The 72,089-nt window shown below is 40.8% G+C and overlaps 2 protein-coding genes across 2 annotated transcripts; one reads left to right on the forward strand and one right to left on the reverse strand.

Moving 5' to 3' along the window:
* Nucleotides 1-772: 772 nt before the first annotated feature.
* RDH10 (retinol dehydrogenase 10) lies at nt 773-27,554 on the reverse strand. Its single transcript, XM_050892067.1, has 6 exons — nt 27,181-27,554; nt 26,393-26,628; nt 6,399-6,497; nt 4,857-5,002; nt 4,378-4,509; nt 773-2,474 (listed from the first exon to the last, which is right to left on the reverse strand). The coding sequence occupies exons 1-6, from the start codon at nt 27,470-27,472 to the stop codon at nt 2,351-2,353; spliced, it is 1,029 nt and encodes a 342-aa protein (XP_050748024.1). The 5' UTR covers nt 27,473-27,554; the 3' UTR covers nt 773-2,350.
* A 2,687-nt stretch (nt 27,555-30,241) lies between these two features.
* RPL7 (ribosomal protein L7) lies at nt 30,242-37,701 on the forward strand. The gene is made up of 7 exons (XM_050892495.1): nt 30,242-30,286; nt 31,219-31,321; nt 31,851-32,017; nt 32,680-32,817; nt 33,196-33,305; nt 34,445-34,655; nt 37,634-37,701. The coding sequence occupies exons 1-6, from the start codon at nt 30,273-30,275 to the stop codon at nt 34,651-34,653; spliced, it is 741 nt and encodes a 246-aa protein (XP_050748452.1). The 5' UTR covers nt 30,242-30,272; the 3' UTR covers nt 34,654-34,655; nt 37,634-37,701.
* Nucleotides 37,702-72,089: the final 34,388 nt, after the last annotated feature.

The following is a 72,089-nucleotide window of genomic DNA, read 5'->3' on the forward strand; positions in this document are numbered from 1 at the left end:
AATTCTCACCAGATCTACAAGGTATCCGGTATCCCCTTTCTCTCTATGTATCTAATTGACTTTTGAATAGGAGATTAAAAGTTAAGGGTCTGAACAAGTTTTAGAAACATGCTCACAGAGTGCACCATTCATGAGCCACCCCTCAGCCACACAGTTCAAAAACTGAGATGGACCATGATATTTCTGGAATGGTAGTAAATTCAGAGAAACCGGGATGACAATGTATTCAATAATTAAAGTAGAACTCTACAAGCCCTGAAACTGGCTTTTTAAGTAAGTCTGTAACCATTGTAAATTGGCATGATGTTTTATAGAAACTTAGTATTACTGGTCAGCTTCTCATTTTTCCTTTTCTGTCAGGCTAATAAGTGTCTTGAGTATCAATATACCAAACTTTAAAAGTTGCTTCTTAGTCCGAGACAGCAATACAGATTGAGACATCTTAGAAAAGCAAATGTGCATTAAAATGATGCTATGTAATAGAATGAAATTTGCTGTATTTGCTCTTAGTGACTTTGCTGTAAGAACATGGGAGTTAATTCGGCCCTGGGGAAGTCATTAAGAGGCTTTTTCAAAAGAGCATGGAATTTGGAGTAAGGGTTAATGTAAACAGTTTCCTCTACTTTAGATTAATTTCTAAACAGGCTTAGTTAATAACACTATTCTCCACACAGATACCGATTTTTTTAATTTTATATGTATGCTATATATATGCAGTAATAACTACAGCTGTACTGAAACTACATTTACTTTTTCATTTACTAGAACTGCATCCACACCAGGTCACTTTTATGTAGATCTAAATGAAGCTCCATAGAAAACCAAAATGAATATTCTTCAAAAGCTCTTTGACCAGTTACTTCATCAATGAGTTCAGAAACTAGAGAAAACAGTCAGCTCCTAAAACCTAATTTCACAGTACTTACTGATAGACTTAAGAGATCACACTGCAAACCAAAGTGGATACAGGTATTGAGCAATAAATATTTGAACTGTGTTGATACTAAAGAGCTACAGAACAGACACAAGTAGTTTGCATTAGTTTAGTCTTTAAAGGAAGCATTCCAATCACTGTTTTAAGGAAAAGGTGGCTCACTTTAATAACCACAGGCATTGGTCACTATTTAACAAGACATTCTAAAAAAGTAATCACAATTTGTCCAATAGCAGTTTACAAGTGGATGGTATACATTAAGATACAGAGGTAGAAGTTCACTTTTACAATGCTTCACTAATACAGATTACGAAATTCAAGGCACAAAATTGTTCGCTTTACAAAAAATACTGTAAAAATGTCATTTGCTGTTCTACAATGTGAGTACAACTCAAAAAAATCTTTACACCCTTCCATATTCTGCATGTAGAGTTGCATCAGGCATTATTCTATGTTTCCTTTGCTAATAATTGGCATATGACCAGCACTTACATAAACAGTTTGTATCTCAGCTGAGTTGCTTTGTCTTTTAGGCACAAGTCCAGTTACAGAAATTTAATACAACAGCTTCCTCGGGGGGCGGGAGAACTCTGTCGGAAGTAAGAATGAGGAGGAAGAAAAGAAACATATAGTCCATAACAGTAGATTGGACTCTGACATATAGAGGGAAACAGAACAGAGCATATTTCAAATCAAGTGACTTGAAAAAAGTCAGTTTAAATCATTGACTGCATTCCTAGAAAACCAGATGCCCAGTACAAGTTTGCTGTGAGAGTAGAGACATTCACTTGCCTTTGAATCGGCAGAGATTTACAAATTTCTTTTTATCTTTGTTTAAATAGAACACACACAGTTGCTACAAAAGAGAATTACATGACAATTTGGCCATGTGTCCTTTAGAGAGCTTGGGTGAACAAGTGAAGAGATGCATTCAGAAACTGTCCTTGAATTTGCTAAAAGGTTATGAGCAGTAGCTTAAATCTCAAGATTTCCCTCCCTCCCCCTTCCCAAATCACATAGGGAAAAGACAAACAATTTCTGAAACATTGCATCTTCTAGTTGAAAACAGCTCTTATAAGCCTTGGCAGGCTGAGGAAGAGATATCACACAGTGCATCCCTACAACAAGTAGTATGACTAGTTTACTGTACATACAGTGATATCCTAAAGGACAATGGTGGCAGCTACATTGTAAATTCACTTTGCTTACCTATCACATTTTCCAAGTACTCTAGTCAGTTTTATTTACAGTATATAAAAAAACATTGATTTTTAGAGTTCAATACACAGGTTTAGGACCCAAGAGAATGCCACAGTAAGATGTTGACATTTGCATGTTAGATGCAAGTGCACTTCGCAATTCAGTCACGTAACATTATCGTAGTCACCTATAAATGTTAGTCCATCCAAACCAGTGTTAAATTCCATTTTTTGCTTCGTTGTTGTTTGTAGCCTGTTTCCTTTGAGCGATGAAAGGGTACATACACTTGTCTGCTCCCAAAAATCGGTACATGCATACAACTGCTTCAAAGGGCAGAATACTGTGAAAAAGAGGTTATAAAATTGTTAGAAGACAGCATAAACCAAAACCTCTGCTTACACTATGTACTTGGTCTCCTTAAAAGCAACATTAAGAAGCCTCTCCAATAGCTATTAAGAGACTTAAAGGATTTTTATTCCACAGGGATACTTACAGAGAGAATTGAAATACTAGAGTCCCAACCACACAGGCAAGCAGAAAGGAGGAAGAAGCTACTTATTCACATGCCTCCAGCTTAGACCAGATTTTCTGCTGCTTCTTCACAAGCAGTGTGATAGCTTGTTTTAAAGAGGGGGGGGGGGGGGGGGGGGGGCAAGGGCATCACAGAAGGCCTACTAAAAGCAAAGCATCTGCTCAAAGCCACATCAGCAGAGGTCATCAGACATTTAAGATATTCTTTAATGTGGGATTAGTGTTAGTTAATGCCATTCTTTGATCACCAGATGTTTAACCACCTTGACTTATAGTCTAAACTCAATCATCCATCCTTAAAGAGAGAGGTCTGAAGTAAAGAGAGCAATTTCCTTTTTCCCTCTCCAGATAAAATTCCAAGAGGTGACTACGTGATGGATACCTGGCTACCGGCTCTCCCCTCCTTCCCACATCCACAAAATACTACTTTTATTTCAAGCGTAGTACTCAGGGGCTCTAATGAAGGACTAAAATGGGAATTCCTCAGCCCTTGGGAACAGTGGCAGACACTCATTCAGTGGAAAGCAGTACGCAGAATCTGGCCATTAGAACCAATGACCACTAAAGCACTAAGAAGTAGATGCACTGGTACAGGTGTCCTCACTGCCGGTAGTACTGCTTGTGCAGTAGCGACTGGAGGGCCTTTGATCTAAGTGCTGCTGCCTTGGGCATGGATTATGCAGAAGCTTTGATCTCCCTGTTGGAAACTAAAGTGTTGAACCAAGACAACCCGAAGGGCCTTTGATGTGACTGTTGCTGCATAAGGCACTGCTTGTGCAGAGAGCACTGAAGCACTCTCTGAGCTTCTGGCTTAAAGATGCTGACAGTGGCCTTGATTTGTTGGCAGAAGAGACACATACATACTCTCTTCCAGGAAAGAGGTAAGCCTGTCCACCATGAGAGACTTGAGGCAGAGGAGAACCGCTGCCTTGCAAGTGGAATAAAAATCAGCAAGGTTCTCAGTTTCAACCATCCCTCACAGAAGGAAAATAAGACAACACTATATTTTAAAGGTTCCTCCTACACACTACAGATTTAAAATGAAAACACAGACAGCTGTGAAGCTGTTCTCTGTAAACTAGAATGCAAGTGATGTTGCATCAGTGGAGTTGAGCCAACTCCTGTATTACCCTGCATCACTGAAATTTCAGCCTGGTTATAGATTAAACAGAATTCCCATCCAAAAACTGTAGTGTGTTAGACAGAACAAAGGAGGCAATTCCTTTAAATAGCCCTTCCTCCAAACTTAGACTCTGAAAATTGGTTCTGAATGTGCAGATTTTCAGTTTATCTACCATATCTGTGCAAGTCCTAGAGAATCTGCAGGCAGAGCCTCCTACACACTGGTTCTAGAGGAACCTCTACAAGCAGCTAGAGGTTCCTTTGCTGGAAGCTGCCTCATGCCCCATTCCTAAGGAGGAACCCAAACAATGGAAATAAAAGTCTGTTGAACAGAAAATAGGAATCTAAGGAGGATGGAAGATACCAGAAGGGTAAAACAAGGATGCATAATACACAGGGTCTCAGTTTTATGGAGCTTCCCAAACAAGCAACCTACACTCATGCAAGCCAAGAAAGAGACTTATGAACAAAACAGCACCTATAGCCTGTGTGGGTGGGAGGGTGTTTATATCCAGAAAGTGGACATGCTCATGTATTTTACTAGTAGTCTGTAGATTGTATTGCCAACGAACTGGCACTTCAGCTCTTACCTTTTCATGAAGGTGACCATATACATGAGGCGAGGTGTGCAGATCATTGGCTGGTCTGTAAGGATAGCTCTCATAGCCTGCTTCACACAGTATTCTGGTTTCAAGGGTGGAAGGAAAGGCTCAATTTCTTTTCTGAAATATTTGATTAAGACAGATTAATAAGATACATAAAGGACCACAGACCTCAGTGAAGAGTTCATTAACTCACTCTCTTTGGAATGCCTCAGCAGGGACAAAGACTTCAATTTTTTTATATTCACTGTTAAGTTACAAAGACTATAGCTCAAAACTTGTGTTGCCTAAGTACAAAAGGACAGAAGACACTCAATGAATTCACAAAGTCTCTTTTTCGAGTCTAACACTAACATATATTAAAGCAGATATAATACTTATTTTAATATTTTTATGGTAACAGTTTAGTTACCTTCAAGTACTTTTATGACACTACAAACACAGAGCAGAAGGAGAATTTTACTCACCTGATCCTGCACCCTCTAAACATTCCTGTATCTACAAGATAAGGGCAGACTAAAGTTGTTTTGATTCCGTCCTTTTCAGCAGCCTTCAATTCATGGCTCAAAGACTCATGGAAACCTACAGCTCCAAATTTGCTGGCGCAATAATCCTGCGTTGGCAATGAACGAAGCAAAAAAAAAAAGGCAACTTAAAAAGGACAGATATGAATCATGTTCAAAGCCAAAGCATATCTGAAGTGATTCTGCACAGATTTTCAAAGCAACAACAAAAGACACCCACTGAATAGAGCATCACATCAACTCATTTATCACTTTACTTTTGAGGCAATTAGCACAGAATCATGAAAGCAGGAAAGCTGAATGTAGGAGGATATTACCTCGGATTCAAGTCTTTGAATCAGGCAGGCTCACATGGCAGGTTATTCTGATTACCAGTTTGCTTAATATTAAATGTTACAACAAAGGACCGAGATACCTAATACTACCTTGGGTCAGATTTGAAAAAGCTTGGAGAGTTGGCAGGGCATAGGTGTAAAAATCTTAAATGCTTTATTTTTTAGGTTAGTTTCAACAGAAGATATAATGGAGATTTGAGTGTATTATTTAATTTTCAGAAGAAGATATAGCTTGTATATCTCATAAAAATACTAAGTTCAGCAACATTAAAAAATAATTCCATAGACAGCAGTAGCATTTGAATTTTCCATTGGATGTATCCACCTCTGCTGGTGGTCACACCCACCATCTAGGAAATTCTTTGTAGTTTTCTCAAGACAGTAAATACTCTAAAAAGCCTTAAGTTACACCAGCTTCATTCACTTCTGTTACGAAACACTGCAGTTTAAGGTCCTGGACTGAGCCTTACCTATATGCAAAGAAGCCTGTGTTTATGAGGTAATATGACCATTATTCCATTAGACACATTAATTCATTTTCACTAACTGAATGCTTTTTGTTCACACTTGCATTTGTGCTAATGACCCAAAAAGCAAGATAATAGGCTCCAATCCTAACTTAGTTTTATGTACCAAACAAATCTCACAGACGGGTGTTCTCAAACAACTGCTAGCAACTAGACAACCTAATGCTTATAAGTGGGAGCCTAATAAAGCAGGTGAGCCATATATTCTGGAAGGAAGGCTGGCAGCCTTGTCCTCACAGAAACAGGAAACAGAAAACATTACTTTTGAAAATCCTTGCCTTTGGCTTCAAGCTTAGCACTGAAGATCTTGACAGGAGTAGGTAGGTGGGCATCTTTCAGGTTCCTAAATGTATCAGGTAATTCAAAGATCATTTAGCATTCTGAAATCCTTAGGCATCCTAGGCTTTCTCTCTAAGTGGCAAGTCCACCTGCAAAGTAGGTGAATACAGTGGCTGCCCAAGTCCTGTGAATCCCACTCACAGCGAGCCATGTGTTGATATGGTACCCAGCACCATAGCTTCCAAGTATCTTTGAAGATTTGACTTTATTTTCTCTAGCTGATAAGACAAAAAAACTTATCCTAAGCAAGTGCCAAATTTATTGTTAATTATAGTCTAACAAACCTCCACTCCAGCAGTACTGAACAATCCTAAGGAACTTGCAACTGTCACGATGTGTCCGTGATTCATTTCCAGCATCTTGGGAAGGAATGCTTTAGTGGTCTGCAAAGTAAAAAAAAAAACAAAACAAACAAACCAAAACAAAACCAAAATAAAAAACCACACCACAAACACACTACATTAGTGATAAGTGTTCAAAACCTCTATCTCAGTTTATTATCAAGAATTTAGAAGTACGATCACTGTACAGGTTTTGAATTTCTGAGTTTGTCAAAAATGCCAACAGAAAATCTACAGCTTGTTTGTGAATTCAGACAGCAAGGATTATATCTCCAGAAATCCTAAGGTTAAAGGATCAATTGAGCTCAGACATGTTTATTTTTCTGCAAGAGACTAGTTATCAGAAAGAGATAATTTGACCCTAAAATGGAAGTCACATTTTTTTAAGACAGAAAAAGGAATGCAAAGTGTTTAATTACACCATCCAGCACATCTGTGTTAAGACCAGCGCTGATTATCAGTTCTAATTATTGACAGTGTGTTTTGTAAGTTAGATATGGCTAGTTTTATCCAATTAACTTATCATCTTGGGCATTTTACATTAAAAAAAATACTAAAGGCAAAGCTTTTGCTGATGTTACTTTTTACAGAATATAGTAAACATCTGCAAGTCTAAATTACTTTCCACCTTTATTAGTATCCATAAGCATTGCTCTAACTAAAAAGACAAGATATACATTTCTATTATCAATTCCTTAAGAGTTTCAAAAGAAAACCAAATAAAACAAAAGCAAGCCTCAAGATGAAACTTTGATTTTAACCTCCAATTTTTATGCTTTGATTATAATAAAGTTTGCTTCTGTTTAAAAACCCAAGTCATAGTTAACACCTTTAAAAAATTAAATTTTAAGCAATAAATTGAAGGTATTTACTAGATCACCCCTGCTAGAATACCTACCTTTGTCATATCTGTTTTCTGAAGCTGACTCAACACTTTCCTTTTTTAAATAAGTATTAAGCAGAGCACCATATATGCTAAAAAAAAAAAATCAATGAAGTAGTAAAATGGTATGTGTAGTTATGATTTACTTCAGCTTCTAGGTTGTTAGTGTACTATATGAGATCACTTTTAAATTGCCAAAGAACTTCAGACAACGCTTTTTAATCACAAACGTGCCTAGTTAATATATAAATCTATTAATGACAGAGCTATTATTCTATTCTAATTCACTCAGTACCACAAATGCTTAGTCCTCCCAGAAACCTGGCCTTCCCATGTAATTTGGATCCAAACTCAGAGCATGCAAATGCACCTTAAGTATTTGCTACTTGCTTAATTGTTGGTCTGAGTCATGTCAGCTGCATTCTTAAAAAGACATGCAAGCTAGAGCTGAATCCATCTAATTCCATTCTTATGCTGTCTGCATTTTCCAATCACAGACGTCAGGACAGTTTTGCTCTAATGATTTTCACATGTTCCTGTACAACATTTTTGCCTGCAGGTGTTAAATGACTAATCCAGACCTCCTAACACCACACAAAAGAGTGTTTTCACTGCACAGCTGGCAGATGATAGAAGATTAACAGACCTCCTGACTCCTTGCCTTTTCTACTGTTGATTCATACAACTCCTATATTCTGTCATAACTGCATAACGAAGCTAATTAAAAAATAATCTGAGAGCAAGCTGCCTTGCATTTGTTTCTTTCCTCATGGCAGGGATCTCTAAACCTCTTATGTAGAGCCTCAGACAAGAATCCAGTTTGCTGTTAAACTAATCTGTGCCAGGCACAGAAAGTTGCAGCCTCTCTTCCCATGTTGCATGGCAACAAAGCCCAGTCATCACTGGGCAGCGCTGCCTGAAAAGGTAAGAGGCTTCTCTTCGACAGCACTGAAGTTTACAGTGTGTTATTTATCTGCAGCCTGCCTTACGCACCCCAACACTGACGGTGTGTATGCTAGCCCTGATCTTCCATGCTATCCCTGCAGGAGATCCATGCTCCCATCTCAGTCCTGCTAGCAATTTACTCCCCTCCGGAGCATTAGTCAGCTCCATCAGCAGTTTCCACTTACATCTCAGTTATCTGTCCACATCACATTGGAATGACTGATTGCCACCTCACATTGCCAGAAAGCTTGATAATGCAGACTGAAGCTCTGCCTGCAAACCACAGCAACTACAGAAATGAAGGGGCGCTCGCCTTGGAGTTTGTCTTGGGGGAGAGAAAGAAGTAGTAATACATTTTTTTTCCTACCACTTTCAAGGCATGAATCAATGTTTTCTTCCAAGAGATAAACAACAGGCAAGTGCACCAAGCTTTGTTGGACTGGCTTCTCTATTATCTTTACTATGGCACTCCTTTTTTTTCCTTCTTTTTTTTTTTAATATGATGAACTATAACTAGGTGTCCATAAGTGTCGATATTTATCTATGGCTGAAGAAGAAGAGATTGTTCACAGGCGTATGTATAGATATGGGAAATAACCAGAACAACTACAGAGCAGTAAATTTCAGAAAGCCCGCTCAACTATGCTACACTCCTTCAAAGCATAAAGATTACAAAGACTGAGTTTTCAGAGCCTGTGGCTAAAGTAACCCATTTTCAACCAAGAGGAAATAAACCCTGCTGAGGACACTTGGGTGACATCTTCAGCAATTCAAGTGCAGACCGAACAACTCCCAGCAGCAGAACTACAGTCACTTTATGTAAGTCATCTCTTAAAAGGCCATTTATGGCCACATAGGAAAACACACAGCTCCTCTGCTCTGAAGACAATTAGCAATTCATGGAAATCTTTGCGTGAGACCTCGGTGTTCTGAAACAGCCTGTTCAGAGCAGGCCCCTGTACTTTGTCATGGGACATTATCCCGCAAATCCATTTAAAACCTGAAGCTGAGGCAGTCTATAAAGATAGCCCAACTATCATATGTAGAAAACTTAGCAGTCAGCTATCAACATCTCAGCTAAATGGATGTCAGAGAAAGTCATCTCGGTTGCTGCCATCCTCCAGCCATCTGCAACAGCTGGGAGTCAGTACTTGAAAACAAGCACTGTCAGAGGCAGACACACCCTATGGGGGGATGCATTTCCAGTCTCAGAGTACAGGCTTGCCCACTGCTCCTCCCAGCCTCCTCTTGCTGAGAAAAACAATCGCAAAGTGAAGTTATTCTCTTTCGTGGTATAAGCAATCCCCAAATAAATCAGTGTTCTTACTGAGCTTCTGGCACAGCCCACTTCCTTGATCAAAGCAGCTTCCTCCATACTCTGGTCCCCAGTTTTTCTGCCTGTTACATAAACCAGATCAACCTAGTTTCTTGTTTCTAGTTTCTTTCAGCTTCAGCTACATCTGCCTACCAGACCTGAAGTCTTCTGAGTGCTTGTTGTGCTGCTGAGAAACTAGTTAAGAGTTTGACCGGTTCGGGGCAAGATGCCTCCTGGGTGGCCTTCCCATCTGGAGTTTGTCTGAACAGGTAGCACAGCCTGCATTAGTCTTCCGAGGTGATGCACGGACATGCTAATCCTCTATAAAAAAAAAAAGTATTAGAAGATACCAAGCAAGAAATGTGTTTTGTCCATGGCATTAGAGGTCATGAACCAGGCCCCCAAAATAATTCAAATCAACTCAAGTGATTTAATCAAACTATCTGCCTTCTGGTTTGATCCTCTAGGTTTCAGTTTTACCTCTCACAGCTGCAGAGGAAGGCATTTAACCAAAAGATTTAAGTACTTAAAGTCAGAGCTGGGTCTTTTATTAATGACAAACATAACACACTTTTCAACACTGAGGAGAAACCAGTAAGTAGAATATAGTGGATGAAAGGAATTGTGTTGTGATGCATCAGGGTGAGGAACCAGGGAAGTTATGCAGTGTTCAACATCAAGAAATTTAAGTTAAGCATCCTCTTCACTCAGAATTAGCTTTTTCTTTTTTTCTTTTTTTTTAGAAAAAATGAAAAACCTCAAAAGCATAGTGCAAACATGCATTTTCTAACCTGCAGTATAGTTTAGATACAGTGACTAGGTAGGATAGATAGAACAGATGAAGCTGTTCTGAACAGAGAGTAGAGCTAGTTTTTCGAGCTAGTTTCACCTTTAAGTTTTTCAGAGCTTAGAGATCAATTCCTAATCTTCTAAGCATTTTCCTCTATGCTTCTGAATATACCAGTGAGAACAAACTATTCCCAGTAGCTGTAACCAAACATCTATTTCATGTGCACACAGCTTTAATGACTTATTTCTCACAAGTGTGAAACTGAACAAGCATTTACATGTCACTTCATAGCTTTTGTAATCTGTTCTCAACATTTTGGTTTACGGCAAATTAACTTCTAACAGTCTAGCACTTCTTCCCTCCCCTTCCCCAAATTCTTTAGTTCCATTCTTAATGAAACAAAACTCAAAAGATTGTGCAACACAAAGAATAGCACAGCTGCAATGTCAAGACAAATTAGTCTAAACACAGCAAATGAGAATATGAAGAAATACTGTGTTTGGGAAAGTGATTTTTTTAATTAAATTTTGGATTAATTATTCTTAAAGAAGAAAGCAAGCATCCACAGAAAACAATGTTAGCTGTATGCAGCTCAAGACAATGCATACTGAATGCAGAAAGCACACCAAAGTAGAAAAGTACGTGCTACCTCATGTTTAGAGGGTTGTCTTTATATCAAAGAAAGAAATAAAGCAGGTACCAACACGCAAGGTCCTTTAAGTTTCTATTTTTCAATACAGTAATTGTTTTCATACTTTCTGCCTTCTGTCAATGTTCAACAGCCCTTTTAAACTATTTTGATGGCATAAACAAGCTGCTCTACTGTAAGGCAGAAATTCCTTTATGCCAAGGGAATAGCTCATTTTCCATACAGTCCCTTCAGGTAAGGAGGATGGAGCATGGTTATTTTTCTGGGGCTGATCAAAACAGGTGAGTTTTTACATTGCTTTAGTTACCCACAGCAGTGGTGTACGGTATAACAGACAAGACATTTCCTCCCAAGCCACAGCTATTCCTGACTGCCAGGACAGCTGGGTAAATGTCTTGTTTCATCTTCATGTTAAACACTATTTGGCCAGACCCAAGAAGCACAATTGGTGTGATTAGTCAAGGACTCATCCAGACAACTCTGGGAACTAAGGTACCAGAGATCGCAACAGCTTGCTGCCATGCGTGTTAGCTAATACTATAACCACTACCATGAAGCAACAGAGCCGGTGACAAGAGAATGTTGTTCCAAGTTTTCGTCTAAAATACATGTTGTGTCCTCTCTCCCCCTCAGCATGGACGTTCAGCCTTCTTTTCTTCCTATTCTTCTTCACAGACCCCAGCAGGATACACTGCAGGTTCTCCTACTCCCGTACAGGACAGCATGTGGCCACTCACTCACCACAGAACAAAATACAGAGATTTCCACATGCCCCAATTTCTCTTTCCATTCCAGTAACTGAGAAGGAAGGCATGAAGGTCTGACAAAAGAGCACCTCTAACTCTTCTGCAGACAGGCTGTAGCAGCCTTGCCTTAAAGGAGGTTTGTCCAAACGGGGTAGTATAGCAGTAATGCACTACTGTGTGTTAAAAGCGAAAGAGAGGTGCCTGAAAGGCAGAAAAACCCCATGGCAAGCTTATCAGTAAATATACTGAAGTTATTTTCAGCTACAGTCATACAGCCCAGCTTATTTCAGAAGATAACCACTTTAAATACATTTTATAAACACAGGGTAAAACTTCACTTACAGGATTACAGTGAAAGCCATTGCCAAATAGTTTTAGAAGAGGCCTTGAAAGTATATGCTAGAACTGTGTAACTCTCAAAGGAGAATTTATTCAAGTTAGAGGCTATAATATCCAAAATGCCTTCTCACGCACCAAAGCATGCAGTTATAAGCCTGGATTTAACCATTTATTTTCCTTCTAGCTTTTTTATTTGGCTCCAATGAGAACTGAGAATAAATACTTGTCATTTGCACTATCATCTCCATTACTTTTCCCATATTGTCTCCATATCCTTCTTAAATTCCATTACGCCAGCATCCCTGAAATATTAGGTTAAGGTGAGATTAGTAACTGTGCTAAGACTACATGAAAATACCAAGTACCGAGTTGAAGACTAGAGAGACCACACAGCACAAAGGACATGCCTCTGCCAGTAACAGGCTGAATACAGAAGGCAGACAGAAGTCTACAACTACTGTTGACCTTGCTAACATAAGGGACCAAAGCTGTACTTTAAAGGACCTCAGATGTCTCTGCTGACTGTTTTCAAGAAGTGCTGGGCCCCTTCTGGATAATTAGCCACTGTCTAAGTAAATATTTGAATAGCTGTGGAAATTAGTACTATTTTTGATCTTCGGTTTCTATTCTCAAGAAATGATAATGAAAAAATAGGCTAGAATTACCCAGTCTTCCTAAAGTAATGAATTAAAAAAGTCACACATTTATCTGGATTTTTGGTGGGTCTACCCAGATCCTTTCAGAGCAAAAAGGATCAGGAGATAAACATGACATCCTCAAGCCAAGCTTCCACAGACAGCTGTATTAAAAGCATGAAAGGAAACTATTCAAGGATTGCCCTCAAGTGTGCCTTGAACAGGCCCTGCGTTCAAAACAAAAAAGCTAGACCTTCCAATATTTCATCTCGAAAGGAGTCCCTTATTTAGCTCCTGGCAGGCAACACAACCTTCAATTTCTCACTAAAGCTTTATTTGTCCTTCACATAAAAACACACTGTTTTGGGGCCATGGGGATTCCTTTAATATTGAACTGCAACAGCAGTTAATGCTTAACATACATGCACAGTAATAATGTTACAGTTGCCTTGCAACCAGAAGCTCATGAAAGAACAAGATAGACTTAAACAGAAGTCTATAATGATGATGAGTAACAAAGAAGCAAAGCCACACTCCCCCCCTCCCAATACTTTGGATATCCTACATTTGCAGACAGAGTGAAACTACAGATAAGATCTACCCAGGTTAAGAGGTGAAGGTAACAAAATAAGTAAATACCTTGAAGAATTAAGTCACAATGAAAAGCAACATCAGTTAATTTAAAACTGTATTTAATTTACAGAGAAATAAGTTTTTTCCTCTCTCCAACTCTGCATGAAATACTGCTTTGAAGTACATGAAGTCTTAGCTTAGTAAAAACATAAGCTATTACTTGAGTCACTTGTTTTTTAATTCATTATTAATTCATGTTAGGAATTAACATTCCTGTTTTCTCCACTCTCATGACCGATCCATACAGATAAAATCCCCTGCTTCTCAACAAACGTATTTAATCAGCTGAGAAGCACCTAAGTTGTACAAAACTAAGGTAAATCTTATTTACTGAAGTTTGTAAGTGGGTTTGTTAGTAGTAACAAATGTCTGTCATGCCATTTGCTAAACAACAAGTATGCTACAGTCCATCATTACTACCTTGTTTAGCGTTTATAGTACTTAGGGTCCAGTTACAAAATTTCTTCAATTTTCAAAGCCAATAGTTACCACTGTTTCCTGTGAATCGTTCAGTTATTGTAGTGATTCCTGTTACATGGAGTCAACTCATGTTGAGTATATCAGAAGAAAGCTGAAACTGAATTAAGTAGTTTCCTTAATCAGAACTTAGTGCCACAAAGCTGTTTACAATGGGTAGACAGTAAAGATAAGATAAGTAATGCTATTAAAAAAAAAAAAAAAACCACAGGAAACTAATACCACTAGTTATCTCTCAAACATTAATCATTGATTTCCACTCTTTACTACTAGAACTAATTATGTCATGCCTAGGGCAACTGAACATTGCCTGGCTAAATTGCCTTTTGTATAGTTTGTTAACAAGGCTTAGTTGAAAAAGGGTTGTGTCTACAGAGAGTGGGATATGAAAAGTGCTTAGGGAAGGACATTGCAACAGAAACTTTTGTTACTGTTGCCTTATCATGTCACTACATTGTCTCCCCCTCCCCTTTCTTTTAAGGGCTTCATTTCCTGTGATCTTACCCCAAATTGGGTAACTAAGACTGGAGCAGAAAACAGCTTTGTTCTCCCTCTTGTCTGAAGCGTAGGTTAAGTACTCAAGAACGCTACCTAAATAATAGAATTCCTGCTTCAGAAACTTTCTTCTTGAGAGTCAAGCTGGAAAAGGTATCATTACCTAAGGTTTACAGTGGTCTGCTGCTAATCAAACTCCCACCTGTCTTACATAAAGCTTTTCTGCATCCCCCACCATTGCATCACACTAGATTTTGAGTGCACCTTTACCTAGGGCAGGGGTTTAGGTACATATAACACAGCCAAAGGTGGCCCTGATTTCTCCTTAAGAACATTTCACTTGCGTTTAGAGAGGCCACTACTTTATATGCTTTCTGGGCATGAAGAAGTTCAGGTATTCAAGCTGAACTACCCTTGTTATTTCTATACCAGCAAGTGGAAGTTAGAGTCTCCATCTTTCTGCTCCTGAGAACTTTTATATTCTTTCTTCCTAAGAGGAAACAGATTTTAGATTTACATGCTTTTAAAATTATTTCCACCCTCAGATGTCAGGCCTGTCCTGTAAAGTGTCTGATCTTTCTAATGACTATATGCCACCAGTCATTTCTGCGGAAGCATCTAGCCCACCTTTAATGGACATGCTTGTACATATACTACCATAAATGCACACCAACTTGTCTACGTTCACCTGTACTTGCAGATACCACTTTGTTGATGTATAACTGCTTCACATATATGCAGCAGTATATATCATTGTTTAAATCACTGATTGTATATTTAGACCTTTTCCCTCCAGAGTTTGCAAATCTGTGATTTCATACGGCTATGAAAAATGAAGCACATTCTCACAGGTTGCCCAGAGAGGCTGTGGAAATCTCCACCCTTGGAGATATTCAAAAGCCATTTGGACACGGTCCTGGGCCACTGGCTCTAGGTAGCCCTGCTTGAGCAGGGGGGTTGGACCTGACAACCTCCAGAGGTCCCTTCCAACCTCAACCATTCTATGATTCTCCACTTACATATACCAACTCCCTGCTCAAAAGCCCATTCCTCTTCCTCTCACAGAAGAAGTTCATAAGCCAGCAGAGACCTTGCACTCTTTGTCCCTACGTTAACTGCAAGTTTATCAACACAGAATCTTAACTAACCGTAAAGGATGCTGATTCCTCTGCCATATCTTTCCTGTATCTCCCCTACAGGAGCTCTTGCCTGTAATAAATTATCCTGCTCTGTCTGAAACAGTGTCTGTTCTACTTCCATTTCTCCTTCTCCTTTCAAGTCCTTTCAGCTGGAGAGAGGATCCAACAACGCAGTGCAGAGCACCTAGATGAATTTCTTGTCGAATTAACATATTTTCAGCTGAGTCCAGAACATACACATACCATACTGTTTTCACAAACTAATGATGTCCCCCCAGCTATTAGATGCCCTCCAGTAACTACACTCCCTTGCCAGCTTCTTAAGGGTATTCTGAGCCCTCACAGACAATTCTGCCCACTTTGAATTTTAATGGCTTTTAAAGCTTGGACAGAGCAATCATTTTGGATTCTCGACAGCTAGCAATGAACAGAAAGAAAGACAGTATCTCTGCTTAAGCCCTGTAAAAGTGCAGAACATAAGTTGCCAATGATGTTTGTTGTGGATTTCAAACGCCAAATTAATCTAAAAGCTGAGAAGGATTAGCAGTAGGTAAGATGGCACGGTAAGAGGGCTGTTGGAGGCCCAGCTATGTGTTTAGTCTGCCTTACGCTGCAAAACAAGCAAGATACAAGTCTAGACTGAAATGGAACTTCGGAACAAATGTATACACGCAGACTTCTCCAGCCCGCACAAGTTTAAGGCATAACCAAGCATGAGAACTGAAGCTTTCAAAGTACTCATGCTGAAAAGTTGACCTCTTCCCTCCCACCCAAACGCATCTTATTAGACAAATTGATATTTATTCTCCAGAAATATTAATCTCATTCTACTCTCAGACTATCATAGCTACCAAACCACAATTACTATTCAGTTTAAAGCAAGTATTACACAGTTGGCAGAAGCCACTGAAAAGTAACATGGAGTTTAAAGAAAGTGAATCCTTCTGCTCAGATCTACCATGTCAGCATTTGAGCTTTCCATATACCCAAGACTAACACAGAGCTCCAACATGGCTGTGACAGCCCAGTTACACTCCTGTAAATTCAGGAATTTAAGTTACAATCCCAGTAGGTAGCATCACCAACCTTGTATTCTTCCACAGGCAGATCTATCAGTAAAGACGACCTAACTTGCATTTATTCAAATGTCAAATTTGAAATTACTTTAGAGTTTGCTGGTCAGGTGATACAAGAAGTTAACACTTGGCTACTCCTTTCCACAAAAGCTGGTTTAAGCCCTGTTGAAGTCAAGCGACTAGAAATTCTACTTTGTTTATATACTGACAAATGGCCACGTCAAAGGATTTGTAGTGTTTCAGAGCTGTGTTGACATTAGTGTAACAAACACATTAGTCCCTCACCTTCATTAGCACAAGTTTGCAGCAAATGTCCAACCATTTGGAGAGCAGTTATTTATTGCCAGCTATTTGATAATCTTGACAAAAATGAAAACATGCCCCTATGAGTCAGTGAAAAATCCACATAACAAATTCATTTTAGAACAACTATTAGATAAGAGCTCAGAGTATTCTGTTCTGTGAACAAGAACACAATCCAACTTTTAAATACACACTTTTCTCCAGCTTGCCATAAGCTTAGTCATCCTCTGGAATATTTAGTAAAACTTGGTATTTTAGTCTGCATGTTTCCAAAAAACTACTAGAGAACAGTACTGTCAGAACTACTTACGGAAAATATGAAGTCATCATTCATGTTTTATGATTTATGCAACAGACTTTTCAAGAAGTGGCTAAACAGAAGACTGTCTCATATTTTATAGATACCTTAAGGCCAGTACCTCCATAGCACTGCAATTGCTATCATACTTGCACGTGGATGAAAGCTGAGTCACTTTACTCATCCTCCCCAACTCAGTCACTAAGTCATTGTTTTGAATCAATTACTTCATAAAAAGGAAAGTGATTATGCCATAACTGAGTATCTCACAAGAGGAACAAGATTAGAAGGAAAGCTTCCCTTTTCACGTTACAGTCCTACTTAGTGGAAACAGAAAAATAAAGAAGATATTATAGCTGAATGGAAATTTAGCTTCAAAATTTGTTTAGGAAACAGTAAGACCCTAGAAGGCTCCAACTTCTTATGAAGTAACTCACTGAATGAGAAGTACCAATTTTAAAATGCATGGAGCTCAGAGGTTTTTAAAAAACAAGGTGCTTCTATTTCATACTTCTCCCCACCTTCCAAAAAAGGGTGTGCAGAAAATAAATAGTCTTAGCAGGTAAACTTCTGCTTCATAAGCCAACAAAGGCTAAAATGACAAAAAATCTCCAGCTAATACAGTGACCAAAACAGTGACTAATACAATTTTCAAAGATTCTACTTGCACAGGCATTTTAACCAAACACCAGCAAACTGCTCACTTTCTTAGGGGGTGTTTTCAAAGACACAGATACTTCCTTCCTTTGCCTGCCTGTGGAAACTATGCTCTTTTCCCACAAGCTGAAACACAGCGCTGGCCTGGTTTTTCCACATTCAAACAGTGTTAGTACACCTGATTTCCAGAGAAGTCAAACAGTGCAGTAGGCACGGAGATCATTGCTCTTGACGGTACACAACAGCAGTCATAGTATCAGCACAAGGCAAATAAGCTAGAGCTGTTAACACAACATTATTTGATGTGTTCAGAAAACTAACTTACCTTTATCTAAGGGCTTTTAATAGTGTGTAATTAAAATACTGCAATCTCTTTAGAAGTCGAGTTGTTACATTCAGACTGTTATGCCAGTGGTGCATTTGCTATAGCTTGGAACCATTTATGACTACTTAACTATTTAGAGCCTGTAAATCCTATTCCAGAAAATCTCTCCAAGAATGAGGTTTCATTAGACAGCCGCAGAGGTCCTGTTCACAGCTACGTGGTTTTATCCTATTCCTCCTCACCCTTTCCCCAACATACATACCCCACACACTGGCTAGTCCAAGTCTGAAATGTTGATGAGGTGATTCTAGTCTCTAAATAGAAAAACTAATCAACTTGGCCAAGAAAATGAACAGCTTTCCTCCCTGCCCTCCGGACAGGTTAGTGAGCAGAACTGGCTCACACAAGGATCAGATGAATACCAAAACTAGTGCAAGGTAAGATGCAGATTCAAGGGGTGGTCCCACGTGACAGCTTGCCACCACTAAGCTGCCTTGTAGTTTCATCCTAAGTCAACAGAAATTTTGGACAAGTTACTTCTAAGCATATGCTCAAGCGCTCTTCTAAACCCACGCTGAAAGGGGAGTGCTTGAGAAGCTGTCACACAAGTTCAAACAGATGGCAGAAGTGACCAGCACCAGGGCACATTTAGGTGCAGAATTCAACAGCCAAACAAACTTGAATTTCAAAAGGCTCACACCAAGTCAGCCACCTCAGCTCTGCAGCTGTTCCGGCATTCCCTGGCCTACCATGCCCTCCCCTCCCAGTTGTGATAACTCACTCGTGTCAAGTGTTAATTTGACTGGCATATAAATCATTATACTAATACAATTATTTACAAGAGCAGAGTGTTCATTCAGAAGTGTAAGCACAGATGTAAATCTCTCCCCCGTTTGTGACATATTTTCTTTCAAACTAAACCCTCAGAAACTGAGATTCTACCAATCTCAAAGTCTATGCATACTCACCTACACTGTAACTGCATTTTGAAAGAATTTTTCTTTTTTTTTAACAGACTAAGAGGCCTAAGACCACAGGTAAAAGCATACAGCATCGCACGTAAATCAGCTTCAGTTTGCCTTTGCAGAAAGACTACCATTTTTCAGAAAAGACAGACAGGTATCAGTAACTCAGTCTTACCATTAGTGTGAACAGCCAGAAAACCTCAAAGGTCAAGGGAGCAAGGTTTATCAAGAGTGATACTCTGGCTTTTACATACAGAGGACTGTGGAAAGGTTTAATACTAGAGATACATAACAAAAACTTTCCCTCCCCGCCAAAAAAACCCAGAAGTGAAATCAAAGCATGAGAAGCATTGGGAAAGAATAACACTTCGCAGCTGATAAAGATAAAAGTAGAAAAGATTTTAAATGTGCAGTGCTAAAATGGCAGGGATGGTGCTAGAAAACATAACATTCATCTTTCCTCAGCCTGTCTAGTCAGAGTAATTGATGACACTGAGAGCTACAGAAAAGGATTGCTCACCCACACAGATCAGTTAAGACAGGTCTTAGGCAGTCATGCAAACACTGGGTTAGCAGGACACTTAGCCACATCATAATTAGGATTGCTTTTCTCCACAGTTGAGCACGTGAACACGCCTGTCTTCTAGAAGTCTGCTATAGTTGCTTGGTTATTACAGAAAGTTAATAACATAATGAGATCTCATTAACTTAGCTGCTTTTCATAAAATAAAAGCGGATATTACTTGTAGATAGAAGAATCTGGAACTTTAAACTCCATTGCTCTCCTAACCCCCACAGGCCAAGAAAGGCATACACATAATCTTTTAGACCGAGTATTTCACTGAAACAGTGAAGAGCCACTCTCTCCACTTCTAGTGAGGTTAGGCACCACACTGGCAAAGACTATCCTTCCATTCAAGGTCTTCCTGTCTCCCCAAATCCTTCACAAGTAACAGCATAATATCAGACCAAAGTCAGTGCAGAAGTTTTTGCTTATTCAGTCGACGTATCTCATTCCATAAGAGGCAGGAATTTAATCATTGCACTGATCGCTCATCCAGGACCATTTCTTCAGAGTAGATTAGCAATCCTGAAAGCATTCATACAGTTTGCCGAAAGTCTCCGACCCTCAGAAAGAGTCACAGGAGACTGAAGAGTGAGATTATCCCAAGTGCCTTACCTCTGCAAGCTATACTGCAACTCCAGCTTTATTTTTAGATTGCTGTAGAATTGCAAGCCACTAATAATTGATCAATACTTCAAATATGTTTCAAATAGTTTGAGAAGTCTTGTATGGTCTCTTCAGGACAACTTTCCCTTTCCTTAACGGAACTTTCACATTGCTTTTCTGTGAAATATATTACTGTTCTCACCTAAACTCTTCAAGCTTCATATAGTTTAGTGCATGGAAGTAACTGGCTGATCACACCTTATGCTACCATCTTGGACACCAATCTACAGGCAACAAAAAATCCACAGGTCACAATCTGAGAATCTCTATTTTCTGTCGTTTGAGAGTCTAAGAGCCATGCACCTTTCAAATGGCGCAGCAAATTAATTTCCAAAGTATGCCTGAGAGAAGCTGTCGCAAAAACTCGGGTGTAACTGAAGCAGTTTAAGGAAAACATTCTGAATGGTCATTTCAGATTTGTTAACTGACTGGGATGAAAATCAAACACTTCACATCATTAAAGAGAAGGAAGGGAAATGCATGAATTTGGCTGCTGTTTGAACAAAAGAGGTCAGCATTCACCACCACGCAAGGAAGATGCTCTAGCACAGAAAGTATATGTAGGAAGGCTGGTGTTGTAATATGTTCAAAGTATCTTCGATACGATTTTCCCACTGTCCTGATAGAAGTGTTGCTAATTAAACAAGTCAAGGGTGCTATAAGCTGTTTTGTTCAGACTCCTTGATATGTAACTACTCATTTATCATCAAGATACAGTAGACAATGGAGAACCATGACTGAACAGCCTTGATAGACCTCAGGGACTAGAGCTGAGTAACTTGTGGAATAACTACAGTTTGGTGGGCAGCACTCTGTAATCCCAATTATAGGTGCTTGAATTCATATGAGTCCTACACAAGGCAAACAAAGGGGCATTTTGCATAAGACTAAGACCCACCTACCACCCCATCCCAATGTGTTTGATTATGCTTGCTGACTCTTCAGATGAGTACATTGTCTGAAGAGTCATTTTTATCCTCACCCATGCCTACTCTGAAACTGGTATAAGATCGCTTCTACAGCCAAAGCTTAGACATCCAGGTACCTAACTAAATGGTTTGGGTTGGTGCCCCCCCAAAAAAAGATAAGAAAACTGAAAAACTTTCAATGATTTTTTAAAAAATGATCCCTACAACTAAAACATGACTACAAGGCTAGATTACAGATACAAACAGATTACAAGATACACGTTACAAAATTAAAGATTGCATGCTGTTGACAACCATGCTTGACACAATGCTAGACAAGCTCCTGGTAGACCATAAAATAAATCTGTGAGGAAAGCTTTGAGCCAGTAGTCTTGTGCCCACTCAAGCTCCAGAAATATATATCCACCCATTTATTTTCTAAAACTTGTGTTAAGTACATTCCTTTATAAAATGGGAAAGTGCAGTTTTCTAGAGCATGCATCTGGAAGATAGAGGGAATCTATCAATTGAGAAAATACTATTTTCTTGAGAAATGAACCCAAGAACATATGAACTGCAGAACCATACCAAAGCACTTATAAGTTTTAAGTACGACTAATATGACTGTTTCCGTAGCTAAGAATATGACTGCTTTTTCCTTCATATTCACAACCCAGCATGCTACCACAGTATACGAAACACATGTGCTGTCCAGGGTAATTTACTGGTGGCATGTAGTTTGAATCATTTTGCAAGGGAAGAGTTAGTTTTGATGACACTTTTTGGATCACATACACATGTTTTCCTTGAACTTGATCCAACTCATTTTTCAAAGAAAAAAAGTCAAGAACATGTAGATTAAACTTTGTAAGTAAACTTATGCATCTTGGGATACACTATCATGAAATTAAAAAAAAAAAAATCAGTTAAAGCAGCTAATTCCACTCATCCAAAATGCTAAATATAGCTAGCTGGCCTGTCAGTGGAATATTGTGTCTATATTTGATCATAGATACTAGAATCCTAGAGATGAAGACAAAAATCAAACTGCTATGCCAACAGGCCACAAGACTCGCACAGTATAGTTTCAAATGACATAACTTAAGTTGTCTTTTCTTCTGTAGAAGATTCAGTGTGCACACTAAGTGCAATACTTCCATATTTAAACTAAACTATAGGCATAAGCAAGCTTTATTTAACACTAGGGCGCTCGAAGAGACTAGAATAACAATACATAGGTATTGATACTTTATAGGTATAAATATATATAATATAGGTATAGTGGTTTATAAGCCACTGCTACTTTCCAAGGCTTTAGCAATCCTGTCAGTCTAATTAGACTGACAACTACAGCAGCTGCATACATAGGTATTTTACTTAGTAACTCTGCCTTAACTTTCTTTCCAAGGTACATTTAAGTTTTAGACTATTTATGAATGCCCTAATTACTGAGTAAAGAGGGAAATACTACTAAAGTATTTCTCTTCCCATACCAGTGTCAGGCCACCTAAAAGATTTGTTCAATTCCTACAGACAAATATACCTGCATAACTTCAAAAAATCAAGTAGTTTGTAAGTGAATGAACATAACTACTCCAGTTAAGATAGCAGTACACAAGTCTTCAAACTCTGCTCTCACTACGTGGATTATTTTTTTTTTTTTTCATAAATATGACAGAGCTGGAGCTGAATGCTTTTGCTTCCCCCTTTTGGTAAGTTGAAGAGAACTCCTCTAGGAGAGCTTTAAGCTGAAAGGTTTGGAGGATCCACATCACAGGGAAATGCAGATCACTGTTCTCTCAGAGATGAATACTGAAGATCTGCTGTACAGAAGGCCCTTCATGTCACAGAACTTCACAGACCCTGATTATCGCCTTGCCCCTGTCCCTCCATGAGTTCCATTCAACAACCAAATCTACAAGGATTTCCCAGGTACTATGCTGATGTACAATATTAACACCTACTTATCCAGCAATAGCATTATTCTTCCAGAAAAGTGTTAGAGTAGGTACAAGAATCTCAAATTGTCCTGAAACAAGAGTTTGTACAGTAGTTTTATTAAATACAGTTCCAGAGTCTAAAACACAGTATTTTGATACTTCACTTCAGCTTTATTGTAAAACTACAAGAAAGAAAAACTGTTATTCCTATATTTGCTTAAAACTGAGTAAGCAACAGCTTTATCTTATACTGTGATTCAACATTTTTCAAACCTGAATTCTGACATATCACAGGAATAAAACTTCCTAGTCTGCAGAAGTTCAGTTCCAGTAATTGACAAGTGCAGCCAAGTAAGTTACTATTCTTGCAACAGACTGGCAGGAAAGATAGTGTTACACTCATGCTACAGTTTTATGCATCTGCAAATTATAGTAAACCAGAGCTGGCTTGTTTCAAACCGGGAATGGATTTTGTCCCTGTGTTTTCAATATCAGAAGCATTCAAGTTATCACAGCATGAAATAACAGGTTTTTAATACTGCAGTGGATTTTATGCTGTGGAAATTGCTACATGATGCAGTGGTGACATGTTTATATAGAACACTCATAGGAAGGATTATACAAATCATGAATGTCAGCAAAATGGAAAGCATCTGTTTAGGCTGTGGCATGCTGCTAAGGCTCTCTTGACTGCCAGTTTGTGATATGGTACACAGCCCAGTTGGAGTCACAACAGCAAACCAGTGACAGACTTTCATGTCACTGCCTACTGCAGAAGATGGGCAGCCTTCAGATCATTGCTGTTAACAGAATGCAAACTCATATCACCTGCATTCTGCATGGAGAGGAAGCAGTCGATCTTATTTCGGATGTTTCAAGGGGACAGTACTAGAGCCCCATTTTAGGTTTTTATATAGAAGTACACTGAGGCTTGATTAATGATCAAGGGATGAGGAAGAATTTCCCGTCTCACATTAAAAAACCAAAACCCCAGCAAAACCCCAGAAAGTACAGACACTTAACTACTAAAGCAATATTACATGGAAGATCCATGTCTTTATAAAATCCATTTACAGCTTTTTGGACAAAACACCCTCCAAGAATAGTTAAAAGCCTACATAATGCTCCAGAGTATTAGCTTTGCTTTTGGACCACCAGTTTAGCTGACATGGAAAAGACTAGCTGTACAAGACTTCACACATCTAGACACATTGTTCTATTTAAGTCAGCATTGACTTGCATCAAAAAAGTTGGCTTCAAATCAGCTGATTCAGATGATATCTTATGAATTAAGTACTATTACTTTTAATAAAAGTCCACCCACTGTTGGTCAAGCCAGCCTTTTCTGGGGTCATGAAGGGGAAAGAAAGGAAAAAAGCTTTGCCAACAGCAAAAAACAAAAAGGAAAAGCAAAGCAGGACACAGGATCTGCAGGAAGTGTACATATGAACAGATCCTCAATTAAATATAAAGGGTGTTGACTGCTCCTTAGAAGCTTAAGCCAAGATCTCAAGTTCCACAATTCAGATCTAACTATACCTTCTTGGAGTAATTTTTTTTTTTTATTTTAAATTAGTCACTTCACATTGTAACATTTAGAGATGAATGAAACTGTTATGGAAACCCAGTCATAGCAATACTATAAGTTTAGTTTTCTGTTACTGTAAGAGACTCGGAACACATAGAGGGTGCTTTAAAAAGGTCTCTGAAACAATGTTATAAATAAGTGTATGACTTAGGCCTGAAGGAAGAACAGCTGGAGAATTTAGAATCCTCCCATATTTTAATTCATGGTGATGTCATAATTTAGAGTTCTTGGAAACTTTGTCAATTCGGCATTTAAACCACATCAATAACAGTCATTAAATTCAGTGCACATCTCTGTTTGCTTAAGCATCAATTTAACTTTTATGAAAGGGAACACACAGAGCTCTTCGCTGTAAGAAGTCTCATGAGCTGTCTCAGAACTTTTCAAATTGCCTTAAAATATACTTTCAGAGTTTAAAAGAGTTTCTAAACACACTATCTTGTGTGCACTGAAGTTTAAGCACTCTCTCTGCAAGTTTTACAATACATTGGAAAAAGACTGCTCTGCCATCAAGTGTTTCACAGCACAGATTTGAAGGGGCTCCTTTAGGGTTATGAAACAGCATTTTACTTCCACGTTAAAGTTAGGTTTGGGAGGGCCTTCTAAGTTTTGAAGATGAGGCATTTTACAAAATTTTATTATGAAAAGGTAAGATCAGCCAAAGAAGGCTTAAGTTGAAGTATATTTCAGATTGCCTAATCCTTTGATGGTTATGCAAGTGTATTTCATAATCTTATTTGAAGGACCAAAGAACAGTTTTAATACTAACAATGGGCTCAGTCTGACAGCTAATGCTAACCCAAGTGTGCATCATGTCCTCCTTCGACACTCCAATTTATGTAATTCCACACTACCGTGTGTTTAAAAATAAACCACACAGGTAAACAAGGTTTAGATAGACAAAAAGAGTAAGATCACATAGCTTGTTCCCCTTGATTAGCATCTGCTAGTTATGGAAACAATATCACCCCAGAAAACATATTAAAGATTTTCTTACTTCTACTGGCAGCCCCCAGAGAAAGCTATGAGGACAAATACACAGGATTCCTGAAAAAGTGTTCTTGGCTTGATTTCTTGAGAAATCTTTTTCTCCTTTCCTCCCAGCCTTCAAAAGGAACAATTTGCCTCCAAGGCAATTCAAACAACATTTCCAGCAGGGGTTTTAAGTATTTTTTCCAGAAATGTGCAAGTTTGCTATTGCAACCATCATTAAAACAGCATCTTAAAGCTGCTAACATGCTGGCAGAAGACTATGGGAGGAAGGCTGAGAAGCCATTCATTAACAGTAACAACCTTTAAGCAGATTCAGAGGTTATGCTTGCAAAGGATTTCATATCCAGGGCTACGGAAAAGGGCACAAGGACTTAGAACTCTGGATACTAGGAGGATATAGTTGATTTAAAACTATTTGTTAATAATTTTAATACCCACCATTCCTGTTAAACAGAAGAGCAAGTTAAAAATAAGAAACCCCCAAAGCGGTGAGCTTGCAAATGAAAGGGAGCAAGTGCAAAACTCAAGGAGACAGGAGTTAAGCAACAGCAGTTAATTTCCCAAAATTAACTGACAAAAAGGGTGGCAGAAAGGGGTTTATAGTTACCCAGAAGTGTGCATGACAGTTGACCATCATGGTCCTCTCAATAAGCTCATCAGGACACTCCAGAAGATGATGCCCGGAGACCACACCGGCATTGTTAACCAGGACGGACACCTCGCCAACCTCCTTGCGGACCCTCTCAGCTGTTGAGTAGACATTTTCTCTTTTGCCCACATCACAGGTGTATGTGTAAACCTGCAAGTTGCAATGGGGCAGCACATCTTTTTCTCCATCTCCAGCTACTAAGGAATACAGACAAGAGAACGGGGGGGGGGGGGGGAGGGGGGGAATAAAGTTCTTACTTGTATTTTGACATTCAAACAAGCAGTCGAGTGTAAACGGCAAATGCATTTCGATTACAGTAAAACTTCTATTTACTTTGGTGTCACCACAGTACACAAGGACTTGTCTATTCACTATTGCTGCCAAAGCGTTTTAAGAAAAGCTGCAGGTTTCAAAGCCGCTGTTGGGAGTCCAAGGCTACAGGAAGCAGGACCCCGCTCCCCACCGCGGGGCCCGGGCACAAGGCCGGCCCCGGCTGGCAGAGGCACTGACGGGGCGTTCGACGCCCCCGCGCCCGGCGGTCTCCAGCCCGGAGCCGCTCTCACCTGCCCGCCGCAGGTGAGAACGGCTCCGGGCTGGAGACCGCCACGCACGCAGCCTCGGCTAACTCTTGCCCGGGCCGGGGCAGGGCCGGCGGCCGGGCAGGTGAGAGGCGAGGGGCAGCGCCCGGGCCCGGGCCGGGCGGCGGGGACAGCCCGGGGAGCCCGCCCCGGCAGGCCGCCGCTTACCTCTGGGGGCGGCGGCGGCCGCCGCCTCGGCCATCTCCCGGTAGATGTGGCGCACCATGCCCGCCGTCTCCTCGTTGCTCTGCGTGTTGATGTCCCACAGCACCAGCAGCGCCCGGCGCCGGGCAAACTCCAGGGCGAAGAGGCGGCCCAGGCCGCTGCCCGCCCCGGTGATCAGGCACACCTGCCCCGCCACGCTCTTCTCCTTGGGCCGCACCAGCCACTTGGCCGCGGCCAGCACGAAAGCCCACAGCACTCTGAAAGTCACCACGAAGAGCTCCAGCAGGATGTTCATGCTGCCGGACCCCGACCGCGCGGGTCCCGGCACGGCCGCCCGCGGAGCCGGAGGGGACGGACGCCGGCGGCGCGGAGCCTCTCCGCGGTGGAGGCGGCTCCTCCTCGCCGCCCGGCTCCCCCACCCGGGGCCGCCCCTGCCCGGGACCTCCCGCTGCGGGAGGGGAGGGAGACTCCGCTCCCGCTGCTGAGGGTCCCGCTGCACCACCCGGGACCGGGCTCCCCCTCTCCGCGCCGCTCGCACTCACAGCCCGGCGCCGCCGCGGCCCCACGCCCTGCCTCAGTCACACACGCCAAGGAAGGAGCCCGGACACGGCGTTGCGCGCCCGCCGCCACCGCCGCCTCCCCGTCCCCGCACGCCCGCGGCTCCGCTACTGGCAGTGAACATCTTGCTCGCTCGGCCCCCTATATAGGGCGGGCCGGGCGGCCGGGCCCCTCCCCCGGGCCGGCCCAGCCCGCCCCGCATTCCCGGGACTCCCCGCCCCCGCCGCGGCCCCTCCTCGCCCAGCTCGCCGGGGCCGCCCCGCTCCGCCCCGCCCCGCCGCCGGGGGAGGGTCCCGCGGCGGCACCAGGCCTCGCCCGACGGGCCCGGGCCCGGCCGGTGCTCCGCGCCGCTCAGGGGCGGGCGTCCCGGCGGCTCCAAGCGGCTCCCAGCGGCCGGGGCTGGGCAGAAACCCGCCTCCCGCCGGGGGGGGGGGTGAGGACTACATGTCCCAGGGTGCGCAGCGCCCCGCGCGCCTCCCGCCAGAGCGCCATCTTGAGGCAGTGGCCGTGGCGGAGGGCGGGCGCGGGCGGAGGCGGCGGCGGGCGGGTGCCCGCGGGCTTTGCTGGCCGGAGGGGAGCGGCGTGTGAGGGCAGGCCTGCAGCGGCCCTGACGACGCCGGAGCGTGGGTTAAAGGAGCACGAACCAGCGTTAAAGGTTCGTGCTCACGGCTAGAGACGGACGGAAGCGGCGAGCTGCCCGGAGCCGCCGGGGTCCCCACAGGTTCCCCGAGGCCTGCGTGCCTCGGGTTTCTCTGCTGAGCTGTGAGAAGCTGCTGAACAGAACCCCGATGGGTGTTTGGGTTTTTTTTTTTTTTCCGTCTGTCAGCCAAATACAGAGGCTGTTAATAATCGAACCAACCACTGATGGAAACGGGAGCTCAGCAGTACCAGCAGGCGGAACGTATTTTCTTCCGTGAGAGAACGACTGCCGCTTCCTATAGATGGGCACCCTGCGGCCACCGGGCACCCTGCGGCCACCCCACGCCCAGCGCCGGGAGCAGCCCGCTCCTGGGCACCTGCCAGCTCCGGAGGACGAGGAGCAGAGCCTGCCCTTGCCACCGCCCACATGTGGGTGGGCAGGACTCGTCCCACCGCCTGCTGCCGCTGCCTCTGCCCGTCTGCAGCCGTGTGCCACAGAGCGCTGCGCTCTTTCTTCCCTGTGCAGCTGCCAGTTTTCAGAGAAGCCGTTGGAACTTTGTATCTGTGAACGCTGCCTCTCGGATCTAGCAGAAATTCGAGTTCAAAAGTTTTGCGGGAAAGTGCAGACAACCTCTTCCTTCAGCAGATACTGTAGGTGTTTCATTGCACGTTTGCGTGCTGATTTTAATTACCCCCTTTTATAATAGTTTTAATGAGATCAAGCGATACAAGCTTCTGTATTACCATAAAGTAAAGCTGTTTTACAAAAATCAACGTTGGTGCAGCTGCAACTCGAATCCAAAGCATTCTCGGTAACATTCTTCAGCGCTACCTCGCACCTCTGCGTGCTGCCAACAGGCAACAAACAAAACCAGCAAATGCGGAGCTCGGCGTTCGTTATCCCCAGCCCAGCTGCCTACGCTTTTTTCACGCTAGATACTTCTGTGCTGCTCCGAGCTCCCCCAATTTCCCTTCCTCCCGTGCATACGTAATGCTGTGTCAGGGCCGGTGCCTCCCTGGGTGATTTAAGAGCACAGGTAGGCGTTCACAGGATCAGGCCTAAGAGCCAGTGGCAGCCTTAAGCAGCCTTCCAAATAAAAAGCCGCTGCGCTGGGACGGGCAGCTCTGCTGGCAGCACGGCTTCCCGAACCCTCCTCCCTTTCCCGTCTACGCAATGACTGGTTTTGTATGGTGAGCTGAAAAGTAAACCCAACCTAACCAAAACACGGCCCGACAGAAACGGAGCCCGCCGTTCCCATTTCCCCACGCGTCCTGGTGAACGATCCTGCAGGGGCGACGGACGGGACGGCCCGGGCCCCGGCCGCAGGCGAGCGGGGCGGCAGCCCTCGAAGTCAGCCGGGAAGCCACGCTCCTCACGCGGGGCTCCGTCCAGCTGCAGAGACGGAAACACAGCCCGGGAGCCCGGGCTCTCCCGCTGGAAGCGCTCCGGCCCGCGGGGACGAGCAGGAGGAGCATGGTTGTGAATCCCCGGCGGGGCTGAAAGCCTAGGGCAGGAGGTAGAGTCCCATAGGTTTCCGTTACGGGATACAGGGTTTAAGGCCGAAAGAGGGGAAATCCTGCCTTGCACGAGATGCCTGGCAGCCCTACCGCCGCAGAGCACGTTTTCAGCCTCCGGCGGGGAAGGCTGGGTTTGACGGCGGAGCGGCTCCCGCCCGCCCCGGGATACAGCCAAGTCCCGGCCCCGCCGGGCGGAGGGCGGCTCCCGGACGCTCTTACTTCAGGCACTCGCCGGCCACCCCGGCGCCCGCACCGCGGTCAGGCACCGCCGCGGACGCCCAAACCCGGGGTCCTGCCGGCGCCCAGGGCCCTGCCTGCGCAGGCAGATGGGTTAAGTCGGCCTTGCGCATGCGCCCGCTCTCTCTCTTCCGGCGCTGATCATGGCGGAGAAGGAGTAAGTGGCCGTCCCGCCCTGGGATAATCCGCCGCCATCGGCGGCTGCGGCGGTGCCTGCTCTCTGCACCCACCACCGGGACGCTGCCCCACCGCCCCTCGGTCGCCAGGCCTCCGCCGGCGACACGGGAGGGAGCACAAGTGGCCTGGGGCCGGGAGCGGCGGGAGGATGAGGCCCAGTGCGGCGGGGATGCAGCCGCCGCCGGTCCTGTCCCTTCCGGAGGCGGCTGTTGAGGCGGTTGCTGCCCCGGCGGCCCTCGGTGATGTGGGAGGGAGAGTAGGCCACCAAGCTCCGCTTTCGTGGGTGAGGGACCTGGGGCGGCAGAGTTTCTCCTGGTTTGGCGGCGGGCGGTCAGTGCCGCGCTAGGGTGCGCGAAGCGCTGCGCGGCTTGAGTAGGGAGTCGTAGCCGGGTACGCTTAGAGTAGGGGCTCGCCCGGGTAATTATGGCTCTATAAACACTAGTCTTGTAAGTTTTGTCACAGTTAAGGTTTAAAATCTGACTAAGTTTAAAGTCCTGTGAAATAAATTTCAGAGTGTTGCTAAACTAGTCTTTCTCTTAAGGCACCCGTTGAAATGTTTATTAATCTGAAAGAGATGCGCTTGAAACAGACTGTTTTATTACAGATTGGATTGTAGCAAAGGAGGGTAAAACCTTATCATTCAATTGGTTTCGGTCTTTACGGTTGTGTACATAGGTTGTGTGCAGCTCAACAGGTAGTCTGTCAGATTTCCTTGTCTAGTGTTAAAGGTGATCTGTTCAGGCTGCATCGAGGCCTGGTAACAGTGGGAACAAGGAAGATGCCTCAATGAACTGGCAGAGAGGTCTGCATAAGCACTGTGTTAAGAGTTTGCACTGATGTTTGTCATGTGTGACTTCAAAGCCCAGTTTCTTCATATCAGCTAAAAGAGGTTTTTTTTCTCTTTTCGTTTAGAGCAAAGAAGGTGCCATCTGTACCGGAAAGCCTGCTGAAAAAGCGGCAGGCTTATGCAGCTATAAAAGCCAAACGTCAGAAGAAGATGTTGGCTATAAAAAAGGTGAATAATATTTCATGACTCCTTAACTTGAATTGCTTATCTGTTGTAATATGAGCTACTAGTGCTGATGTAACGCAGTACAGAAGTTTACAGTATTTAGGTTTAGCACGTTGATATTTTCATAATGTTTCGGAATAAAATGTGCTTTTTTTTTTTTTTAGTCAATAACAAACTGGTTCTGAGCAGAGTAAGGGCAAAGTATACAGTTGTCTGTAAGATTAGTCTTCTACAAGGCAAGAGGTTATAGCTTTTGTGAGGGTAAGCTTCATGCATGGTAACATTATTTAAGGTAAAGCAGCACTGCTGCGTAACAGTTTTCCAGATTCTATAGAATGTTGCTGAGAGTGATTTTAAACTCCATGATATGGGCAGATGTTCCTTTAATCTGTGTTATTTGTGGGAAGTTCTAGAATATACCACATTATTTGAAGGTGATTTTCATGTGTTAAAAGGCATTTTATATTTTCATATATAATATATTTATACTATAGTATTATAATCATATTAAGTAATTTTCAATTGATTACAGTTCCGTAAGGCACAAAGAAAACTCATCTATGCAAGAGCCCAAGCTTACCACAAGGAGTACAGGCACATGTATAGGCAGGAGATCCGTATGGCCAGGATGGCCCGAAAAGCTGGCAATTACTACGTTCCAGCGGAACCGAAACTGGCATTTGTGATCAGGATAAGAGGGTAAGATTGAATACAGATGTAAACGATTTTATGTTCAAAAGCACTGAAATTGGCTTTCTTGTTATCTGTCTGTTTTGAGGGCTTAAATATGTCAATAAAATCAAGCCTTCCACTGGTGGCTTGGAAAGTTGTTGGCAGTATGTTGTGTGTGCACCAGAGGCTTATTTAATTAAGTGCAAAATCATTATGCTGGCTATGTCTACTGTCTTTAGGAATCCCTGATTTTTAAGAGGAAGGCAAGGCTACAAATACATGCAGACGGTTGTTCTGTTTCACCTTAATCTCAATAAAATTACCTGCCAGTATTCCACAATATTCTGCGAAGCTTTGTTTGAAGTGTTTGTTTAACTCTCCTTTGGTAAAGTGTTATAGAAAACTAACAAAAGGTGTGATTGGAAGAATTATGTTCAGGAGAGCATAAGGATAGTTCTAAATCATTTAAGTATAATGCTTATTTTAATTCTTTTCATGGAAATAGATATATTTTAACTTCATACTGAAATATATAGAGATAGTAAATGATCCACTAAACTTGCTTTGTGTAATTGGTAAATAGTGATGCGTTTTATATGGGAACAATACTATTGTGGGGTTTTTTTTAACCTGATACTTAGTGTTATCTGGGATGTAGATAATTGAGGCTTTTTTCCTGTGTTCTCTAGCACCAATGGTGTCAGCCCTAAGGTCCGCAAGGTGTTGCAGCTTCTTCGCCTGCGTCAGATTTTTAACGGCACGTTTGTAAAACTCAACAAAGCTTCTATCAACATGTTGCGGATTGTTGAACCCTATATTGCATGGGGGTGAGTGAAGTGGCCAGTTTTATCAAATCAGGGTGCAAATGTTGAGTGCCTTTTGCATTTTGCTACACTAGACTTGCAGGTTTCCCTTGTGTTCAGAATCTTTTTAGATCTTCTGTGTGCTTTCCCTGCTTTGAATTGAAAACATGATGAAGGCAGTGCTTTAAAAGGTAATGCTTGCCAGATATGATTACACTCTCATACTAGTGTTCTTGGGAATTCTGTGTAAGTAAGATTTGCTTCTCTGTTGCTTTTGTATTTGCATTTTGGACATGCTGAAATGATCTTAAATTGTTTGTTATGGAAGTTTCATTCGAGAATGTTAACTTGGAATGTGGCTTGCAAAGACTTAAAATTTTTTTTCTTACTTGACTGTTTCAGTTATCCCAATCTGAAGTCTGTGCATGAATTGATCTACAAGCGTGGTTACGGCAAGATCAACAAGCAGCGCATTGCTCTTACTGATAATTCCCTGATTCAGAAACGCCTTGGTAAATACTGCTTCACTTAACAAAACAAGAAACCAACTTGTTGAATTTGAATGATAAATGCGAAGCTGGACAACTATCCTTACTTGTCTCTGGAGAATAGTAGTGATTGGTTAATAATCTCTACTTCTGTCTTAATAGCTTAATACAAAGCAAGCTGGAAGTAACTTTCATTATAAAGTATTGAAAACCAGTGTAAACAATCAAACTTTAGCATTTTAAATCTGTAATTTTAAACGTAAACTCGACCTTTAGTAGGTTAGTAGATCTTTCAGTAATGAAAAGGTGCTGCAGCAGGAGTTATCATACATAGCTTTGAAGTTTCAAACTTAATATTAGACGTTGTTTGTGTGTTAGACCTTCATGATCTGGTAAACAGACTTTTTAAACTTCCTGTCAGAAGAACTAGCTAGTAAAAGTGATTAGTGTATTTAGTAAAAACAAAGTGTGCTGGTCAGTTGTCGGGAAATAGACTGCTCTAGGAGGCTCCTTTTCCAGTCATGCCAGGAATGAAAGCAAACACTGATGTCTCTCCCATTTTTGGCACTTGATTTGTGTATCACTTCAAATTAGACTGTGTTATGTTTGTTCCTTTTCCAGTGCAATAGATAATCAGATTCTAAAGGTACAAGTATTATGCTATAATCACTTTCCTTTTTAGCATTGTATTTTACGAGCAGTTAACTCGTAACATGTCACTGAAGACTCTGGAAAGGCATTAAGGAAACATGCTATTGCATTGTTCAACAGCATAAGTAGTTCAGTGAATTTCCTTGAGCTACACATAACTACGGTTTTAAGTGTATTTAATCTAGCTTTTCTTCAAAGAATACAGTCTGTTTTCCTAAGACTCACTAAGTGGGGTGTGTTTTTTGTTGTTCCTCATTGCTGGCTACAAATATTCAGCAGTTGAAACTGATGCCTCTTGCCAAATGTAACAACTAAATAATGTTGGATTGGCTGCAGCTAATCCATTTTAATTGGAAAAGTCAGTCATTGGGTGTCATGACAGAGTGGGTACTTTCTGACTTCCTGAAGTTTATCAAAATAAGGAGGTATGACAATAATATCTTGATAATTTTTAGCTTGTTGTTGACCAGTGGTGCCGTAGCCTTTCTGAAAACAATGTTTCTGAATTTTAGGAAAGCTTGGCATCATCTGCATGGAAGATGTGATCCATGAGATTTACACTGTTGGCAAGAACTTCAAAGTTGTGAACAACTTCCTTTGGCCCTTCAAGTTATCCTCTCCTCGGGGTGGAATGAAGAAGAAAACGATCCACTTCGTGGAAGGAGGGGATGCTGGTAACAGAGAAGATCAGATCAACAGACTGATAAGGAGAATGAACTAATGGTGAGATACTACCAAAGGTTAATACTATCCACTGTTCCATCTCTATGTAGGCTGCTGCCATTATTGGTTGAACATTCAGGTTTAATATATATTCACTCATGCTTGGGTGGTACCTACAGTATAAAGCTCCTTGGACAATACAGTGTTCTGATTTTATTTTTGAAGTCTTACTAAAGCTTAAACATTTGTGAAGAAATTACATCTTCATTATAGCTGATATGTTTAGGAAGTGTAAACTTTACCAGTAACTTATTTTCCATTTACTGATAACTTGTTTTAAAACCTTATTTGGATTTTATGATGGGGAAGCCTTGAGATCTTGGCTACAATTTTCAGCCCTCATTAATGAACTCTTAATATGACCAAAGTCTTGTGATTGCAAGTACAGTGTGTTTTCAGATTGTCTGATTTCTGCTCTAAAAGCCTGTTTAGGACTGGGAGAAATTAAATTGTCAATTTAGTCCATTTTAATGGTCTAAATTTTCAGCTTGTTCAAGCTTCAAAGTGATTCAATTTAAGCTTTCATGTTAACGTGACCAAGATGGTCATTTTGAAAGACTAATTTGCCCATTTGAATAGTCTATCCTTTAGAAATGGGAAGGTTTATTAACGTTTAAAGCAGTTTGACAGTGACAGCTGAGTCCTGAAGTTACTATCTAGTTAAACAATCTGTCTTACCATCTGTTGTTGTCGCTCTGCTGTTCCTGCTTTGATGAGAAGGTCGCTGCCATTCAAAGCCAAAACTTTTTTGAGAGTTCTCATACTTCTTGCTTTGTCCACCTTTTTTACACACTAAAGTAGCTTTGGTGTTGCCAATATCTTATTTTCAGTCAAGGATAAACGCCTTTTTGGTGTGACAGATACGCTGGAATTTAGGAAAACTTCATTGTGTTAGGATGCTTGGAAAGAATTAACAGGCAAAGACCTAATTTTCCCTAAAGGCAAGAAGGTTTTTTGGTTGGTTGGTTTGGGTGGTTTTTGGGTTTGGGTTTTTTGTTTCCTTTTTTTTTCTTTAATAAAGAAATCAGATGTGCAGTTTAGTTAGGAATTCGTAACTTCCAGAGGGTTGGTTAATAAAAAAAATTGTGGGTAGTGATGTGACTTTACAGCTTAAAACAGGTGCAGCTGCTGTTTGGATGAGTTCTCAGAAATCAAATTTTCTGAAGGGAGGGAAGTCTTTTTTGGTTTTTTTAAGCCTTTTAAAAATGTTTTTATAGCCAACAAGGTATAGCAAGTTGAGCTCATTGAGGTCTGCTGGCTGTCCAAGGAGCTAAGGGAGACCTATGAAATATCTTTCCATTTGACTGACAGCGTTTTTTCTTTAGGCTTTTTTGTAGGCTGTTCTTCCTCAGTTTCCGCTCCCCCAAGTTTCTTGCATGTTGCTTTGTTGTCTCCATCTGTGAAGCAGCAGAATTCTAAAGCACTGATTACATGGCACGTGGAAACTTGCACTTTAGGAAAATAGTTGCTTGCTGGGGACGCTGTTGTTGTAGAGCTTTTTAGCTCAACTGTGGGAAGCAGTGGGTAACTTTGAGAAGCAGAATTGCTGTAATGTTTGTTGCCTGGAGTGATGTTACGTTACTCATACTAGCATTCTTGTAGAAACTTTGCTGCTGGTGGCACCAACTGTTAGAAGTTCAGTACTGGCAGATATTTCCCTTAAGTTAGTGCATGAGGCTTCATAACTACAACTGAGCAAAACTACTTCCACTTTATGCTCCTGTCTGGTTTCTGAGCATAAGATGGAAACTGCTATTTTTAATTGAAACCCCGCAGCTTTTCTGTCAGTGTGGATCCTTTCTCCTCCATCTTCACTGACAAACATAAGAAGTATACTGGTGGTCTTGAGTTTTCAGGAGCCTTCCTACAGGAGGGAAGCTTCTAGTTCACTATTGCAGTGGCTATAAATGCCTGTGAGGAGTAGCATATTGGCAGAGAAACTAGGGATATTCAGCTGGTTGCTTGTGTTTTTCATTGGACTTCTAGCTTAGCGTCCCGTGTAAGTAGCAGACATCAGGGCTTTACTTCATCTTTCAGTTCAGGAAGTGACCTTGCAGTTTCTTATTTTATGCTTATAAGCAGTTAGTTGTTCTGCTTGGACTGCAAACAAACATACCTCTGATGTAAAGCTAAGGTAACTGATTGTTCTTGTCTCTTGCACTTTCTCTTCCTGCTATTTTCCTACTGTTCTGAATAGAGTGCATATTTAAAATACAGATAACCTACATGTAGAAAATAGAAGAATGTTGTAGTTTCTACTGAGGTAATGGGCAACTAGAGCAGTAGGTTCAGATGAGATATTGGCAGTACTCATAGTACTGTCATTCTGAAGGGCCGTGTATCTGAAGATGAGTATTTATTCTTCTTCCCTATATGTAGGTGGTTCCCTGCTATTTGTCTTTATTTCTTACTACTTGAGTGGTATTATCACATAAATTAAAAAAAAAAAAAAGACTTCCAGTATAGATTCCATCATACAGATTGCGGAAAAAGAGCATAGTACTTGATACTGAATTTTGACGATTCAGTATTGGCAAGATACTGAATTTCATTAGCTCTCAAGCAGACTTTACAGGAACTGGTCTCAAGTCTGCTTTTTTGCTTTCATTTCTGAATGAAGTGTGCTGAAAATAGAGTTACTGCAGCAAAAGTTAGAATACGTACAATGCCTCAGTATGTCTTTAAAAGCATAGCAGGTGGGAGCTTGATATTTAGACAAATAGGAAAATAGGTACCAATAGTTGAAGTAGAAATGTTTATCCTGTTAGTTCTGGCACTTGAAATCTGTGTTTTGAGTGAAGAGATATTAATACAGAAGTTAGTTATTGTGTGCAAGACTATTGAAGGCTTAAATCCAGTGAAATAAAATTAATATTTTCACCCTGAATTATAAACTGTAGAAATGTATTAATTCTTTGGGTGGCCAAAGTAGTTTCAGATCTACACATGTCTAATGATACTTTTTTTTTCCCTTTCAGATTCAGATGTCCAGCTGCAATCTTTCAAACTCTGGTCTGTTAATAAAACCATCTTGCACAAAACAGTGCGTCATCTCGATTGGTCTCTTTTTGTGATCCTCTTCTCTAGTGGTGGTGGTTGCTAAGTTAACTTTGGAGTAACCTGTTTCAAAGAGCCAGGTATAGTTTGAATTAGCAGTGTATAGATGGTTCTGTTTAACCTTCATTTGGAGGAAGAAGATTTGGAAGGATTCGTGGAGGTAACATTAGTTTTTGAGTGGCAACAATTATTTATTTTTGTTCTGATTAAAAGTATGGTAAATGACAAACTGAGCTGTATGCTGTTGAGGGACAGGATTCCTGCTTAGTGTAGTGCACCAGAAAGCTGTGTGAGAAGATTTTTCGATGAAGAGGCAAGGGTAAATCAGTTCTTAACATGTTAAGATCATCATAATTACTTCCAGCTCTGAACATCTTCAGGTATTTTTTTTACCAAAAGTAACATGAAATACTTTACAAAATAGCAAATTATTTTCCACATTCTAGATAATTACTCAGCTTCACATAATTTTTTTGCGGTGTTCTGTTTCCAGTACTATAGAAGTGGAGACCACAGGATTCATGAGGACATGAACAGTTGTTAATGTGTAGGTCTAGCGGAGTACAGATTAGAAACCCAGGGACTAGTAAAATGCATAACTCAGCTTGTGTTGATACTGACGTCTCGTCTTGCAAGCACTTCACTGGAGGAGCCTTAGCCTGCCAAGGCACTTGGTACAACAGATCAAGTCTTGTCTGCTCTGAAAGGCTTTTCTCAGTTACAGGCAAGCTGTATTTACATACTTCACCAATGAAGGATGTCCATTTAAAAATCACTAGCATTGATTTTTTTTTTTCCCAATTTGTGCAAAAGCTTATTTCTACACTTTAAATAAACTAGCATTGCTGTTAAAAAGTTTTATTAAAGCTTGTCAAAAGCTAGGTTTTTTTTTTTAAGTAACTCAGGAAATGATGGTAGTGGCCTAACTGAAAATAGCTGTGTGCTTTTGTTTGTTAATGTGTTAGGACATTGGCAAAAGAGCTGAGTGTCAGATGGGTCCGTGTTTCCAGATACCTGAACAACTGATAATTCTAAAACCTAAAGTGACAATTCCCCTATTGGGAGTCAAGCTCCAGAATTTGGTAACACAGCTTCTTGTGTCTAAATACGAAGGTACCAACGCCTTTGTCCATTTAAGCTAATAACTGCACAAATCAGAACTTAGCAGTTCCTTACAGCTATTCAGTGCAAGTAATTAGACTACTGATACATGCTTGAAGAGGGTTTAATGAGTGAATGAGGTAAAAACTGTAGAAGTACTTCATTTGTTAGGCATCTTTGTAAAATAAGTGGTATGATTTACAAGGAAAAAAAACATTTTCATAAAGTTGCTGGAGGAAGGGAAAAAATCTTAGGGTGAAAATTACAATAATCACTTCGCCCTATTAATGGGAACCTTCAGTTCTCGATCTTGTAAGAGTATAATCTGACTCCTTTCAGCTTAAAACTGCACCACCGGGTAATGAAATTCAGATATCGGGGGGGATGTACCTGAGAAAAGTTTTGTTGACTTCGGTATCCTTGTTTGTTTGTTTCAGTTGGTAGAGTTCTTCCATTACTTTGCTACAAGGTTTTCAGTTATTTCCCTTGGACTCATACACATGTTCTAGTATATTCTTAACAGAAAAGCGTTTCATGGATATAATGAAGCCATACAAATGGATAGCAAACTTTGTATGATAGGTATAGAGAATAAAAGATAAACTCATGAAGTTAATGAGTGCTGTAGGACAGACCTTGTTTGTCTGATAAGAATGCCCTGTAGGTCCCAAATTTTGTTTAAAAGAATACATGCACTAAAGCATTAGTGAGGAGAAAGTTAATTTGGTTTTCATGGTACTAGAGTAGCTCATTTTTCTTAACCTGCCTCAAATGCACTTTCAGATAACAGCTGCAAAATGTTAATACGTAGTGTGGGAACTAATATTAAAGTGTAGCTGTGTTTAAGCCGTTAATCTTGCATAGTTGGTCACCTTTTATACTAGCGTAGTTTTCAGGGGTTTTAGTATTGCTCTTCAGGCATGTCCTGTAGTAGGCAATTAGAGAAACAGCTCATGATCTGAGTTAAGGTCAGAATTTGCACTGGAAATGAGGCATGATCCACTTACTCAGTGCATGAATAGTACATTTTGGAGCATTTATGAGGTAATTTGAGTTAAAAGTGTAGCTGATGAATACAATCACTTGGTCCCTAAGCAATAAATAATGCAGATCCTTTGTCAACATTCTATGATAAAGTTCAGGTTCTTGCAAACATGCTATTATTTTCTCGCTGTCCATAACTGCCAGCTGCTGACGCATTCTGGAATAAAATTTCTATGAACTCTTATCCTCTTTCAGAATGACCAGCGTCTTCCTTTTTTTCCTCAGAACTGAAGCCAGAAGCTTTACCTAATAGCTATTGGAGAAGCAACAGGAGACTGACTGAAATGCTAACAACTCACAAATTTTTTAGGCGTGCTAAGGTTTATAGGCTTGACAGTTAATTGGTATTCCTTTCTTTGCTGGCGTCCAGCCTCTTTCACTATCACCAAGTGTAAAGTCATACATCTGGAAACGGAATGGGAGCCCATCCCAAGAATTGGTGTTTTGAGAGAAAGTTAGGGGATGTGATGGATAGTCAGCTGAACGTAAGCTCCCACTTGGCCAAATGCAATTCTTGGATGCATTAGAAAGGGAATATCAAATGGGATGGGGGAGGTAATACTACTTTTGTTCCAGTAGTGTTTGCACTAGTGCCAAATGCAGTATCCAGTTCTCGTGCCAAAAATCAAGCATGTGCCTTATAATACTGGGAGAGCTTACTTTAAAGGCAGACGTGGTTAAGAAATGAGTATCTACCTATAATTACCTCCATGGAGAAAAGTAGTTTGATAATAGAGAATTCTTTGATCTAACAAAGCTATAATAGGGTGAAATGTCTTGAAATTGAAGCCAGATAAATTTTGGCTTTAAGCAAACAATTTTAATGGAACATAATTAGACACTGGAACACTTAACCAGTGGTGTGCCAGATTCTTTGTCAGTGGTCATTTCTAAATTGGTGTTTGGGGGTTTTTTCTTCCTTTAAAGCATATGCTATACTTCTAAGAGATTTGTTGAGGTCGGTCCCGGAGCCTCTCTTACTCGGCAGAAGTTATTAAATGCAGGCTTTTCAGGTACTCGAGGGATACAAGTTAGAGCCTTGTTTTAAGATGTCTGGCCACCCAGAGTGAAATTCAGAATGGCGGTGGTGGGTGTTCCGTGCTTCACAAGGGAACTTGGACTGATGCAGTGCACAAAGTGGCAAGTCACCTAAACCTCAGCATAAATAGTGCTTCATGGTAGGACTTCACATACCTTTTATGGGCTTTGCTGCTTCTGCCTGTTTGGAATCCAGATCTCACAGCTCTCTCCTGAGGACTGGGACCCATGTATTTTTTAGAGCATTAAGTAGGGCTTACTGTCAATTTTGAGTCCCCAGCAAGCGAAGTGGCGTCCCTGCTTCATACAACTGGTTTGCTCACACTTAGGAAACTAGATCCATGGGTTCCTTCCATCTCCCAGTTTCCAGAAGACCGTCCTTTCCACAGAACTGCAGGTGAGAAAATCTCTGGACGTTGCTCCTTATTGAAGCTGTGCCAAAGTCTCAGGCAGGGAGAAGATCCCGATTTTAGCTTAGATTAGGAAACTGCAGAGCAGACAGACACGAATCTGAAAACAGTCGAGCTTAGAAGGGAACAAAATTTTAGTCTCCCAAAGCCCAGGTGAACTGTTCTACTCAACTAGTTTCATTAGGTGTAAGTTGTAGTGGGAATTCCTTTGTCTTCAGGGATCTTTAATGTGATTGTGCCAGTTCTCTCTTGTGAAGTTCTCATTCTCAGCATACTTGTTTTTTCTGAAAGCTTTTGTACCGTACCAGACTACTCCAGGCATCTAGGATCACAAAAATATCTTTGCCCTGCCTAAATGCAGGTTTAGATGTAAGTAGGCTCTTACATGGTGCAGTTTTTCATGACTGAAAAGTCTGAAAAATCAAGTACTGAGCTCATGAATTGCAAGTGCTAAGAAAGAACAAGGGTGTTCAGAAACAATTTTCTACACAAAGCTTCCATCATTTTTCAGTCTGTCTGTAGGTGATGACACCAGCCATTTCTAGCCTGATCCATGAAAACGAGGAGTACTTGTGACCTTGGTCATACTGCAAATAAGAGCGAATTTTCAAAGTTCAGAGCTGTAAGCAATTTTCCCTGAATTATTTTTCGAAAGTTAAAAAAACTCCACAAAAGCAGGTTTTTTGTCTGCTAAGTATTTCTTCATATAAATTACTCATTGCACTAAATATCTTTCATTATGAAATAAGTAGGTACTTGGTTGGAAGAAAACAATGAAAAATAAGGGAGTGTGCAGTCATAGGGCCATGGGGTGTATATGGGGAAGAAGCCACGTGCAAAGTAAAATCTAGGGTAGAGGAGGAAAAGGGAGCAGAGGGAGGTGTCAGCAGCAGTATTACTCTTCCCTTGCTTAGCACTGTTTTGGCAGCGCAGAGAGGCTGTGAATCCAGTTTGACTAGCCAGCGTGCCGCATGCTTTGCATTGCTTCCCATCCTGAGTTGCTCTGGCGGGCAGAGGCGTTTTGTACAACTTCACTCGTCTTTGGAGTCTGCCTGGAGCGCTGGCCGTCTCGTGGTGCACGTGCGCTGCCCAGGCCCTGCAGTGGTGTCGTGAAGCTCTGCCCATGGCGCGTTCCTACTCCTGCTGCACTTTGTTTAGGAGCTATGCAAGGATTACCGCACTCTGCCATATCTGATGGCATCTGTTATCCACAATATTATGCTCTTTTTTTTTTATTGCACAATAAAATCCAGTTGAAGTTTTCAAGTCCTGACCACTCTGAATATCTCATGTATAGAATACCACAGTAGTACCTAATAATTTCAACACAATGCATGTTTAAATTTTTGATACTAATGCTGTGTATCACACATCATTATAACAAGGCCTCCAAGATAGAAACAAATAAGATACAGTGAGCCAAGACAAGTAGGCAAATGGGATTCAAGGAAAGCTCTAAGCATCTCTAGTTTTAGTTTGAAAAACAGATAGATGACTTCTTTTTTTTTTCCTTTAACTTCTTTTGCTAGGTATTATTTAACACAACTGAACTGTAAGAGAACAAGTTTAACTAGTAGATTGTAATACTGGCACTTTTTTCTGCCAATCCTAATTTTATAATTTTAACTACTTTTTTTTAACTTAGAATTCTTTTTTTTTTTTTTTTTTGCTATTCCCTCCTACTACTGAAATACATTTTTGTGAAAGGAGAAAGAAAAATTGGGTGAGGTTTTTCTTTATACAAATTGTCTACTAATACACACCACCACCACCCCCCCCCCCTTTGTGGGAGAAGCCATCAGGATTGAAAGCAGCATAAATAGTGGGTGACAGTTCAGTTGGTTTTAGTTAGGCATAGGAAGTGTTAATTACGTCTTAAGAAGAAATTAAACTAATTATATAGTAGTGTCTAGCTCTATAACATTCTTTATTCTAGAAGACTAAAGAAGCCAGGATGTAAATGTTGCATTTATTTATAACCTGAAGTGTTGAAGGTGAGGGGGGTTTAGCTCTGACTTGAGTACAGTGTTAACTGGTAGATGATGTTTACTTTTATTATTCTTCTGGTTTAGTTTTAATGATTGCTTTGTCAGTTTAGAGCCTGGTGGTTCTTTGAAGCTTCTGCATGATCTTTGCTCTTTTACTTCTCATGACTGTCTCTGAAACTATTGCTCTCAAGTAAGTGCTTTGAGGACATGAAACTTGGTAGTCCTTGGAAAGTCCTAGGAAAAAACCCACGACACTCCTTTAATCCTTTTATTTGCTTTTACTTACTGTATAAAACTAAAAATCAGCGAACGAAGTGAATGACTCCAGAGAATATGTATTTTGAACAGTACTTCCAGGCTAGCTTGTTTCCAATACCTTATGAAGAAGGACTGAGGTAACAGCCTTCTAGCCTCTCTGTCCTAACATCTGGCTTTCTGCTGTCACGGCGTTCATTTCTGCTCTGTTGGATTGCAATCCCTGGCTTTCCCAAATGAGGGGTAGATGTTTCTAACTACTGTTCTACAGCTTCCATGTCTAAAGCCTTTGTGTGACAGCGTTCTTCTTAGCAGACTTTGAAGTACTTCACCACTGACATCAGTACTACGCTTTTCTTTCTGCTGGGAGGACAGACCTACACAGACAACATGACTTGCCAAGGTTTACCTGGCAGACTGGTAGCCAAGCCAAGACTCCGCCCGCAGCAGTGGGAGAGGAATCTACAGCCTGGAAGGAAGCCTCTGAGCGGTGTCGGGGAGCCAGTGGCTGTGGCTGGGAATGGGATTTGTGCCAGCTGGTGTACTGTGACCAGGGAGGGCTCTGAAGCCAGGTCGCTACGATCACAAATGGGGGGAGTTGCACCTGAGAAGCTACCGTTGTAAAACTGTGATTGCTGTCTCCCTCCCCACAACTCCCCAGCTGAGCTATCCTTGCAGGCAGGGTGGGGACTCACCGTCCAAAATCCTGTCCTGGATTTAGTCTTCTCGAACATGAATCCCTGACTCAGGTTTTCAGAGGTACCTGGAAAGGTGGTAATAGTCTGCGCTCTTTTTAGCAGATTAGTCTAGCACACTTACCTGGGAAGAGGTGGTCTGTGTGTACTCAATAATTTTCTGTGACTGAGATGGGTTCAAATTCACATATATCAGTCTGCGGCAAAAATGACCTACGCTTCTTAGAAACTGAGTTTTTCTGAGTAATGGCTATGCTTTCTTTTGAACTCAGCGTTACATATGGTCTGAGTTATCCTACTGGCTCGAGTATCTTTTGGTCTGTAGACATCTATCGTGGAAGTTAAATAAATTTAGACTTGATATAAATACAGAGATTCTTTGCCCTGCCAAAATGTTCATTGCTCTGGACAGGCACAGTAGGAGAACTTTAGGAGACAATTTTGGCTTCTGCAGTCCTGCAGGACTAAGCTTGTAGGTGCGCTTTAAATACCGGTTCAGGTACCTATCTGCAAAGAGAACTGGGTCCAGAGCCAGGTCTGAGCCAGCAGAGTTTGCAGTTGGAGTGAGGGTTGGGCTGGACCGGCAGAGGGGCAGTATCCTTGGACTGCTCCCTCTTAGGTCTGCTCTTTTTCATATATTCAAACGAGCAAGGCCCTCTTTTGAAAGTCACTCACTGCTTGCTTCTTTTTATTTAAATTGGCTTCTTTTCTTACAGTTTTTACCCCTGGGTTCTGTGAAAACTTAAGCTGTGAGAAAACAGGGAATGGGACTGCAATAACACTTTAATTTTTATCTCTTCCCTTAACTTGCTTCTTTTCACCAAGCCCATTGATTCTCCAGTATACAAGTAATCTAGATTAGTAATCAGTTGTGTTGGAGTAGCAAGCCAAGACCTGAGATAAATTTGCAGAGTTTTTGTTCTGGATGCTGTACTAGCACTTTCTGGAAGACTGTTGTTGTACTGAGGAAACTATAAATTAAAATCAATGGAGCTTGTAAATCAAGTGATGACACATACATGTGATCTTTAAAATATCTTAGTGAATCATGTTACATTAAAAACATTGATATGTAGTTAGATTTAAATGTGCTTTTTGTTAAATGCCTAGATTGTTATCGGTTTTGTTTGTTCCCTTGTTGTTTTCTTTTCTTCTTTCACAAAATGTGCTTGCTTGAGCAAAAGGGGCTATTTCTGCCTGGACTATGCTTTTCAGAACACAAATCTTGATTCTAGTATTTAGTTTCTTACCATGTTTTCAATCTGAGTGTTCCTGAACCAAGATTTTGCAATGGGAATAAATTTCTCTTAACTTCTGCTCAGAAGCTGAGCTTTTGAAGTGAATATAATGGTTTTTTTCAATGATAAGCTGTCACTTCTGAAAAAACAGTAAAGATATTCAATTTTTCTTCCTATTTTTTGTATGACGTGTTTTAATAGTATAGATAAATGTGTGTGGGTAACAGTTGTTATACATGGGAAATGGAAGGAAATCTGTAGGAAAAGTCTGTGTATCCCTGAAGAAAAGCAGGACTTTTCTCCAGCTGGGAATCAGGATGATGAAGTTCTCCTTCCACAGATTATTTTTCCCAAGGACTCCTGTTACTTAACCATCTGCAATGTCTCCTCTTGAAGTGCTGAACTTAAACCTGTGTATTCATAGTACAGAAGTATTATGAGTAGCTTCTGGGTCTTTAAGACCTTCAGGATCCTATCAAGATGCCAAAGTTAAGGGTGCTGACAGCTCAGTCAGACAGAAAGGCTCCTTCTGCAGTAATGCCCTGTGGTAATGTTCCTCCTGGTAACACCCCTGTACTAAAGCTACACAGAACTGAAGGCTACAAAGAGGCAATTGCTCTAGTGTGTTGAAACTATTTTATTTCAAGCAATTGTGCTTAGGCTGAGATCCAACAATACTACTATTAGTTACATGTAGTTTCATTAAAATTGCATCTAGAGCAGGCTTTGGCTGGGAAGAGAAGATAGCCCCCAGTCCAAAAGCTGCCCATTATCCAGCTGGAGCCTTCACAAGTGAAGTACAGTTCCTGTAATCAGTTTATGGTTTTGGATGCTGCTGAGCACCTATGAAGTAGGATGTATCAGAGCACATGTCAAGCTATAACCTCTGCAGAAAGTTTTGGTCACTTTCTGAAAGTTCACTTACACAAAAAGAGGCCCTTTGGAGCATGCATGTTTTGTGCGGTCCACATTCTAGGAACGGCTGGGAAAGACAGGGCACGTGCTTTAGAACCAGTAGTAAACTGGGCATTAAAAATAGTTGTAGGTACTCAACTCCACGTACCTTTTGGTCTTTTACATAAAGCCTATAGGGACGTGGCAGGTGACGTGCAGGTGACTGTACCACAGTCAATTTGTAAATGAATCTCTAGATGGAGCCAAAACAGATCTAATGTATGAGTTTTGCAGACAAAGAAATGACGTTAAGATTTTCTACTGAAGGCCTACAGCTATGAGAAAACATCTAAGTCTATAACAGAACTTGATACCCACTTGAAAACTACTGAGGTTCCTTACTGATTTTTTCAGGGTTTAAAGCCTGAAGAATTGCAGTGCTCATAGTCTAAACAATTGTGTATCAGGGCATGTTACTGTGCAGTAATGGCTAATGTAAGGCTAGAATCCCTTATCTCACAGTAAATCTGCACCTGTGCATCCATTACGTATACAAAATCAGTATGACAATCTCATGGTGTGTCCTCCAATATCTGCCTGCACATTAATGATTTTCTGAATTGTCAGCATTGATAAGTGCCAGTCACACGTGTTCCCTTTTGGTGCTGTATTTATGGTGCGATGTCTGGTTTGCCAGTCATTTACTTGCCCACTGTTTTAGAAAAACATTTACCAGCTATGTTATATGTACAGGCTTAAGAATCACAACACGCTTGTTGCCTGAAGTGCCTATTGATAGTTTAGGATAGACCAATGCTTGAAAGCTGCCTTTTCCTTGAGAAAAGAAATTGCAGAGTGCAAATACAACACTGAGTAAAAATAACCCTTAATTAGTTTTATATGTTATTCTTAATTATTTCCATAATGTAGACCATATCATAATAAAGAGACTGTTTGAAGTTGCTTTTGCTTTCATTTTTCCCTCATACAACTTTATAGAAATGCATGGTTTCACAGACTCGCAACGGTAACTGCTGTGTCTGGAAGAGTAGGAAAGCATCTGTGTTAAAACTGATCAAATTAAAACCAACTTTATGAGCTATCAAGGTCCTTTTTGGCACAGAACCTGCTCTATCCTGCTGTCTCTCTGGAGCTGAAGGTAGCTGCACTATGGGACAGCACCCTTCCAGCGAATCCTGTAACAAAATGTAGTGAGTTTGTCCCATATTGGGTTAAGACTAAGAGAAAACTACAGGTCTCAAAAATACAGCTTTCTGCACTGTCCCCAAACAACTGCTTAGACCGCATGATCTTGGGTGGATGCTCCCAGCCTCGCAATTGCTTTCTACCTTGCAAAAAGATCCCAGCAGTGACTGTGCTCACAGGTACTGCAGAATACCCAGTGAAGCAAGCCGAGAACCGGGAACATTGCCTTGCGTGGAACCCCGCTGGCACTAATTCACGTAACTGCCCCTGTGATGTTGCAACCCATCCTCAGCAGCGGCTCTCGCAGAGACTACAAGTAACCCTTAGCTGCTCAGCCAAAAGTCCCACGCCACCTCATTTTATTTCTGACTTCATCGCATGAGATAACTCCTCTTTTCAGACAGCAATACTTACATGCTGAGTGACCCAGAAACTTTTTGCAACAATTAGTAGGTGATCCTTACTCATAACATGTGACTGACGGAAGAACTGCAAGTGTGTCCGTCTCTCTGCGGACTCTGTTGCAGGGCAGTAACTGCCTTTGCTCAGTCTGTTGCTGATGAAAGGTGTCCATTAGACACCAAATGTGAAACCAATTATGGGAACTTTGTCAAGGTAATAAAACCACACTCTGTTTCAGTGATTTATTCCTATCATAGTGACCTGCAAAGAGAGAATGAGGTAGATCTGGTTAATATATGCAGAGAGCGTCTTTGCCATTATCTGCTGTTGAATGTGGATAACTGTACTAGGTGATATGGCAGCTCTAGTTCTACCACGGTATTCCTCTATGACCCCTGGCAAAGCACCAAGAGCCAGATAAACATTAATAGTGAAACGTCAAATAGTAGAACTTTATCTCTAGCCTCAGAGCAACAATGAATTGTGATTTATGTGAACAGAAAAGTGTGCTCTGTAGCAACAAGGAGCTAACTTTAAAGTAAATGAGAACTTGGATAACTAATAGAGATGAATCATGAAAAAAAATAGATTGGAAGGAAGCTCTTGAAGTCAATCACCTGCTCCAAGTACAGTAATTTCAAAGTTAGGCCAGGTTGCTCAGAGCCTTGTCCCTTGAGTTTTGAAATTCTCCAGGGATGGAGATGCTACAGTCTTTCTCCATGATACCCAGTTACTCTCATGTAACTAATTTTCCCTCTTGCAGCTTATGGCAGTTGCCTCTTGTTCCTTGTGCTGTGTACCTCTATGATGATGGAATCTGGTTCCATTCTCTCTAACCTCCGTTTAGGTACTTCAAGATTGCAATTAGAGTCTGCTCTCTCTTCTCCTTTATCCGCCTTTTCTCTGGGCTAAACAAACCCAGTTCCTTCAGTCTCTCATCATGTATGTGCCATCCCCCTGAATACCTTAGTAGCCCTCTAGATTTTCTGTTTTGTTGACATACCTCTTGGGAGGCCCAAAACTGGGCACAGTACTCCAGACGTAGCTTCACCAGTGCTAGGTAGAGGGAAATAATCCCTTTCTTCAGTCTACTTGCCATACTCTAGCTAACATAGGTCAGTATGCAGTTAGCCCTCACCATTGCAAAGACGCATTGGTGGGCTTATGTCCACCAGGACCCTCACATCTTTTTCTGAAGAAATGCTTCTTAAATCTAGTTTAAAGCCCTCCTCACTAGGTTAGCAGATCTGTTGGCAAATATGCCCTTGTCCCACTTTTTCAGTGGGGGATGCTGTCTTTCCTTGGCGTTTCTCATTCTTCAGACTCCCATGGTCATAGAGGCCAAAACCCTTCTGATGACACTGACCAAACAGACAGATACTGAGCTGCATTTCCACTCATGCCTGAACTGTTCCCCTTGATCAGCAGGGTTGAGAGGAATGCCATCTGGAGCTCCATACCCTTCACCCTTGTCCCTAGAGCACTGCAGTAGTCTCCTCAAAGTCTGCACTAGTAGTATAGTACTGTTAGTGCCCATGTGGAAAAGCAGCAAAGCATAGTATTCCAAAGACCAGATTACTCAGCAATTTATCCACAGTGTCCCAAATCCATGCCCTGGGCAAGCAACCCTCTTGAGACAGCAGCTCCATGCATCAGATGGGTGCTACTGTCTCCTCCGGAAGGCAATCTCTAAGCACTGTCATCCATTGCTTCCCTTTTTAGCCCTGGTTCCCATCTGTCAGTCAGGCATGGCTGGCCCAGATGCCTCTTCTGTCAGAGATTACTCCTCCTCTTGTCAGGGCCCTGTCATTGCTCTCCAACTGAACAGCTGCAGTTGGAAAAAGAGCTCTATCTTGCTGTGGAAGTCACCAGTATCCATCCCATCTTCTACCAGAAGCATAGCTTATCATAGAAGCATAGCTTATCATAGAATCATAGAATCATAGAATTATTTAGGTTGGAAAAGACCTTTAAGATCATCAAGTCTAGCTGTTATCCTATCAGTGCCAAGTCCACCACGAAACTATGTCCCTAAGCACCACATCTACACATCTTTTAAATACCTCCAGGGATGGTAACTCAAACACTTCCCTGGGCAGCCTGTTCCAATGCTTGACAGCCCTTGCAATGAAGAAATTTTTCCTAATATCCAATCTAAACCTCCCCTGGCGCAACTTAAGGCCATTTCTTCTCATCCTATCACTTGCTACTTGGGAAAAGAGACCAACACCCACCTCGCTACAACTTCGTTTCAGGTAGTTGTAGAGAGTGATAAGGTCTCCACTCAGCCTTCTTTTCTCCAGACTAAACAAACCCAGTTCCCTCAGCCGCTCCTTACAGGACTTGTTCCCTAGACCCTTCACCAGCTTCGTTGCTCTTCTTTGGACATGCTCCAGCACCTCAATGTCTTTCTTGTAGTGAGGGGCCCAAAACTGAACACAGTATTCAAGGTGCGGCCTCACCAGTGCCAAGTACAGGGGGACAATCGCTTCCCTGGTCCTGCTGGCCACACTATTTCTGATACAAGCCAGGATGCTATTGGCCTTCTTGGCCACCTGGGCACACTGCTGGCTCATATTCAGCCAGCTGTCGACCAGCACCCCCAGGTCCTTTCCCTCTGGGCAGCTTTCCAGCCACTCTTCCCCAAGCCTGTAGCGTTGCATGGGGTTGTTGTGACCCAAGTGCAGGACCCAGCACTTAGCCTTGTTGAACCTCATACAATTGGCCTCGGCCCATTGATCCAGATCCCTCTGTAGAGCCTTCCTACCCTCAAGCAGATCAACACTCCCACCCAGCTTGGTGTCGTCTGCAAACTTACTGAGGGTGCACTCGATCCCCTCATCCAGATCATTGATAAAGACATTAAACAGAACTGGCCCCAATACTGAGCCCTGGGGAACACCACTTGTGACCAGCCGCCAACTGGATTTAACTCCATTCACCACAATTCTTTGGGCCCGGCCATCCAGCCAGTTTTTTAACCAGGGAAGAGTACTCCCATCCAAGCCATGAGCAGCCAGTTTCTCTGGGCGAATGCTGTGGGAAACGGTGTCAAAGGCTTTACTAAAGTCCAGGTAGACAACATCCACAGCCTTTCCCTCACCCACTAAGTGGGTCACCTTGTCATAGAAGGAGATCAGGTTAGTCAAGCAGGACCTGCCTTTCATAAACCCATGCTGACCGGGCCTGATCACCTGGTTGTCCTGTACGTGCCATGTGATGGCACTCAAGTTGATCTGTTCCATAACTTTCACCGGCACCGAGGTCAGACTGACAGGCCTGTAGTTCCCCGGATCCTCCTTCCAGCGCTTCTTGTAGATGGGCGTCACATTTGCTAACCTCCAGTCAACTGGGACCTCCCCGGTTAGCCAGGACTGCTGATATATGATTGAAAGGGGCTTGGTGAGCACTTCCGCCAGCTCCCTCAGTACCCTTGGGTGGATCCCATCTGGCCCCATAGACTTGTGTGTGTCTAAGTGGTGTAGCAGATGGCTAACCATTTCCCCTTGGATTATGAGGGCTTCATTCTGCTTTCCGTCCCTGTCTTCCAGCTCAGGGGGCTGGGTAACTGGAGAACAACTGGTCTTACTATTCCTCCCTCTGCACAATGTGGGGCTTGGGCTCTTGTCTCTCTTTGCAAAGGTCCTATCTTCTGTTCATCCTCTCTGATGCTACTGTGTGCTCAGCTCCTCTGTTGTTCCTTCAACTCGTTGCTCACCTGGTGACTTGACCAGGGCCCACTTCCAGCAGGTGACACTGCTGTAGCCCCAGCTGTGTTCTCAGGGAGGAGCACCCAGCACTCTTTGCAGCCTGGGACCTGTATGGCTGCATCCTCCTTCCAAGTTCTGTCTGGAGGTGCGCCTCACAAATGCATCTCATAGATTCAACTTCCCATACTAGGGAGACAGATCAAATGTTATGCATGTGACTGTAGACAGTCACCTCACAAATATAGCTTGATTGCAACCCCTTTTGAATTGTGTTGGTCTTCATTACATGACTACACGCAGTGGCTTGCCATCGTGCGTCAAAGGGACCTCAGATTTCTGCTGAGTGTCCTCCTGCCCCTTTTCCCCGTGCCTTCTCTTCTCATCCCTGTAGTCCGTTCGTAGCCCTTGCCTCTAGGAAAGAACTGAGTTTGCGTAGGCAAGGACACTTTTTTTTTCAGAACCACTGTGTGTTTTACTGCTGAAGTTTAATGTTAGTGAATAAGATACAGGGATGCTGGGAGAGAAAAGAGGTCTCAGTTCATACTACCACAAAGAATTGAATTCCACTGTGTTTCAATGGCTGCAACTGTATGTTTCCTTATTTTCTATGTGCCTGGCCAGAGAGCTCAGGCTATTACTTGCAAAAGCCTTGAGAACTCACAGTAAGAGCAATGGGATCTGCATTTTTGAATATGAAGGGCTATTCATTGCAAGTACTTTGAACAAACCAGGTCCAGAATGCCTCAGATTAGGCAACCAAAATCAGCAGGTATTTTGAAATGTACTCTCTGTGTGGAGCAGCCCCTCATCTACAACAACAGGAAAATGACTTGCTTGGTGAGACACATGCGTGCACCGTAGTGAGGAAAACTCCTAAGATCATTTATAGCTCTGTCTTCAGAACAATATGTAATAAATCAGTTTGAGGACCACACACTGAGTAACAAAGGGAAAACAGTACTGAATTGTTGTTCATTAAGTAAGCATAGTTCATCTGATGCACCAAAGGAGACAGGAGTGCTGCTGAATAAAAAGCCTGTGACTATATAATGACGCTATAGCTTATTCTAAGGGTCAGTGAAGGAAGAACATGACTTCCATGATATAAACTCTCATATTAGTACGTTATGGAGAGCTTAAGCTAGACATAAACTTCCCACCGCAGTTATCATCAGGGAAGTTTTTGCCTTTTTGCGGAATGCAGACCAACCCCCGAATGTGTCATACCACTTTCTCAATGTACAGCACAGCAACACCCTGCACTGTCGCTTTTTTAGCTGTCGTTTCAGAGTTACATCACTAACTGTTTAACAGCCTTCCGGGCTCACCACCATTACCCCATTCATTTTTCCATCCTTCATGCTTTAATGACCTGAATTCATCTGAGGAAGATGATGACAGCGATGAAAGCATAACTATTCAAAAGGAGGCAGTAAGATCATCAGGCTTGTCAGCTGGAAGAGACGCTGGCTTTCTGGGGGCTAGCATTTGTGCCTTTGTGTCTGTCAAACTTGGTCACTTTTATGAGGCTGAAAGCCTGACCTTAATCTTTTCTGCCTTCTTGCTGCCTATTTCTGAATGGTTACATTTTCATCATTGTCATCATCTTTCTCTAACTTGAGTGAATTTGAGTTATCTATCAAGGATGAAGGATGGAAAAAGGAGGTAATGATGACAGTTAGCAATCTGTGACAGATCATACTGAAACATCTCAGCTGCCAAAAAGCCAGCATCTCCTCCAGTTGATGATCCTGCTTCTGACTCTTCAGCTTCCACACCATATACACTGTCCTCGCGTATTTAAATTGTACTTAAGTTCCTGTGTGCATCTCCTTCCTATTACATTCATTCTTATGGGCAAAATTGCTTTGCTGTCTGCTGACTTGCTAATCACTGCACTTTTTAGGAACACAACCTTCATGGATGGAGGGGTAAGGTTGTATCAAAGTACCCAGAAGGATAACTGCTTTGTGACGTTGGGGTAGACGAAAATAATGTTACGCTAGTATTTGTCACCAACCTCCTAAGTGTGCTGATACAAGGAAGTAAGTAATCCTTTATCACTTCAGGCAAAGTGGACCAGTTCAGTTTAATCCATCAGTGAAGGTGGTTTCAGCTAACCTACTTGACTTTGCCAGGGCAGTAGGGAGCACTCTTACACATACTTTTGCAGGAACCTGTAGAGGTAGTAACCTCCGGATGGTGGGCAGTGATAACCAACTAAGGGCAGTACCGCTAAAGCTGAAAGTGGACAACTTCCTAAGGATTTATAGCAATGATCCTTTGAAGTCGGCCTTTTCTACTGGTAGAAAGCAGAATAAACTATAGAGGGAACAGAAACCCAGTTTAGATTGTGCGTTTTTTTCTTAATGGATTCATAACAGTCCAAAGACAGGAACTGAATGCATTTACCTGCTAATGTCAGGTATCCAGCTACTCTAACGAGTGTTACAAAGACTCATGAATCCAGGTTTCCTTTAGCACTCGAGATCACAGTGCTGTGGAGTCTCTGCTGACTCCCTGTCCTATGGGATAAAGGAATAATATACATTGTAAATGTCTCTTTCCAAAACAGAGGAATGCTTTATTTTGGGACACACAAGTACAAGCAGGAGAAGCCACTTCCCATCACCTTCACACCACATGTTCCTGGAGAACTCAGTATTGTAAACATTTTTTTCTCCTATCCATATTTACACAGGAGAAATGTAATTAGAGGTTAGGATAAAGAAGGCTCTTAGCGAGCAAAACAATCCAGCAAAGCATTAGAGCTAGCTTTAGTAATTCTTGCTATATTTCTTGTTCCAATAAATAAACAGCTGATTCTCTACTGATGTTGCACCACAGGAAGGGTGCAAGCACAACAACAGAGATCTTGGGCTGACGTCAGTGTTTTCCACGACAATAGTTTGCTTGAGGTAGTCTTTCTAGCAGTCAGGTCTTATTGCAAGATTTCATCTATTACTGGTGAGAAAGAAAAGAGAACACCCACAGACACTCTCCTCTGGGAAGTGGGCAAAATGATGGTCTGGTTTTCTTCCAGCAAATAAACTAACAGCAGCTAGATTTCAGTCTGCTGTAGCGATTTCTCACAGGCAGATTCTCCCTCAGTGGAATCATGTTAACTCCTTTTGCTTGTTCAGTGTTTTCTTTTAAAAACTGCATTACTTTACACAGGAAATGTTCACTATTTACAAAATACTCCTAAAAATTGGCAAATTCGACATTTTTGTACTGAGACATACAATGACCTCTGAGTATCTAGAGTAATAAGGGCTCCATTACTTCAAATTATGAATAGAAAAACTTTGAAAACGTGGAATCCAAGAGAGAGGTTATAGATAGCATGACACGGATGCCTCTGAGTAGCTCCGCACGGAGGTGGTTCAAGCTGAGCTGATCTTTTTAGTGTTAGCTCTGGCTTAACATTGCTACTTGGAAGTAGATGTTGTACAGAAGCCCTGCTGGCTCTTCCTCGTGCTCTCCAGTACTCCAGGGAAGATTTATTAGTTTATGCAGAATCCCAGACTAGGGCTAGCTTAGAAATTCACACAGTGGAGGTCACAAGTAGATAAGCCTTCTGGGAACCTAAAGACCAAGGGACATGAGCACAGAGGTCTCTCGCAGAATGACTCTCACCTGAAAGTCCAGCAGGGTTGATGCTGAGACTGACCTGTTAGAGCCTAATGCAACCAAACTGGACTCATGCAGAACCCTTCTGCACTGATAAAGCCTACCTCTCCCGTATCCTTCTCCAGCTGTGTATGGAACCAGCTCAAGGGACAGCTAGGCTAAATCTGTAACCACGATGGTGCTGAAAGGCGAACAACTGTATTAGTTCATGTGAGTGCTGTACCAATAAGCATAGCCAGAAACAGGCTGGCTCTTAATGACACCGGCTCTGCATCTGGGACATGGTTAAAATCTGTACCACAAATAACCTCGATAACTGAAGGCTGAGTTCAGTGATGAGTATTGCATATTTTTATGACGAGCTTTAAAATATTACTGATGTTTCACTGAAGTTCATGCATGTAGAAGCTACAAAGCCAAAAGAACTCAAGACTTGCATGTTCTAGGAGAGACCAGCAAGTGTCATCTGCAAAAGCAAGATGCAGTGAGGTCAGCTTTATACAGATATGGCAAGAAAGAATGAATATATGTGTCAAGTCACCTCTTAATTATCTTTGAGTAGTCTCTCTGGGTTGTAGATTAACTATACTATAGACAAGTGCCAGACTGGTTGAAACTACCAGGATTTATTAACTAAGGACAGAACTGAACTAGCATGGCTACACTGCTGCTATGGCAGGTTTTCAACAGGTTAATCCCTGGAGCTCCAGAGACCCACAAACAATATCCTGCTATCGCCCCATACTATTCTTTGCAGGAAGTTTCATTTTAAAAGAGCTTATAAAGACAGACTATACCTAGCTATTGTATATGAACAATACATATTAGTAGATGGAGAGGAAAAAAATGTCCTTGACAGAATACAGTTATGATGGAAGAAAGTGAAACACAGGCAACAAAGGATAACCAGGTAGAGGTGTGTTGTTTTGCTTAATTTTTTTAAAAAAGGGTAGGAGGGAAGAAAATGTGAAGCAATGAGAAAGAAACTTCACATTTTTTAAGGCTTTTTCCCTATAGGATTCAAAAATATTTCAAGTAATGTTTTATTCAAATGGAAGGCCAACAGTTCTTTAAAAAAAAAAAAAAATTAAAGCCTTTTTTCCCAATGAAATATTTTTCATTTAAAGCAAACTGGACTGCTCTAATCTTTAACAGAAAACCCTTATTAGGGACACACAAGCTGATGTCCTTCCCCACACCCATGAAGACCAAACCGAAGCAGTTCAGGATGGTTTGTCATGAGATCACCATCTAAATACACTTTCCCCAAAGATCCTCCATCTCGGGTATTCCCTCCCTCACATTCTAAACTTGGGAGTAAAAAATTCCAAGTTTCTTTTTTTGGCATCTTTTCCTACCTTTCCTCCTTTCACACACGCTGCTCTGTCTTTAGTGAGATAAAACACAAATCTTAAACAGAGCTTTGAAGAGCAATGTATTGGTGTCTTTCTAAAGTACTTTCACTGTCTTACTTATCCAACTAAATCTAAATGCTATTGCCAGTTATTTATTCGGGAATAACTCAAAACAGTATGATTCAGCTCATGCAGCTGGCACAGATTCAGGAAAACTGATAGGCTGAACTTGATCAGATTGTTATCAGTTAAAATGTATTAAGCTTTTGAAAACATGAAAAAAAAATTTTGCCTAATATAGGTCAATGCAAAAGCCCATGTAATGACAAGGAAAAGTTATTTTTGGATATTAATGTATTGTCTATCAATTCTAGATTGTCCTTGTTTAGCAAAAAACAGAAGAGACATGCCACAGCACTTATGCATGAAGCTAGAGCTAGTGCTCTTTAAACAAAAGAATCAGCATGAGAGCTCCGAGCATATTTTAAAACTAAAATCATTAAAAATGCTGTTGGAGTCTTAAATATTTATTTTAAGGCTGAATCTAATTCTAGCTTTCAGAGACTCAAAACTGTTTACCAAATAAGGCATAAGATTGCTTAGTTTCTTTGAGATAACCCATTTATTGCAATATTCTCTAAACGGTAATTCAATCAACCAAAACTTGACATATTCAGAACCAGCTGTTCAGAATTATACTCCACAATTTTCTGGATTCCAGCAAGAAGGGTAGGAACAAAATTATCTTTTTTTTTTTTTTTTCCATATTGTCTATAATGATTACAGAATAGCGACTATTTAAATTAAAAAGCCAACAGATTTTAATTATGCCAAACCACCCAACCAGCAGCATTAAAAACACCGTTTTATGAATCAAATTCAATCTATAAATCAAAACCAAACTCTACAAAGACTAATCCAAATAATAGTTACGGAAAAGGCTTTTACAGTAATAAAACTAAATTGGTTCTGCTGAAATGACCAAGAAGAAGTTCTAGGTGTTCAGGCCTTGATAAAGGCTTTGGAGCTTTTAGCTATGGGACCAACAAGAAGAGCTTTCCAGCTTATCTCAGCTAACAAGCTAAGGAGATAAATATGTTCCTGAGTATTCGGGATTTTAAAGATAGTTTAGGGATAGTTATACAACAGTACCTGAATATTTGTATCCTAGAAATCCTAGGAAGGATACCTAGAAAAAAGTTCTTCGTTGTCATAGGTAAACAGCTGAAGGGTCCAGCCCAGAGCAGAACATTAAGTGCAACCAGCTGCATTCCCTGGTTCAGGGAGCTCTGCCACAGACGTCAGAACTGCTGAACTGATGCTGTCAAACCAAGTGAAGACACTCAAGTGCAGAAAACAGTCTAACGGGCTGAAGAGAGTGCAGAAGCGGGGAAGCACTGACATCCTGGCTGATTGTCTTAATTCAGATTTAGACTTATGCACGGGGGATCAGGAGTAGCATTAAGGATAAATGATTTCTGCACCTCCGTTTGATAGAGATGGCCATGTCAAATGGCAAGACAGTTTTTCAGGAAGGAGACTGTCCTCAGTATCCATAAGATGACCTGATTGTGGTTCAAATTCCTGAGAAGACTGCAGGATATTGCAGTTGAACAGCATGATGAGGGTGCGGAAGACTAGATAAATACTTGAGATTTGGAAAAGCCAGAGCGAAATGATAAATAATTCAACTACAGGAAAGAACAGTTTTACCTCTCTGAATGAAATATATAAGAAGGAGCATCCTTTTATTGCTGCAACAAAATGATATCATGGGCCATATGTTCAAAGATTGGTTACATATTCAGGAGTTTTCTGAACCTGTGAAGATTCATTCTGTGAAGGTCTGCAAAGTCATACATTCAAATCCCAAAGAAGCATTAGCGGAAAACATTAAACAGAATATATGTGACTTGGACTGGAGCATAGCCTAATGCAACTATCTATATTTCAATTGGTGTTTTGGATTTTAGCTGACAGAGAGAGTTAGTTAAACTCAGTTAAATGCAGGAAAGAGTTCCCTATGAAAACAAGAAAGACAGAAGAATATGTCTTTCAATTTTAAGACCCTTTGAGCACCAGTTCAGCAATGCTATTCAAGTCCCTGGTTTCAGAGAGACATGTTCTTCAACCGCAATTGTACAAGCTAACAAAATTTTTGGTAAGGCCTCTGAAAACAGAGTCCTGACCAGATAAAGTTGTGATGAACTGTCACAAAACAAGTGGTTTTCTCATTTTAACTTAACTAGACAGAACAATTAGTTATTGAGGGAATACTCTGGGAAAACAGAACAGAGTTCATTATGTATACAAAACATTGGCAAGACATCAAAACTAAAATGTCATGAAAACTTATAGCAATCTAGGCAAGTACAAAAAAAAATCTTGTCAAAGACTGATACAAGTAAAATTCAACATGTTAGAGAATCACCATATCCACTTGGAAGATTCACTGTCTTTGAAACAAAACCAGCTGAAAGTACATGAAAACTTTGAGATACATGAGGCAGTTGATAAAAAATTAAAACAATACAATACAGGTTTTTCAAATTATAAAACCCAGGCCTGGTTAGCCAGTCAATTCCCTTTATTGGCAAAACTTTCCTAAGGCTAATTTTGAAAATCATCCATAAGTATTCCATTTAGCTACATTGCAAGAGGAAAGAAAAATACAGCTTTAAAAGATACTCTCTCAGAGAAGGATAGAAGGTTCATAGCCTGATTCCTGAATATGTTTCATTGTAATAATGAGATACAAAGAACAGATTGTATGGACATTTATATAACAGTTGGCAAGGTATCACAGCATCATTTACGTATGATCAGCTTAATTTACATAGTTTTACCTGTTCCATTCACTTCCATGACCCATAGATGATGACCTGAAATGGAATAAACATATACTTTCTGATTTTACAACTATTTAGCAAGCAAAATGTAACTTCCGTGCTGGGCAAGACCTAATGATTTATTCACCACAATTCCTTCTTTTGATAGTAGTTGACATTTAGTACTTCAGGGAGAAGCAAAAATTTATCTCCCCGACATTAAATTACCTAGCTACAGGCCTTTTTAGTCAGCACATTATCTAGTCACTTTAAAAATTCAGCCTGTGCCTGAATTTGGGATGTCCTTCAGATCTCTGTTCCACAAATTAAGCATTTCATTTTGTACTAATGTGTTAAAAATAATCTAGGTATTTTGTGGAGCGATCCCTTCTTCTAACCTTTTATCACTGTAATAATATACATGAATGAAAATTAGACTAATTTACTATGCTTTTCATATTCTTTATGTATCACATCGATGTTCCTTCCTGGGTTCTATAATATAATCATTGTTTACTGTCCTCAGAAATACCACCACATTTCTAAATCATTCATTCACTACAAATGCTTAGCAAACATGTTTATCATCCACTGATTTGTTACGTAGACTTGTCTGAATTTTAAAAATGCCGAGCACCTGCAGCTCCTACAGATTTCTTCAGAAATCAGAAGCAAGCTTCATTTTTTTTCTTCCAAAGACTGACATCCACACAGTGAAACTTGGTATATTTGTTTCCCCACATTTGGCACTGCATGTTAAAGGAGATGAAAGCAGCTTCCTAAACCAGCTAAATTTAGGGTGAAATCTTTGACAGTTCTTAAAAGGTCTGAATGGCTTTCAAGGCAACTATCACATTTTGTCAAGTTTCAGAGTAGGTTTGCATATTGTGGCATTTTTCTACAAATCCTGCAGCATCTTCTGCTTAATTGTAGGAGATAGATAAAGAAATTATTCACTGAATAGAATGTTTCTTAAGAAGTTTTCAGATCAAAGATATGACCCAATTATTTGGCAATAAAGTGGTTATTTGAAATCATCAGTGTGCAACACTTAAGGACTAATTTAGTTTCCAAGCAGCTACCCACAGATAGTGAACATTTAACGAAGGTATTAGTTCATTGTTTTTCTACCCATCTCATCTGAAATACCATCTTGAGCCATAAACAGCTACAATCTAAAGGGTGTATCAATTGGGAAGTATATATCAAATTAAAACTCAGTTCCTCCTGATTTTCAGGCTGAATGGTGCTATACATAATAAAGAAAATTTGCAAGAGGTTTGTTTTTTGGTTTTTTTTTTACTTTGTCTGAATATTTACATCTCTTAGTTTGGAGAACTAGACTGTTGCCCTTACAATAGATTTGGATAAAACACTGGCAACACGGCGGGGAAGAGGGGGAGCAGGGACAGAGCATGCCACTACTAACCAGAAAGTATGGAGAAAGAAAGTATCATTAATAATTAGAAATGAGATGATGGATGCCACTCAAAAACTACATGCCAGGAGTTGCCTTTTTGTGTGTTAAAAGAGTTTGGCAAGTGAGGCATCCAAAGACCTGGAAGCAAACCAGGAAATATCAGATTCCTAGTTGTGCACAATGACAAGTATCACTTCACTGGTTTTCACTGATGAATTTAGAGGAACATTTGACACTCAAACAACTTTTAGACAATTGGTGGCTTTTGAAGAGGGCTAGGACAGTACGTGTCCCATGACAGGCAGAACACTGCACTGGCAGATGCTAACAGGGGACTTAAAAATTTCAGTTCCCTCTCACCAAAGTTTTTGTGCCTGAGTAGGAACTTCATGTCAAAAAGATTGCCTAGTTACTTTGTAGAAAGTTAGGCATATAGTTAGGATCAATTCTTAATACTCAGGTTAATAATATTCACAAAAGCTAGATTTAGGCACAGAAGGTTGCTCGCTCTAATTGATGAAGCGACAGATACATTTGCAGAATTTAGTTTCAAGTTCTACAGACAATTCAAGGCAGAAGATCCTGCTACCCCCTTAGTTCAATTTAATTTTTTTTTTTTGGTGAATATTCTTTTTTTGTGATGATTAAAGTCTTTACTTCCCATTTGAGATTCTAAGAATTCTTCCAGCATGGCTGCAAGGGTTTTTTATTGCATTCTGCAACCAGCTGTGATCTGTGATTCTATTAGAAAGAGAGTCAAATGTCTATTGTCTGGTCCTTGTACAGTACAATTCTTACATTTTTTCCCCCCAAGATTTCTTTGTTTCCATTTTCACTAATACTGTCATCTCCAGAGAAAGCTTCATAAACACAATCTGTCTTACACAGATAAAGTTATGTTGAGTTGTGCTGGTTTCCCCAGATATCTGGGATATAAAGGGAGAAAACAAAAGAAACCTACCTAGCAATTCTTCTTCTCAGCACAGTCTTGAAAAACTCAAGGCACAGACCATCTGCAGACTGCCATAAATAGACAGAAGGAACATACTACAGAGGGAGCATTCTCTTACCATCTATGCCATCAATGCGATAACTATAGTTGTGCAAGAGGTAGGGAAGCTCAAAGCTCCAAGTTTACTGCAGAATCACATGTACTGGACTTTATATGGAAGAAACTATGCCACCCAGTGGAAGTTTAAAATTAAAGAAGAAAAAGTGCTGGGGGAGAAGAGGGGGAAAAGATTTCCCTGCTATTTCAAATTCAGAAATGAAACCAATGAAAAAAATATTTAGCTAAACAGTTTACCAGCAAAAGATAAAAAAATTATATGAGGAAACTACTATGATACTCACAGCTGATTTTCACTGACACCAGATGAAAAAATCTTCATGTAAATTAAGACTTCCTAAAGACATCTAACTGGAACTTTGACTGAAGTTCAGTCTGCCATGAGCAGACCTGCTGGAATATGGTGCAGCTTTTATTAGCCTGGGGTTTCCCTTCCAAGGAAATTACTGGGAGGTAGAGAGAGAGAGGACTAAGTGAGCATGGTTCATTACACAACACAGAATCAAGGTACAGGTTTAGGGTAAGTACAGACCCAACGGGACACAGGTACATCCAGGGCCACCAGACATATCCAATATGATTTGCTAAAAAGAACAGTCTATATAAATATAAAATATTGATATAAAATATAAAATATAGGTATAAAATATCATATATATCTTACATCAATATAAATATTGATATAAAAATACACAGTCTACATAAATATAAAAATATTTAATACCAAATTATGATATTTATGAATTACTTACATTGGTAGAGTTTTAAGGAAAAATTATTGAGTATCATACTGCATAGGAAGGTAATTTTTGGATTTCAATGGCAAGAAACTCTTAGTTCCTGAAGTAACATTCTGAAGAATTTGTTTCTTTCCTGTCAGCTTGCCCACATTTCTCTCTTCTTTTCCTTTTGTTAATTGTTTGGTTTCTTTCCGCATACACGGTTCCACATTCTAATGAAACCATTTCAGAAAGCCTTCACAGGTATTCACGTGAGGCTTCATTTAAAGGGTCTGTGTAATGGTAGTTATCTAAAAGGGAAAGCCCCAAACCAGGAACTATTTATTACATCATACAAAATCAAGTACTTTCTGCAAAATAGTTATTTCTCATTAGTATGACCTGGAACTTTCTTTTGTTTCCTTTAATGGATGACTAATCTAATTCTGAAGTTTGGTATTATGGTTTCAAATTAAACTTTAATATTGGAAAATGAAGTTACAGAAAAGCTGATAGAGCTAATTGTATTTCATGAACGAGGCAGCCTACCTAAGTTATCTTCTCAACAGAGTAACTCCCGAGAACCTTGAGGTAAAGACAGAGGACAAGCAAATGCTTTGGAAAAAAAATGCTCCTATGAAAATGTAGTTAAAATATTTTCTGCAGACAAAATAAAGAGAGTTAGATTTGAAGCCTCTGTATTTCATTTTCTCCTATCTCTATTGCTTTGCAGTCATCTATGATCACATTGAAAAAGCTTATTTTGCCAAAGCACTTAAAAACCCAACAGTTTACATTTTATTTGGAGATATTTTTCATTCATGTGTCACATTCACTACTAGCCTATAAGACACTACTGTCATTGCCACTTGTTACCCATACAGTTAGCAGAACTACTATTTGGACCTCATGCAACATCCAAAAAGCACCATTTCAGGCTCTTGCTAATATTTATTTTCTTCTTCATATTCAGAAATACATGTATTCCTCTAATCCTGTCATACCACACATAGTGTAGTGGTGTACTTATTAAAGCATTGCAGTGAGTAACCAATAATATCGCATTTTAATACAAATACCTACACAATCTCCCAAATGTTGCCTAGCTCATATGCAAAATGTGGAAGATTAAGTGATGTATGTAACTAGAAGGCACACTGAGTGCTAAATATCCTACATTATAGTTATCATATCTTGCATTTAGTTTCTTTGCATCACAATCACAAAAAACCACTATCTTTTTCTACATAATTTTTAATACAGACTATCATTTTGATTATCATATACTCAATCTTATGAAGAAAAAAGTGGAAAAGCTCAATGATAATATAAAAAACCCCTCTTTTTAAAAGAAATCTATGTTTATACATTTGAGTCTTCTACACATTAAATTACATTCAAAGTGAATTTCACAGTATTGACTCTAACTTTTTTCAAGTCACATAAAAAAATGTGTATGTTCACAGTATATTAAAAATATCATCCCTTAAATGGATACACATAATTATTCGAATCGGGGAAACTATTAGAAAAATGAAGAAACAACGTCAAAAACCTTATACCACAAATCAATGGTCATTGCAGTTATTGTAGAATTCTGTTTTAAATAAGGAGCTGATTAAAGTAAGAGAGACTCTTAAAAACATAAATATTATACATAGCTTTCTTATCAAGTTTGTGGCAGGGTTCTTCCAGAAATGAGTACAATCTAGAAATTTTGGTTTTTTTCTTGAACCTACAGGTGCATTAAAACAAGAAGTCTTAAAATCAATGTACTGTGTAATAGCATCATACTTAAACATAAAATACAAACAGAGATGCCTGCCTCTTCAGGTGTAGCTGCACTGTCTCCTCCAGTGCCCATGGCAAAGCAAGAAGTTCCTGTTTTCCTTCCTGTCTAGTTCAGGGATTTCACTCCTGTACTCCTATGTCTCCCAGGTATGTGCTGAATCTGTAAGCCAGTCTTAAGCTTGGTGCCAATTAAATTACCATGGTTTAAAAAACCTCGCCAGCATTTTTGGACAATTGCTTCATTAATGTATGTCCATGCCATAAACGAGAAATAGTTGCTTCAACTTTCTCAGTTTGGGTAAGCTTAATTTCCTTTATTTTTCTGGTGGAGTACTTAGAAGATGAAGGATTTTGCATGATGGTCAGTATGGCTTCTCTGCCTATATAAAGTTGCAACCAATTTCCTAGTCAAATTCCAGGCTGGGAAATTACAATTCAGCAAACTGCAGTGATTTCTGTATTGCTAAACAGAGTGTTAGAGCCAAACCAAAGATGACAGAATTTTCTACGGTATGTTTTGTATTAGCAAACAATGCACCACCACAGCAATAACAAAAACTATTTTTGTAGGAACTCATCTTTCCTCACAATAATTCTATTGTATTTTATACAGATTCGTTTCTCACCTCACCCTTTCCAAAGTTTTTCCAACTTTTAGGTTGCAGATATACAGCACAGCAAAAGGGAGATCGACTGGCACTCCTCTGACCCCAGTGAGCCTGTCTAGAGAATTGTCTCAAGCTATTTGCTATTTCTCTCTGGCAGCTGGTCCCCACTTCCCTGCAGTGGCCTGATATCTAATATTCCCTTCCTATATAATAAAATGTTTATTCCCCCGTATGCCGTACTACAAATTACTTACCTTCAGCTTTCCCTCTTTCCCCTCCACCACGCATGCCTGCAGTCCTCCCAGTGCCCAACTTCAATGATTCTTTCACCCCCACCTGCAGATCTATCACGGACACACCTCCCCCACAGAGAGAAGTAGTCTTTCCGAAAAAGTGGTATGAGAGGACCAGATTTTTATTTTAATTGCTGTTGTGAAGAAAACATGTGGTCATTCTCTTTTTCACCATTATTCCCTTTCCACCAAAACCAGAATGGATGACTTGCACAGGAACACACTTGTCAGTGATTCCACGGTTTATACTTATTACAAAGAACAGCTTTGAAGTGTAAACTGTGCTATTGTTTTAGTGGGTGGGAACTGAGACACTGAAGATGAAGTCAACATTAGATTACCTAATGTGTAAAACAAGCACATAAAAAAAAGAGGTTTTATGAAGACCATAAGAAAGCCTAACATATGCACTGGACCTGAAACATGCATAGGGGAAGGAATGTATAAAGGGATAGCAAGCCAGTGTGTCCTGTTTCAAAGGAATGCGTAATAGTGAACCCAGCCTTAAAAGAAATCTAATGAATAGACAACTGAACAGTTGTTTGCCTGTAAATTATCTAAACCCTGAATGCTCCCCGTAGAAGCAGTACAAAGGGTGAGAAGGGCTGAGTTCAACCATTTGGATTTTGTTGGGTAAATGTTATGAGCACAACAGTGGCTTCCTGTTATTGTGAGCATGTAAAGGAAGGAACTGAATCTCTTTGGATAGTGAAGTTGGTATAGATGGTATTGGAGAAGTTATTTCACTGCTACTTGGAACACACAGGGTCGCAAAAATATATCTGATCTGTTTTTAAAAAGCTAGGAATATTTCTGCCAAGTGGCAGAAAGGACAAGAAATTAAAAAACAAACCCCCTCTTTATAGTAGGATCCAAACTAGTCAAAGGAACATTCTAAGAAATGGCGAAAATAAGGGAAACTAGTCTGCTAATTAGAGCACTGGATTTCAAGCCAGAACTCAGTTTTGGATGGATGTTAAGACTACGGAAAAGTTTTGTACAAGAAAGCAAGCTGCTTATGTACTTCACATGAACCTAACTGACATTTTAATGAACTGAGTGATGCTCGCATAAATAATTTAATGTAAAGTGTAGTAAGGTTAAAATGAGAAAGGAGCAAAGCCGGCTAAAAAGGCTTCTGCTCTCCAACCCTCACCCCTGCTGTTAGCCCCCTCTCCTCCATGCTGATCTGACAGAAGTAAGTGCGGTGAATTGGGTCAGGGAACTGATCTGGAAGAAAAATGAGAGAACACTCTAAAACTAAAAGGTGGAAATGCATCAGGAAAGATAACTGTCCTAAGAATGGGTAGATCTACATGTCCACACACATAGATGTTTTGTTCTCATCAAAGCAGAAACTTTGTTTTTTTAAACGAATCACTCATTCAGCATAATGCAAAACCATTACTACCATCCATAGTTATGTACAGCTTATTAAGAGAAGACCCTTGTTCCGTAAGGTTCTGAAGAAAGAATGAAAGAACTGCTGAGCGTGCTCCATCGTTTATTCCAAGGCCAGGTCTATCTTTTAGTCTTTTGTCAGGACGGCTCTACAAGGATATACTATGTAGGCTATGCTATTGCAGCAAAACACTTTCTTATGTAAACTGCCTGTAATAATAAAAAGAAAAAATCCTATTATACTAGCAAAACTACACATATAGCAAGCAGTGTGGTTTTGGCACTATATCTGCAGCTCTACCAGTGGCTGCTATTGATGCAACAGTGCTGTTCAGTGACATGAAAAGACAATCTCATGAAAAGACTGAACTGTATGACACTGAATATTAATTTACACTATAAATTGGTGCATAGAACATACTGTGGAATTTGTTCTGTTTTGGAAGGGAAAGACAATCTTTTTTGATCTCTTCACTAACTCAATAGAAACATATTTTCAGAATTATGTATACACTGTAAGTGCTGTTCTTCTGTAAACATCACTCAAGAGTAATACGATAATATAACCTATACATTTAGCTTGCTATCTTCTGGACGTAAAAATAACTGAGAACACAGGATTAAACACTTATGAAGAGTTGTGACAAATAGCATAGTATCATTCATGCTGCACTTTATCTGTAAAAAACTGCTGTGTGTATGTATACATCCTAGTATATATAGTATACCGTGTTGGAAGTGGTTGCAGAGCACCAAATCTTTTTTTCATCTGAAGTACAAGAGATGGGATGACTTGACAGCTGTGGAGTCTCTGCGTAAAATTAGGTATTGCAATACTCTCATTCGGTCTCGTGAAAGGCTGAGGTATATTCTGCTTAAAATGAATATTTACAGACACATATAGAACATTAGCATCTGAGCATAAGTAAGACATTTGATATATTAAAAAGCATTAACCAACTAATTCCTATTAAACTCCTTTTATAAATTTAAAATCAGAGGCGTGTGATTTGGAGAAAAAACCATTCATGTAATGGTCTTACAATAAGACCATTAACAAATGGTTAACATAGTTATGTGAAACCTTTAAAAATAGCAGGAAATGCAAGATTTATTAGTAATTTAAAATAGCACTCCTCTGAATTCAGCTGCTGAAATCCTAGAATGTGCAGGAGACTACTGTACCTTTTGCCATTAATTCCATGCCAAGCACACTGCCCCTCTGACCAGGGGGCTGTGTGATCAGTTCCTGCCTTATTGTCATCAAAAAATGAGCCAAGTTAATATAAAGTGGTAGGTTTCTGCTAAACTGGCTTGTTTTGATCACTCACGGAATGATCAGGGAGTGATCAAATGAGCAGTTAGGTGGCAGAGTGTGGCAACCTTCAGCAGAGGAGACAGCAAGACTGCAATTTGAGGCAGGTAATTAGCCAGCCCACGCACAGCCTGATTACTTTGTAAGGGAAATTACTTAATGCGGAGAAATACACTCAGAAAAACACAGTACTTGGTTCTCATCACCAAATTCTCATGAGGAATCATAGAATCATAGAATATCTCCAGTTGGAAGGGACCCATAAGGATTATCAAGTCCAACTCTCTGCTCCTCACAAGACTACCTAAAACTAAACCATATGACTAAGAGTGTTGTCCAGACACTTCTTGAACTCTGACAGGCTCGGTGCCCTGACCGCTTCCATGGGGAGCCTGTTCCAGTGACTGACCACCCTCTCAGTGAAGAATCTTTTCCTAATGTTCAATCTGAGCTTCCCCTGATGCAGCTTCATTCCATTTCCACATGTCCTATCACTGGTCACCAGAGATCAGCACCTACTCCTCTGCTGCCCCCCTTGAGGAAGCTGTAGACTGCGATGAGGTAAGTTTCTTTAGAAGTGAACCACACTCCAGTTCATAAAATGACAAGTTTAGCCATTTACCTTGTTTCATCCTTTGTGCCTTTAACAAAGCACTCCTCCAGCTACTCTCAAAGGAAAAGCACACAAATGATCTTCCTGATGCAGTCTTTTCAGTCAGGTATCTATGACCAGAAATAGGACCTGATGGTGCTTTTTGTTCTTAAGGTGCTCGAGATGAAAACAATCTGTTTCAAATACGAAATTAAAAAAAAAAAATACTTAAATTTATTGGCTTTTTTTTTCAAAGGGACATATCATATTGCCTGTATGAGTAGACATGTTGGACTAGGGCTTCTCAAAATCCATTTCTTCTCAGATTACTTTTAAGTGTGGATTTTTTTTTCCAAAACAATGTATGTCAGTAAAATCTAAAGGGAAGGAAAAGGTGTGGGGAGTATTGTTCTTCCCCGAATCCACCCCCAGAAAAACCTTGTTTACTTGCTTCCTAACCTCTTGAAATAAAAGAGTGGATATGTGTATCTGCTCCAAACATGATATATGATAGTACCAATAAATGCAGTAGACAGACAGAAACTCTTTTGCAACACACCATAGTAAGCAGGTCAATCAGTAACAGGCACCCAAATAGGTTCTCCAAACCCCCCATGTTTGTTTGCTTTGCTAGCCATCCAGCTCATTTTTTTCCAATGGCTAATGTTATAAATTTTCTCAAGAAGTCAAATGATTTGTGGATCACAATTACACAAGACTGGCATTGATGGGTGACTTGATTTTATATTGTTAATCATAAAAATTGATTTGATAATGTGTATTGACTGCTCAAGCAAGGGGGGTATTTGACATATTTTAAATGAAAAAAAAATTGAACTTATCAATAAAGTTCTCCTCCTACAACTCACTGCTTTTCTGTACACCTCTGTACTCTCTGGATAAGTCATTTATATGCTACAAACCCAAATGAAGCATGATTGAGTATATGATTGCTATGAATACGCCGTGAGTATGAATGATCTGCATTGATTCAGAACCACAACAACCCTTCCCATGAAAACTTTCTGTAATGATGAAGTGTTCTCTCCTGTCAGTACAGATTGTCATTAAAAACATTGAAGAAAAGATTCAGAATGGTGGGACACTGGTGCAATAATCAAGAATAAAATGTGAGTTTGCAAAGAATGGTCTTTGTGGTTTCAGCAGAGAACAATAAAAAACTTTCAAAACTAGCTAAAATATTATATAAAACCAGTTTTTCTTCAAAAACAGCTTCTTGTACTGTCGTACATCCTGAAATCTTCTGGATATCAGTTTTGTATTCGTTATGAGTAAGAATTTGTCTGAGGCTGACTGTGCTTTATACTGTTTTTACTGTAACACCAACATACTGTTCCAGCAAGAACACAGGATGCTTAAAGACAGGATTACTCCAGTTGCATGTTGGGGAAAGAATAGACCAGCACAGAAAGTGGTGATATAGCAGCCATTAAGGTGATTTTACATCACCCTCAGACATTAAACAAATAGTTAGAACACTGGCATGTTAATGGAAAATTGTTTAAGTTAATAAAAAGAAAAGCTATTAAAAAACTCATAATGTCAAGAAATTCTTTAAGCTCTTAGTGATGGGAAACAGAATCATCCGGTGGAATGCAAACAAATGTTTCTGTCAGCTATAGAGAGATCTGGTCTCCATTACCAAGGCTGTCATGACATTTTGTATTTGTGAGGTGGACTTTTGAAGAAGTCAGGTGTCTTTGTCAACAACATGTGCCTGCCTGAACTGCAGGTACTGCCTGGATCAGCTCTAGCCCTCTGCAACATCCATGCTGCTTTTGATAGAAATGAGTCTTGCATTTTTAATCATGTTGCCTATATTACAGAAACTTTTGCCTCTGACCCACATACACAGTAACACAGAGCCCTTGCAGCCAGAGATGAGTCAGATCAATTAGGGCCGACCTTCTAATTCTTTCTAAACTTTCTAAATTCCAAGTCTGCCTGAACTGATTGCAAAACCAAGGATCCACAAAGCAAAGGAAAGCAATGAAGAGTGCAGATTTCTGAAGTATACCAAAATCAGTGAGAGTTCTCAATTCTATTAATGAGACATTGTCGTGGTTTAACCCCAGCTGGCAACTAAGCACCACACAGCCGCTCGCTCACTCCCCCCACCCACTGGGATGGGGGAGAGAATAAAAAAAACCCCACAAACTTGTGGGCTGAGATAAAGACAGTTTAACAGGACAGAAAGGAAGGAAAAAAATAATGATAATAAGATTACAATAATAATACTAAAAGAATTACAATACACAAAACAAGTGATGCACAATGCAATTGCTCACCACTCGCTGACCAATGCCCAGTTAGGTCCTGAGCAGCGATCCACCCCTCTCGGCCAACTCCCCCCAGTTTATATACTGGGCATGACGTCATCTGGTATGGAATATTCCTTTGGCCAGTTTGGGTCAGCTGTCCTGGCTGTGTCCCCTCCCAACTTCTTGTGCCCCTCCAGCCTTCTTGCTGGCTGGGCATGAGAAGCTGAAAAATCCTTGACTTAGTATAAACACTACTTAGCAACAACTAAAAACATCAGTGTGTTATCAACATTATTATACTAAATCCAAAACACAGCACTATACCAGCTACTAGGAGGAAAATTAACTCTGTCCCAGCCAAAACCAGGACAGACATGTATTTCATCAGTGTCTTTGAAAAGTTCTGTCACTATTTTCTTGAGGCTTAAAAAAGTTACAGAGGAGACAAGAGTGGTGACAGCAACACAGGCAGCATCTCCCTCAAGGTTTGAATATGCATCAGGCTCCCTACTTGTTTGGTTTTGAAAAATGCCTCTACAGAACAAATGCCATTTGTGGTTTACATTAACATGAGAATGTCCCTGGAAACAGGTACCTGCACACATACAGAACTGGAAAAAATAAAGGTTCTGCCTCCTCACCAATTCAACTTTATAATTGTATTAAAAAAAAAAAAGAAAAAAAGAACAACAACAAAACACTCAGCCTGACCCTACTGTGTTTTAGATCTAGCGAAAGTGCAGCCATGGATGAACTGATCCAAGAGAAACCCTTGCTTAGGAGAGAAGGAGCAGGATTAGTTTCCTGTGTCATGGGCCACATAAACAGACTAATCCTGAAACCACACAGTCACTAGACTGGATGAAAATGAAATAGGGGGAACTGGCTGCTACGGCCAGAGCAAGAATCTGCAGATGGAGGGCAAATAGCGGGCCTGCTCCTTTTGGCAACAGCCCACTGTCACATTGTTTTGCTGTAACATAAAACCACAACCTTGGCCTGAAGGACATAGTGCAAAAAATTACAATAGTGCAATAAAATGCACTCTTTAAATGTCTAGAATTATATCACTGCTTTTTGAAAAGGACAT

This window comes from Gymnogyps californianus, chromosome 2 (genome assembly GCF_018139145.2).
Source record: "Gymnogyps californianus isolate 813 chromosome 2, ASM1813914v2, whole genome shotgun sequence".
NCBI classification, from domain to species: Eukaryota; Metazoa; Chordata; class Aves; order Accipitriformes; family Cathartidae; genus Gymnogyps; species Gymnogyps californianus.

Coding starts and splice junctions, on each gene's coding strand:
- RDH10 (XM_050892067.1), bottom strand. CDS start 27,472: ATGAACATCCTGCTGGAGCTCTTCGTGGTGACTTTCAGAGTGCTGTGG. Junction 6,498..26,392: donor ACTGTCATGCACACTTCTGG/GTAACTATAAAC, acceptor TTTACTTTGCAG/ACCACTAAAGCATTCCTTCC. Junction 2,475..4,377: donor ATGGTCACCTTCATGAAAAG/GTAAGAGCTGAA, acceptor TCTTTTTCACAG/TATTCTGCCCTTTGAAGCAG.
- RPL7 (XM_050892495.1), top strand. Junction 31,322..31,850: donor AGATGTTGGCTATAAAAAAG/GTGAATAATATT, acceptor AATTGATTACAG/TTCCGTAAGGCACAAAGAAA. Junction 32,018..32,679: donor TTTGTGATCAGGATAAGAGG/GTAAGATTGAAT, acceptor TGTGTTCTCTAG/CACCAATGGTGTCAGCCCTA.